The sequence below is a fragment of the Lycium barbarum genome, chromosome 4 (assembly GCF_019175385.1).
Source record: "Lycium barbarum isolate Lr01 chromosome 4, ASM1917538v2, whole genome shotgun sequence".
NCBI classification, from domain to species: domain Eukaryota; kingdom Viridiplantae; phylum Streptophyta; class Magnoliopsida; order Solanales; family Solanaceae; genus Lycium; species Lycium barbarum.
Genome location: NC_083340.1, coordinates 25,173,039 through 25,245,127, shown reverse-complemented (window position 1 = coordinate 25,245,127; position 72,089 = coordinate 25,173,039). Strand labels below are relative to the sequence as shown.

The 72,089-nt window shown below is 37.3% G+C and overlaps 3 protein-coding genes, 1 long non-coding RNA gene and 1 other non-coding gene across 5 annotated transcripts; all 5 read right to left on the bottom strand.

The window, feature by feature from the left end:
* Positions 1-5,643: 5,643 nt before the first annotated feature.
* Positions 5,644-5,749, bottom strand: LOC132638886 (small nucleolar RNA R71). The gene has a single exon (XR_009581946.1). It is a non-coding gene; the product is annotated as a small nucleolar RNA R71 (small nucleolar RNA).
* A 22,754-nt stretch (positions 5,750-28,503) lies between these two features.
* LOC132635624 (tyramine N-feruloyltransferase 4/11-like) lies at positions 28,504-29,565 on the bottom strand. Its single transcript, XM_060352080.1, has one exon. The coding sequence runs from the start codon at positions 29,362-29,364 to the stop codon at positions 28,633-28,635; it is 732 nt and encodes a 243-aa protein (XP_060208063.1). The 5' UTR covers positions 29,365-29,565; the 3' UTR covers positions 28,504-28,632.
* A 9,263-nt stretch (positions 29,566-38,828) lies between these two features.
* On the bottom strand, positions 38,829-41,756 carry LOC132635623 (uncharacterized). The gene is made up of 2 exons (XR_009580637.1): positions 39,873-41,756; positions 38,829-39,319 (listed from the first exon to the last, which is right to left on the bottom strand). It is a non-coding gene; the product is annotated as an uncharacterized LOC132635623 (long non-coding RNA).
* Positions 41,757-54,329: 12,573 nt separating this feature from the next.
* LOC132638300 (glutathione peroxidase 1-like) lies at positions 54,330-61,131 on the bottom strand. The gene is made up of 6 exons (XM_060355239.1): positions 60,649-61,131; positions 59,031-59,104; positions 58,872-58,936; positions 57,644-57,771; positions 56,186-56,347; positions 54,330-54,542 (listed from the first exon to the last, which is right to left on the bottom strand). The coding sequence occupies exons 1-6, from the start codon at positions 60,922-60,924 to the stop codon at positions 54,504-54,506; spliced, it is 744 nt and encodes a 247-aa protein (XP_060211222.1). The 5' UTR covers positions 60,925-61,131; the 3' UTR covers positions 54,330-54,503.
* A 954-nt stretch (positions 61,132-62,085) lies between these two features.
* Positions 62,086-71,227, bottom strand: LOC132638299 (uncharacterized). The gene is made up of 3 exons (XM_060355237.1): positions 70,998-71,227; positions 70,545-70,612; positions 62,086-62,526 (listed from the first exon to the last, which is right to left on the bottom strand). Exons 1-3 carry the CDS (start codon positions 71,155-71,157, stop codon positions 62,446-62,448), a joined length of 309 nt encoding a protein of 102 aa, XP_060211220.1. The 5' UTR covers positions 71,158-71,227; the 3' UTR covers positions 62,086-62,445.
* Positions 71,228-72,089: the final 862 nt, after the last annotated feature.

Below are 72,089 nucleotides of genomic sequence, written 5' to 3'. Positions count from 1 at the left end.
CGAGGAGCGATGTTCGGACCCTGAGGGATGAATCAGAGTCTGATATTCTTATTCAAAGGGTTGGTGAGGGCCCTTTCGTCGCCTCTGTTCCGGAGGAAGAAACTACCATTCTGCCCTCACCTACAGCCGAGGGAGGAACTTCCTTCTCGACCCCACACACAGGTCGAGAAGAAGATGTTCTTTTTTCGATTCCACTAAGGTCCATTGAATTTATCGATATTTCAGGTGATGCTTCACCCGAAGTGGCACCATTGGTGAAGAGGCCTAGAAGGTTTGGCCAGTCTTCGGATACCGAGACTGATCGAAGGCCTGAATCAGGTCCAGCTATGGACAACGAGGCTACAATGATTGCCAGCCCACTGCCCAGTGGTGACCAAGCTACTACATCCGAGACACCCGCTTCTACCGAGGCTGCTGGAGCCGTTCCGGCTTATCCTACTCCTGCATCGAGGTCCGGTAACCTGGACGACATGTTCTTGGATACCCCTCCTGCAACTGGGGAAGCAGCTGGGTTCGGACATCTTCATATTCCTCGACCTACGAGGGAAGCTAGCCGGTTCACCGATACGGGCGCGAGGGATTCCCTTGTAGGTATTTTCCCGGCCCCCAGTATAGAATCGAAAAGGATGGGGTCGACCGTGATCACCGTCCCCGAGGATTGTAGCTTTTTATCCCGGCCTGTGGGAGTAGCAAGTTATCTAAGGCCTCTTACTTCGGATTCGGGTAAGAGAAAGATGGTCGGGGTTCCTTGGCAGTGCCTTATAAACGAAGGCATGCATGCGGGCAACCGGGTAAACTTTACGCTCATCCTTCCATAATATTGATGTGCGATTTTTGACTCTTGTTTATTCAATTTCTTAACTCGATTTGCTTCTTCTTCTGCAGAGTGTTGTGCTCGTTAATAAGGGCTTTGTCCGTGCCCAACACGAGGTTGACGACTTAAAGGGCCAGCTGGATGGCCAGGGCTGAGAAACAGAGAAGGTCCAACTCCTCTTGTAGGAGTAAGAAGATCAACTGAGCCGGGCCGCTGTTCTTCCCAACCTTCAATCAGAGCTCGAAGCGACGAAGGCCGAAAACCTTCGCTTGAAGGCCGAGTTGGCCGATATGGTTGAAAAGAATCGGCTCCTTGAGGCGGATAATGCCGGTCTTAACCAAGACAATGCCCATTTTATTACGAGGCTTGGTAAACTCGAGGCCACTATTTCCTAACTTCGGAGTGAACTTAACTCGGTCAAGGTTGATGCCGTGAGGATAGAAGAAAGGCATCACCAGCTTGAATCCGAGAGTGCTACTAAAAAACAGAAGTTGAGGGTGGTCGAACAGAAAGCCGAGACTCGAGCCTAGATTAGTGACGAGCTCAAGAGCAAGCTCGAGGAGGCTGCAGAGGCCAATGATGTGCTTCAGGCCGAGCTTGAGTCAGCTAATCAAATTCAAATAGTTCTTCTTGAAGAAAGATCCGAATTGAGCCTATCTTATCTCATTAAGTATTGACTTTTTCTTCGTTTGGTACGTTTTTGACCGAGGATTTTATCGAATGGTTTGCCCGCGAGGCTTATTTATGCTTCGTGAATTCAGACGTCTCCAAATCACGTTGGGCATTTTGGGTCAAGGTTTTTAAATTGTTTCAACCTTTTCCGACCGTTTACTTATAATAGATTAAGTTCGAATACCTGAATCCCTGCCTTTTGTCAAATTTTGAGATGGCAATCCCCATTCGAGGGTGTTAAAAGATTTTGGCTCGGTTCAACGTGACCTTGTTGCCTTTGCCGAATTTCGACGATAGTCCCCGGTATAGGGCATTTAATAAAAAGACATGTCCGAGACGTATTTTTTCATAACGATTCTTTATATTGCAAGTGTTTGCACGTACATAATATAAGGATTTCATTTGTTTCCTTCTGTTTTTTCCGTAGCAAATACTAAGTGGCACGATTTGTTTTTGATCGTTTGGTCCTTACATCGAAACCTAACACAGAAGGTCCGAGTTTACACAAAAATAAGAAACATAAAATTTCGAGGACCTTTCCGGGGTATCACTTAACAGTGTTTCTTCATCCGCTTTGGTGAGTTGAACTCATTCTACCTTTCCAGGATAGGCCTCGATGTGGGCATGATAGTCTCCTAGTGTTTATCTGAGCTGCATGATCGGGTAAGCACTATTAAGTCCCCACTCGAAGGGAAGACCCTCATTTTCTGGTACTTTGCCTTGTTTTCATAAAGTAACACGTTGTACTTGTTGCCTCATTAAAAACCTTGTCGGAAAACCCACTTCGGGACAAAACCGTACTAAGGAAAAGAGTGCAACACGTGTTTTCCGACCTAACTTCATTTGGTACTACTTCTGCAAAAAAGGATAGGTTAATAAAAGATGATCACTAGAGTAGGCATCCATACCTTAGCAATAGTATCTCTTCAAATGAGCCACATTCTAGTTATTGCGCAACCGTTATCCGTCCATGGATTCTAGTTAGTACGATCCTTTGCCCGTCACTCTGATTATCTTGTACGACCCTTCCCAGTTCGGACCCAACTTTCCGTCATTGGGATTCTTAGTGTTCAAAGTAACTTTCCAAAGTACCAAGTCCCCAACTTGAAAATGCCGAAAATTGGCCCTCCAGTTGCAGTACCTCTCCATTCTCTGTTTTTGTGTTGCTAAACGGACCAGCGCATTTTCGCGTAGTTCGTCTATCAGGTTGAGTTTTACGGCCATAGCCTCCTCGTTTGACCCACTGGTGATGTATTTGAACCGGAGGCTCGGTTCACCAACTTCTACGGGAATCAGAGCTTCGACCCCGTAGACCAACGAGAAAAGTGTTTCTCCCATGCTTGATTTTGACGTAGTTCTGTAAGCCCATAATACCTCCGGCAGCAGTTCCCTCTATTTATGTTTCGATATTTCAAGCCTTTTTCATAGATTTTGAATTATTATTTTGTTCGCGGATTCCGCTTGTCCATTTGCACTCGGGTGATACGAAGTCGATACTATCTTCTTGATCTTCAACCCTTCGAGAAAATTATTGACCTTGCTGCCAACTAACTGAGGGCCGTTATCATAAGTTATTTCGGCTGGGATGCCGAAACGACAAATAATATGGTCCCATATGAAGTCAATAACCTTATTTTCTCTAATCTTTTCGAAGGCCTGTGCTTCAACCCATTTTCAGAAATAGTCAGTCATAAACAGAATGAAACGAGCCTTACCTGGTGCCCATGGAAAAGGACCGACGATGTCCATTCCCCACTTCATAAACGGCCAAGGTGATATCACCGGGTGCAGCAACTCCCCGGGTCGATTAATCATCGGGGCATGCCTTTGACACCCGTCGTATTTTTGGACAAAATTCTTCGCATCATCCTCCATCCGGTTCCAGTAATAACTGGCTCTGATAATTTTTCGAACCAAGGCCTCCGCACCGGAGTGATTACCGCAGCTACCCTCGTGGACTTCTCTCATCACATAATCTGTTTCTCCGGGACCCAAACACTTGGCCAGAGGTCCAAAGAAAGACCGTCGATACAATTGACTGTCTATTAAGCAGAACCGAGCTGCTTTGGTCCGGAGCGATCGTGATTCTTTCGGGTCACTCGGGAGCTTCCCATCTTGCAAGTAATCGATGTATCTGTTGCGCTAATCCCAAGTTAGACCCATTGTGTTTATTTCGGCCTGCTGATGTGGCGTGATTTTCACACCACAATCGATACTTTTCATCTATAAGTTTTACTTGTTGTTAAGCAAGTCGTTGTGATTTTACGTGTTTTTTTTTTTTGGTGTTTTTCAGGAAAAGGATCAGATTTGGCATGACAACAGTTAAAGATGCAAAATCAGGGCGTAAACTTGGTTTACGGTCCGTATTCCACAATACGGGCCGTATTCCAGGGTCGTATTAAAGGATTCCAGAAGCAGAAAGTCAAGCTGAGGAAGATGGCAAAATACGAGTTGTGTTTACGGACCGTGTTTCAGTTTACGGCCCGTCTTCCAGCACGTGTTTAACCATTCAAGCACTAGCAGAAGAAAGGCTGAGTTGGCGAAGGTGAAAGACGATCATGATGTTTACGGACCGTAAACCACTTTACGGTCCGTATTTCAGACAACAACTGAAAAGTTAACTTGGGCGTGAATCGTTTTACGGTCCGTAAAGTGATTTACGGACCGTATTTCATCATGACGGGACTGAAGTGAAAAATCTGTAACTTGTGTATTTTCCAAACCTTATAAATAGTCTTTGTAGGGTTTTTATTAGGGCATTCAGTATATTTTTACCTTTGTCTTAGAACATAAACTTCTCTTTGAAGTTTTGAAGATTCAAACATCAATTCAAGTATTCTCAATTCCTTTTACATTCCAAAGTAAGCACTTATGAATTCTTCAATTTATTTTTGCTTGTTCTTTGTCATGAATAACTAAAATCCCTTACTAGGGTTGTGAACCCAATGATGGGTATTTTGTGATTGGGTTTGTGATTGTTATACAAATAATGGATTATTAGGGTTTAATTATTCTTCATTCTTCATTCATAATTAATGGTTGCAAACATTGATTAAAGCCATAAACCCTAAATTTATTTGGAAAAATAATTAGGGTTGGTAAGAATAATTAATAAGAACTCAAAGCTTTAAACCTTGTTTAATAAATTCACTTAGGAATAAGAGGAATTTACTTGGCATGATTAATCGTTCTTCATAATCACTTTCTTATATTTGGGAAAATCATAGAAAGATATAATCTTTATTTATTGGGAAATAGTAGAGATTCGCATAGAGATTAAGTGCATTCATATAATGATCCATTATAAGTATATCAAGATCAATACCCATGATCATATGCTCCATCTGACGGGGACACAACCTTAGTTTCTTTTACCATAAATATTTACCAAAGTATTAATTTAGCAACTAGTTATAGAAAAAACCAGCTTTTACACAACTTATCGGATTAAGACATTAGATCTAAAACTTAGCATCTACAAGTTTAGTAAACTTTTCACACCCTATTCCCTGTGGGATTCGACCCCAACCTTGTTGGGTTACTATATTTGACAACGTCCGCGTTATACCATTAATAGGTGTAATTTGAGCGTATCAAATTTTGGCGCCGTTGCCGGGGAATGCGGTTTTGAAATTACTAAATAGTGTTTGCTTTGATTGAAGTCTTTTGCTTAATTCATCACACCTTGTCTGCTACTTGCGTAAATAAGGTGATCATGAATCGACATCAGCAAAATCAACGAGCTGACAACCCAGGAAATGTGGTGAACAATCAGGCGAATGAACCAGTTGATGAAAATATTTTCGCTGAATTTGTTCCGGAGGAAGACTATGCATCTCCTATTATTCAGCCTCGATTTGGAGCCACTACTGTGAAAATTGACTCCACTCTATACCAGTTGTTGAAGCTTGAGGGATACTTTCGGAACTCTACCGAGAATGACCCCCACCGTCATTTGAAGAATTTTGTGGATGTGTGTGCTAATCACATCCAGAACAATGTTTCACAAGATGCTATTCGGTTGAGGTTATTCAAATATTCCCTAGCTAGAGAAGCAAGAACATGGTTTGAGAAGCTGCCCCGGAATTCTATTACTTCATGGGCAGAAATGACAACTGTTTTTCTCACAAAGTGGTATCCCCCTAGCAAAAGAGCTGAAATTCGTGATAAGATATATGAATTTAAGCAGCGACCGGGGGAACAACTATATGAAGCATGGGAGAGATTCAAGGAGTATTTGTAGGACAGCCCGAATCATGGTTTTCTGGATCATATATTGATGGAGAAGTTCTATCGAGGATTAGACCCAGTGTCACAGTCAGTGGCTAATAATGCAGCTGATGGTTGTTTTATGAACAAGACCTTTCAACAAGTGACCACCATACTTAACAGGCTGACAACTCATAATCAGGCTTGGCACTCAAACAATGCTGATGTGGTATCATATGGTAGTGCTATGATCCAAAATATGTTGAGGGATAATCAAGACACCCAGCAAACATTGGCAGCACTTGCTACAAATATTGCCTTGCTGACAAAGAAATTTGATGAAACTCAAATCAAAAAGGTAAATGTTTGTGAAGATAATACAGTCTTGCTGCAAGGGATGTACCATGCTCAAGATGGTCCGTTCCTTGAGGGGCTATCTAGGCAGGTTGAAGATGCCAACTATGTCAACAACCCTCAAGGGGGTCATCAGAGACAGAATTACCAAGGTGGCTATCAGAGTCAAAATCAATGGAGACCGCAGCAAGGCCAAGGCCAAGGTGCTTACAATAATTCTGGTAACTACAACAACAATTTTGGTGGTGGAAATCACAGGAGTTATAACAACAGCAACAATTTTGGGAACAAGAGTACAAATCCTTATATACCACCTAAAAGTGAGTCATCAGAGCAAGGTAGTTCGAAGGTTGAAGCAATGCTTGAGCAGATTCTGGCAAACCAATCTAAGTCTGACAGAACTTTATCTGGGCTGACAGAAACAGTGGGGTCCCATACAGCAGCCATTCAGAAACTTGAGTCGCAGATGAGGGACATTTCTAGAGAGCAACACCCTCCTAAAAAGGGAGGACTTCCGAGTGACACTGTTCCAAATCCCAGAAATGGGGGAGGCGGTATAGACTGTGCGTTTGCCATCACTACTAGGAGTGGTAAAACAATACAAGGGGCTGCGGAGAGAATGATTGATCTTGAGCCAATAAATGAAGAAAATGAGGTGCAGTCTGAAGCACCCATTACTGCTGATGAGATACCTGCTGACAAGAAGGTTCCTGAAATTCCAGAGATAGTGACGGAAGCTGATAACACAAGTAAGCAGGCTGTAAAAGGGGCCCTCCGCCCTTTGACACAGCTTTTCAAATCTAAACCCCCGTTTCCTCAGAGGATGGTAAAAAAGAAGGAAGATGCTAAATTTGAAAAATATTACGATCAGCTGAAGCAATTATCTCTAAATTTTCCCTTCTTGGAAGCCGTCAAGGAGATGCCCGGTTTTGCAAAATATTTGAAGGATTTGCTGACCAAGAAGAAGACGGTTCAACATGATACCGTGAGTTTGACTCACACTGTGAGTTCCATCATCTCAACCACACTTGTTCAGAAAAATGGAGATCCTGGAGCGTTCACCATTCCTTGTTCTATTGGGCACCATGATTTTGCTCGCGCCTTGTGTGATAATGGGGCGAGTATAAATTTGATGCCCCTTGCTATATATAAACAATCAGGCTTGGGGATGCCAAGGCCGACTACAATGAGATTGCAGATGGCTGATAGGTCTATCAAAAGACCAATTGGGGTGGTAGATGATGTAATTGTGCGGGTTGGTGATTTTATGTTGCCCGCTGATTTTGTGATCCTTGATTGTGCTGTTGATCGGGACATTCCTATCATTCTGGGGAGACCTTTCCTTGCAACAGGGAGGGCTCTTATGGATTCGGAGAAAAATGAAATCAAGTTCCGAATCAACAATGAAGAAGTGATTTTTCAAGCTAGCAAAGGGATGAAGTTACCAAGTGCCTATGAGAGCATTTCGGTAATTGATTCAATTGATGTTGTTACTAATGCAGTAGAGTTCAAAATGGAAGAAGAGAACTTGGGTGAGGCATTGGCTGGGATTCTGATGAATTTCGATGCTGAAGATATGAAAGACTATGAGGAAACAGTTAATTCACTTGTTGGGTTGGGCTCATACACATACCAACCAAAGAAGCTGAGTCTTGATCTGTAAAATAGAACAACTCCTCCAACAAAGCCTTCAATCATTGAGCCGCCTAGATTGGAGCTTAAGCAGCTCCCATCACACTTGAGATATGAATTCCTTGGTCCCGACAACACATTACCAGTGATTGTGTCAGTTTCATTGACTGAGGAGCAGATTGTGCAACTTTTGGAGGTATTAAGAAAGTATAGGCGTGCTATTGGTTGGACCATAGCAGATATTCGAGGTATCCCATCTGGGATCTGTGAGCACAAAATCCAGTTGGAGGATGGCAGCAAACCAAGTGTAGAGCATCAGAGGCGACTAAACGAGAACATGCAAGAGGTTGTCAAGAAAGAGATAATCAAATGGCTAGATGCAGGCGTGGTTTTCCCTATTGCTGATAGTAAATGGGTGAGCCCGGTCCAATGTGTTCCTAAGAAAGGCGGCATCACTGTTGTACCGAATGCTAAGAATGAGTTGATCCCGACCAGAACTGTCACAGGTTGGAGAGTTTGCATGGATTATCGCAAGCTCAACACAGCCACGAGCAAAGACCATTTCCCTATGCCCTTCATTGATCAGATGTTGGATAGACTAGCAGGGCGTTCTTATTATTGTTTCCTCGATGGTTATTCAGGTTACAATCAGATCAACATTGCTCTGGAAGATCAGGAGAAAACCACGTTCACTTGTCCTTATGGGACATTTGCATTCAGCCGGATGCCTTTTGGTTTGTGTAATGCACCAGCGACTTTTCAGAGGTGCATGATGTCAATCTTCTCCGACATGGTGGAGGATTTCTTGGAGGTGTTCATGGATGATTTTTCCGTGGTGGGTGACTCATTCGATGATTGTCTTGGCCATCTGGGTCAAGTGCTAAAAAGGTGCGAAGAGACAAATCTGGTGCTGAACTGGGAGAAATGCCATTTTATGGTGAAGGAAGGAATCGTCCTCGGTCACAAAATCTCTGAAAGGGGAATCGAGGTCGATCAAGCAAAAATTTATATGATTTCCAAACTTCCTCCACCTATCTCAGTAAAAGGTGTTCGCAGTTTCTTGAGGCATGCTGGGTTCTACAGGCGCTTCATCAAAGATTTCTCTAAGGTTGCAAATCCTTTGTGCAAGCTTCTTGAAAAAGAGGCTAAATTTGTGTTTGATGAGAAGTTCCAGAAGGCGTTTGAAGAGTTAAAAGTGTGTCTCACTACTGCTCCTATTATTATTTCTCCTGACTGGTCCCTACCATTCGAACTGATGTGTGATGCTAGTGGTTTAGCAATAGGTGCTGTGCTTGGGCAGAGGCACAATAAAATTATGCACCCGATCTATTATGCTAGCAGAACGCTGAATGCTGCACAGATGAATTACATAGTAACGGAGCAAGAGCTGCTTGCCATTGTGTTTGCTTTCAAAAAATTTCGGGCCTACTTGTTGGGGTCCAAAGTTGTGGTTTATACTGATCATGCAGCCTTGAGATACCTCATGGAAAAGAAGGAAGCAAAGCCGCGACTGATCAGATGGGTGCTACTGCTGCAAGAGTTCGATTTTGAGGTAAAAGACCGAAAGGGCACTGAAAACCAGGTGGCTGACCATCTCTCTCGGCTTGAAGAAGCTGAGAGACCGTCTGATGAGCTTGATATAGATGATGCGTTTCCAGATGAGAGGGTGTTGGCAGTGTCAAAGGAGGTAGCACCATGGTATGCTGATTTTGCAAACTATTTGGTAACATGTATAGTTCCCGATGATATCAAAACTTACCAAAAGAAGAAATTCTTGCGGGATGCTCGGCAGTATTATTGGGACGAGCCTTATTTGTTCCGCACATGCGCTGATAACATCATTCGGCGTTGTGTCTCAGAAAGTGAAGTGATGGATATTCTAAAGGCATGCCATGACTCTCCTGTTGGGGGTCATCATAGCGGAAACCGGACTGCAGCCAAGGTACTTGAGTGCGGCTATTACTGGCCGACTATTTTTCATGATGCTAATCTGTTGGTGCGGTCCTGTGATCAGTGTCAAAGGCAAGGGAATATAGGCAGAAGGCAAGAGATGCCTATGAATTTTGTTTTGGAGGTGGAAGTGTTCGATTGCTGGGGAATCGACTTTATGGGACCGTTTGTGAGTTCTGGTGGAATGAAATACATCTTGGTAGCTGTGGATTATGTGTCCAAATGGGTTGAGGCGGTGGCTTTACCCAATAATGAGGCCAAAAGTGTTATGGGGTTCCTTAAGAAAAACATATTTACTCGTTTTGGTACTCCGAGGGCGATAATCAGCGATGGTGGATCCCACTTTTGCAATAAAGCGTTTGCGGGACTGATGGAGAAATATGGTGTGAAGCATAGGGTGGCAACGCCTTATCACCCTCAGACAAGTGGACAGGTTGAAGTGTCCAATAGGGAAATTAAAAGTATTCTAGCAAAGACAGTGAATGCCAATAGAACTGATTGGGCCCGAAAGCTCGATGACGCTCTATGGGCATACCGGACTGCTTTCAAGACTCCAATTGGGACTTCACCCTTCAAGCTTGTATTCGGGAAAGCTTGTCATTTGCCGGTTGAACTCGAACACAAGGATATGTGGGCGCTAAAGAAGCTGAACATGAACTGGGAGGAAGTAACCAAGCTGCGGTTGTTTCAATTGAATGAGATGGATGAATTTCGCTACCAGGCTTATGAGAGTGCAGCCCTTTATAAAGAAAGGATGAAGCAGTACCATGACAAGAAAATTCTGAAGCGAGAGTTCTACAAGGGTGACTCTGTATTACTGTTTAACTCTCGACTGAAGTTGCTACCGGGTAAACTCAAATCCAGGTGGTCTGGTCCGTTTGAGGTGGTAGATACCTCACCCCATGGCGCGGTTGAATTGAAGTCCGGAGATGGTACTCGGACATTTAAGGTAAATGGGCAGAGATTGAAGCACTACCACGGAATGGTCTCGGAAGGTAGGATTGTTGATCGCTACAGGTTGAAACACCTGGGAACAAACAATGAGCTGGTGTACCAAGACAAGGAGTGATTGGTCACCACCGTCGTGCCGCGACGTTAAATCAAGCGCTTCTTGGGAGGCAACCCAAGTGTAATGTTTATTTTTTTCGTTATTGTTATTCGTACATATAGGGTAATGGTTGTTTTGGTGCAGCAAGATATGACAGAAAAATTGTGCTGAATTGCAGGTAAGTCCAGTTGTCAAACACTGTTCCGCAACAGTGCAAAAGACGCCTGAAGTTTACGGACCGTATTTCATAATACGGCTCGTAAACCAGGTCGTCTTTAACAATGCTGCAAAACAGTGAGCAAGGTAATGAACATGTTGGTTTACGATCAGATTTACGGACCGTATTATGAAATACGGTCCGTCCTACATGGTCGTAAACCAACATCAGACACTACAGTGTACTGTCCACCATAATACCTCTAAAGACGGGACGTAAATCCATTTACGAACCGTATTTAGAACAAAAAAAAAAATAATAACGCAGCAGTTAAATAAAACGGACACACCTATTCAAATGCCCTCCATTATTTCCTCCTACACCACGATCCCCCTCCATCTTACGCTTTTTCTTTTTAGTTTCTTCCATCCCCACAACTTCCCATCACCTTCCATTCTCCTCACCACCATAATTACAACAACCCCATTCACCAACTGATCATCTCACACCCATTCATATCCCTTTCTGCCCTGCCCTAGGTTTTAATTTTGTTGGGGATTCAAGTGCTTTCTCTAAAAATCTGTGCATACAGTAGTCACATAGTTCTTCATCAAAAAGGTATGATTGGTTTTCCTTATTCTTCTACATCTGTGATTTTGAACTTAGTGGTAAGTGATTGTTTAGACTGGGTTTGTGAAATTCTGCATTTAATACCTTGGTTCATGGTCTTGTGAGGGATAAATAGGTTTAATCCTTTACAATTTTTGTGGGTCAGTGTTAATTACACCCATATGGGTTGGAGGGCATTCCATACTTCGAATTCAAAATTTGTAGTTTTGGTCTGCCCACCAATGGCTTGACTCTGTGAGAATTATGCGAATTGGTAGAAAATAGGTGAAGTCTGAGTAACCTAAGCCCCGAACACAATGTGAAACCAAGATGAGCAATGAAAGTTTGAAATTAAAAAAAAAAAGTGTCTGTCTGTGGTGCGTAACACGACCTCACTTTACGGACCGTATTACAAATTACGGTCCGTATTTGAGCGTGTCTAAATGAACAGCATGTTGTCACAAGAAAAGAGCAGTTTACGACCACTTTACGGACCGTATTTCAATTTACGATCCGTATTTAAGGTTAACAGGGAACAGAATGTTATCGACAAAACTGCCCAGTTTACGATCACACTTTACGGACCGTAAACTGGTTTACGGTCCGTCTTTTGTGTTTACGCCCACTGACAGCACAAATATTTGGAACAATCTAATGATCTTACTTTTGTATTTTTCAGGAATGGGTCACAAAAGGAAAGCAACGAAAGAGGGGGCACACAGCACGGGCAACAGGAAGAAGGCGTGCTCGGGTTCCAGATTAATAAATGAATCTTCCGATTCAGAAGGGGAACATTCGGGGTCCGAGTACGCCGAGGTTATACCTCCACCCAAAGTCAGGGGGGCCCCCGCCCAAGCTACAGTGGCAAACACATCTACGCTGTCCCCAACTATGACCCCGTCTAAATCTACATCGGAAGCCTCTCAGTTTGAGGGGGGGAATTCGGACGCGGAAGCATCAAACAGGGGAGCTGCCACCCAAACTACACCAGAGAGTGACTCAGCAGGGTTTAATGAGGACAGTGATTCAGTTGCTGATACACCGCCTGAGGGTCGCAAGCTGGTCGTCAGGACAAAACGATTAGATGAAGAGAAGCTGCGGTTCTCAATAAAGGGGTCGAAGGAGTTATATGATAAATGGATGGCCGGGACAGGGCCTAGTGGACAGCCGCTGCGGAAAATATTTGAAGAACGGCGGCTGATTTTCGATGGTATTTCAGCTCATCCACAGCTGGATGAAACCATCAAAGGGTACAAGTTAGATGCATTCACTCATGAGCCGGGAGAGTATGCTCCGCATATTGTTCGGGAGTTCTATGCTTCATATGGGGCTGTCCTAATGTCAATGAACAAGCGGAATCTTGCTTGGCATCAGATTCCCATGCTGGAAAATGTGACGATCCGGAACTCCCTCGTCGATATTTCCTCCACCGCCATCAACAAGGTCCTGTTTGGTGATGATTTTGTGGCTCCTACTAATCTGAGCCTGTTCTTAGACAAACGAGACAGGAAGGACAAGAAATCTGTCAGGGAATGGACTGCGGCGCTTATTACATCTGAGCCACATGAGCAAAAATGGACTAATGATGGCAAGGTCAAGATCACTAAAAGCTGTTTGTCCACCGAGGCTAAATTTTGGTGGACCTTGATGCGGTACAGGATCACCCCCACTCAGGCAGATAATACTCTGTCCACCAGTCAGGCAGTCACTATTGCGTCTTTCATGTCCAGGTACCCGATGAATAGCTGAGGAGCTGCATATGCGGGCACACAAGCCCAATCAGAACATGGTATTTCCTTGTCTTATCACAGCATTGTGTCGCCAGGCCAAGATAATTCCGCTTCCAGAGTGGGACGATACCCTCCTAGCTGTGCATGTAGGGGATTGGAGGAAAAACAAGGTGATAAGCAAGAGAGATCGGGAGGCAGATCTGTCCAGTGAGGACGACGACACTCAGCTGGAGTTGAGTCCGAACCGTGTTTATGGGACTGATCCAGTAGGGGTCGAGCTTGATGCTGCTACTACTAGGCCTGAGGCTCCCATGACAGCGATTCCAGAGACAATCTTTTCACAGGCTGATGCAGCCACATTGGGTATTTCTGAGGCACGACCTCCTCCACCACATCCGGCCACACAAGGTCCTCCTTCGGGGTCTGCCACTGCTGCGGCGACAGCCGAGCCGGCTGATCCAGAACTGGCACTGCTTCACTTCAGCCCTGCTAACTACAGCCAGATTGCAGTCAAAGCAGTGCAGACTGAAAGGCAAGTAGACAAAATCTTGAAACAGTTCCGGCCGAAAGTGGTGAAAATAGTGCAGCAACTGGTCACTGAGGCAACCACAGAGATCCGTGCGGAGTTTGAGAAAAAGCACGACGTGTATCAGGCTAGACTAGACAGCTTTGAGGCGAGATTGATCACTCGAGAGCAGACCGCAACTGGTGGGGAGTCTAGTTCTTTGATGAGTGAGTTGGAGAAGCTGAAAAAGGAGCTTGAAACACTCAAGATGCATGGGATGGTAGCCCCACCAGCACCACATGCTATTTTGCCTAGTACGTTTAAGGTGCTGGATTTGCTTGATTCTGAGGAGGAGACGGAGGCGGCGGAACCTTTTGTTCGTAGTACTGGAAAGAGGGTCAGTGAGTCATCTGAGGACCCGGAGGAGTTGGCCAGGAGATTAAAAAAGACTGAAAAGAAGGATCTGCAGCAGGCAATCTTTCAGTCATTGGTTGAGCCGCAGCGCCAACCTGGAGAGTCATCAACTCAGCCGTCGGATGTAGCGGGCCGGCCATGAGATATTCACGGCATTCAGGTACTTTCTTGCTCCCTTGTTCTTATATTTGAAGCACTGAGGCAGTGCTTGATTTTTTCATTGGGGGTGGGACTTATTGATAGTAGGGTAGTGTAAATATGTGTTTAGGAACCCCCTCGGTTTTTCTTTGCCAGAATTCTTTTCCTGAGGGGTTTTATTTGTGTTGAAACAGGCATGTTTAGGATGTTACTTAGATTGATTAGAGTAATTTTGTTTTATTTGGTACTATTTGGTAACTAATGGCATGTATGGTGGTTTGTGGGAAATTTTGGACCTCCCCCTCGAAAATTTGAAAAATGCATACTTAGAATAGGATTGAGTAACATGATTGATTCTTTTTATGACATGATCGTTGTTGGGGTATTGTGTGTGATAAATGACTACTTGGGAGGTCACATGTGTAAAAATAATTGTCCTTATGCCAATATGTGTGTGAGCCGTTAGTATGACTCTGTTTATGCATGTATAATCTAAAACTTGCCCGGTTGGTCTTGTATGAAATCTGAAAGTTAGTTTGGGTGTGAGATGATCTTAGGCCTTCTTTGTGAAATAGTCACTTTGCCTAAACAAGCCTTACCAAAAGCTTAAATACCCCTAGTTTCCCTTTTTGAGCCTTTTGACCTTTTTCTTGGCTAGCCAATTATGAAACCTTACCCTTTTTGCAATTAATTCATCTTCGCACCCGTTCCCTCCTTGATGCTACTAGTTAGAAGAGGCAAAATGCCTAAGTTGGGGGTGAATTAAAATGTGGAGTAGATGTTAAAAAAAAATAAGTTGGGGGTGGTGGAGTTTGCTAGTGGAGACTCGATGTGGTAGTTGCATGTATACATATATATTCAGGAAATTGGAACACAAAAAGAGTTGTAAGTCTAGGAATGAAACCACATCGAGGTTGAAAACTTAAAAAAAAAAAATGGGGGGTTGGAAAGAAAAGAGGCGAATCATGGTGAAGAGATGTCGTAGTGTCAAGGAGGGTGAGTCACTAATATCCAAAAAGTACCCTACCCGTCCCTAAGCCTACATTACAAGCCAAAACAAGTCCTAATGTAATCACAACCGAACGAGCCTAGGATGAAAACATAGAAAATAAGGGCAAGCCTATGGTATTTGCATGTGTAAATATGAATTCTTTGTGAGTGTGAGTGTTTTTCTCTTCTTCTTCGTCTTCGTCCCATTCTTGTTGTATATATGTGTGGTGGGACATTCCTTGGTCTATGTGAGGGCATGAGGATGAAAATTGAGCAAAATAAAGTGACCGCCTAAAGTAACGTTTGTGCGCACAATAATATGCCCGATAATGTAATGTCATTCATTAAAGCTTCATTGTTAGTCGTCATATTCTTGAGTTGTGCATATTGCTTTAAAGTAGAAAGTTGGGGTGGTCGTTTAAAGGAAAACATGCATGCTGGTAGTTCCGAGTCAAAACCGATGTAGACATTTTTATTCTGTGAAATCTAGGTGTTAGATTGAGTCGTTGCGTGGTATGGCTTGCTTGAGGACAAGCAAATACTTTAAGTTGGGGGTGTTGATGTGGCGTGATTTTCACACCACAATCGATACTTTTCATCTATAAGTTTTACTTGTTGTTAAGCAAGTCGTTGTGATTTTACGTGTTTTTTTTTTTTTGGTGTTTTTCAGGAAAAGGATCAGATTTGGCATGACAGCAGTTAAAGATGCAAAATCAGGGCGTAAACTTGGTTTACGGTCCGTATTCCACAATACGGGCCGTATTCCAGGGTCGTATTAAAGGATTCCAGAAGCAGAAAGTCAAGCTGAGGAAGATGGCAAACTACGAGTTGTGTTTACGGACCGTGTTTCAGTTTACGGCCCGTCTTCCAGCACGTGTTTAACCATTCAAGCACTGGCAGAAGAAAGGATGAGTTGGCGAAGGTGAAAGACGATCATGCTGTTTACGGACCGTAAACCACTTTACGGTCCGTATTTCAGACAACAACTGAAAAGTTAACTTGGGCGTGAATCGTTTTACGGTCCGTAAAGTGATTTACGGACCGTATTTCATCATGACGGGACTGAAGTGAAAAATCTGTAACTTGTGTATTTTCCAAACCTTATAAATAGTCTTTGTAGGGTTTTTATTAGGGCATTCAGTATATTTTTACCTTTGTTTTAGAACATAAACTTCTCTTTGAAGTTTTGAAGATTCAAACATCAATTCAAGTATTCTCAATTCCTTTTACATTCCAAAGTAAGCACTTATGAATTCTTCAATTTATTTTTGCTTGTTCTTTGTCATTGTTATATCCCGTATTTTTTTTACGTCGGATTATTTGTAAGCTGAGGTGGGGCCCACACATCAAGATTTTTTTTTGGACATCTGAAAAGTCATATGAATCACATATGTGAAGTTAAACACAACTCAAGAAGGACCCTTGGGCCAAATCAAAGTGGAAGTCCTCCAAACGAATATTTTTAAGAAAACGTTTTCTGGTGATCTGACTTCTAGGGGCAAAAACGGTATTATAAGTTTGGAATTTGGAAAATACCAAGAAATAGAAGTTGTAGATAATTGAATTAGCTTTCCAACCATAGGTCGTGGGTTCCCAGGTGACATCGGTACAAGGAGATATGGACGTTTTAAGGTCGAAAGGTCAGTGGGCTAGGCCCAACTCGGGATTAACCGAGTTGGCCCAAAAAAAAATGAAGAGAAAAATCAGGCCCAATAGGGGACATCCGGCCACGGTCCATAAAAAGGACCCAAGCCCAAGTGAATTATCCATGTGATAATTAAATAAAAGGGACCATTTAATTGTCTTGAAACATATAGAAGTTTCAAGACAAATTGAGAAAGAGTGAACAAAAGAAACAAGAGCAAAAGAACTAAAGGCCATACGGCCATGGAGAAAAAAATTGACCCTTTGAAATTTTATCCCAAAAATTATTTTCTTGTGGTATTTCTACTAATTCAAGGGTCCTTTACAACTTGGTGTAATTATTTTGGAAGAAAGAACACTTGTTTCTTCAAGTTGACAACTTGGTCAAGTGAAGAAGATTGTAGAAAAAGATAAGAATTAATCCCTTTTTATTATGTTATGAAGGTTGGTTTATGTTGTAGTATGTAGAAATGAGTAGAATTTATGGAAATATGGAAGTTTACAAAGTGGGTGTGCATATATGTATATTGTTGTATAAATAATATGAGTTGAATTTTATGTTGTATTCTAGTTGTGGTTATGGTGAAATTTATATTGGAAATGGAAGAAAATGGTTCAAGTTGGCATGGAAAATTATTGGGAATAGTTATAGGAAATTATATGATTTTAATGAAGTTTTTATGTAATTATAGAAGTGGAGTTTTAAATGTGAATTATTATGTTAGTTGGTGAATTTGGAAGGATAATAGTCCATATTGGCATGAAAGATTGGTTGTAAAGTGGTTATGAGAAGTTTTGTGATTTTATGGTAGATTTATGTAATTATGAAAATGAAATTATTAAGGTGCAAATTATGATTATGGTTGATGAAATTGGAAGATGGAAATATGTTATGAATATGTAGATTGAAGATTAGAAGTTTTGGATGGATTATGGTTTTGGTGGAAAGTTTGTATATTTTGTATATCTTGTGAATATTTGGTAGAAATGATACGAAATGCTTCCGAATTATATTGTAATGATCTTGATTAGTAATGAATGTAAAAACATTGAGATTGGTTTTGGAAATGTGAAGTTGGAATGAAAGCTATTGCATTATGTTGGAAAGAAGACTAGTTGTGTTATATTGTGTTTTGTAGTCATGGTTGTTGTCATTGTGTTGATAGTTTGGCCGGGTTGAATTCCCGGATTGTTGTTGATAAAAAATTGGCTAAGTTGAATTTTGGGGATGGTGTATTTATAGGGGAGATACTGCCCAAATTTTTGTAGACAAGTATTGGTTAAGATTGAAATCTTAAAGCCTTACAATTAACATTTGGTAATTGTGACCAAATTGTAGATTTTGGCGAACTTGAAACTTGATTTTGGGAGACGTGTATGAAGCGGAAAAGGTATGTAAGGCTTCACCCTTCCTTCTATGACATGTCTTAAACGTAATAAGTTGGGTACGAGCCTCGGGGACAACTCTATTTCCCGGAATCCGCACTTAAAGTTTCCCCTTTTTCATTCAGTAGAATTGAATTAGAAATTGTGTAAAATATTGGAGAAACTTCCTAAACATCTAGAACTGGCATAAATATGACCCGACTACCTTAAAACCCTCACAAGTGACGTCATGAAATATAATGTACGTAAATTTGGTACGCCGCCTCATTTGACCCGAGGTGGGCCCATTGTTCCCGGATTTTCCCTATTGCTCCGTTTGACTTATTTTGGGAGTAGAATCCAAAGGAAACTTTTGATCCTCGTTCCGATTATCAAACGATAAGTACTGTACCATTCTAATGGAAATATGTATATGTATATAAAATATGTATATGTATATAAGATATGTAAAAGTATATAAGACATGTATATGTATATAAGATATATATATGTTTATAAAATATGTACATGATATACGTATATGTATACGATGAAAGATCCAGAGCGCTATAGACGCTGATATATGTATATGATACACGTATATATATATGATAAAAGATCCAGAGCGCTATAGTCGTTGATATACGTACATGATACCAGTATATGTATATGATAAAAGATTCAGAGCGCTATAGACGCTGATATATGTACATGATGTATGCATATGTATACGGGGAAGATGGGAATAAGGGCAGAGCGTTATACACGCATATCCACCTGATCGGTTGGCATTACATGACATGATATCGTCCCGGATGCGGGATGCCCGGACGCGGGATGTGTATTTATGGCTAAATGGATCGGCTGCCGACGCCTCGGGAATATGACATGTTCTATTTTTATATATATATGAACAAGAAAAGATTTTCAACGGAAAGCTATGCTATGATATGATAAGCTATGCTATGATATGACAAGTTACGCTATGGCATGATACACTATGACACACTATACTATGACATTGACATGATATAACACGATACGACATGCTGTAGTAAGACATGACATTACACGATATAATATGCCATGATAAGACACGATAGGATACGACCTGATATGCCACGATAGGATACGACCTGATATGCCACGATAGGATACGATAGGGCATGATAGAGCACGATACGACAAGATACGACATAATATAAGTTCTATTTTCTACGTTCATGGAGGGGAAACGTTTTTAAAAGGGAAAGACGAGCCATGCATGATAGCCGCCCAAAAAGGGGCCTTCCTGTGACTCCATGATATTATTAATCGCACTCTATGTTATTGCTTGCATTGTCTTCCATGCCTTACATACTCGGTACACTATTCGTACTGACGTCCCTTCTTATGGACGCTGCGTTTCATGCCGCGCAGGTCAGCAGACAGGTGGACGTGATCCTTAGAAGCTCTACCAGCCGCACTTGACCGCGCTCCAGTTGTTCCGGAGCCTCACTCCAGCGGTACTATTTTATGCATATACATTCGGGCTTGGTAGCACCCCGGCCCTTTCTATATATAAGTGTACTATGTCTAGAGGCTCGTAGACAGATACGTACAGTCAGTCAGGTACAGATATATGTATAGTGTTTTGGCATGTTAATATTGTTGTACAAGGTAATAACGGAGTTTATTAGTTTATGTTCAAGGAAAAAAAATGGCTCGGTTTACACGGCTTGCTAAGAGGTACAGGTAATACGATAGATAAGGGCTGCTCGGTACAAGTATCGGGTACTCGTCACGGCCCCTAGTCGGGTCGTGACAGAAGTGTGACGACCCCCTTTGGGTCCCACTACTCAAGGTATTGTCAATACCTTGAGTAGTAGGACCCAAAGGGGGTCGTCACAAAAAAGGCGCAGCTCAATTGGTAAGAGGCGATTCCCTTTGGGGAATGTAAAGGAGCCAGAGGTTCCGGGTTCGATACCCCGTAGCGCTGCAGCGTGAAGAGGGATAATGGGGCAAGCCCCTGTGCGGACTGGCAGTACCCTGGCAGAGACAATACCTTGAGTAGTGGGTCCCCAAGGGGGGTCGTCACAGTCATGAATAACTAAAATCCCTTACTAGGGTTGTGAACCCAATGATGGGTATTTTGTGATTGGGTTTGTGATTGTTATACAAATAATGGATTATTAGGGTTTAATTATTCTTCATTCTTCATTCATAATTAATGGTTGCAAACATTGATTAAAGCCATAAACCCTAAATTTATTTGGAAAAATAATTAGGGTTGGTAAGAATAATTAACAAGAACTCAAAGCTTTAAACCTTGTTTAATAAATTCACTTAGGAATAAGAGGAATTTACTTGGCATGATTAATCGTTCTTCATAATCACTTTCTTATATTTGGGAAAATCATAGAAAGATATAATCTTTATTTATTGGGAAATAGTAGAGATTCGCATAGAGATTAAGTGCATTCATATAATGATCCATTATAAGTATATCAAGATCAATACCCATGATCATATGCTCCATCTGACGGGGACACAACCTTAGTTTCTTTTACCATAAATATTTACCAAAGCAATAATTTAGCAACTAGTTATAGAAAAAAACAGCTTTTACACAACTTATCGGATTAAGACATTAGATCTAAAACTTAGCATCTACAAGTTTAGTAAACGTTTCACACCCTATTCCCTGTGGGATTCGACCCCAACCTTGTTGGGTTACTATATTTGACAACGTCCGCGTTATACCATTAATAGGTGTAATTTGAGCGTATCACCTGCCCGTTTTCTACCGCTAAATTCATCAATTGCACTATGGTACCGCGGTTGATTTCCTCCGCCTCAATTGAAGAGCCCAAATTGGCCAATGCATCGGCTTCGTTATTCTGCTCACTGGGTACATGTTGCATGGTCCATTCTTTAAACCGGTGTAATATCACCTCAGAGTTTTCCAAGTATCTTTGCATACGCTCATCCTTGACCTCGAAGACGCCATTTATCTGGTTAACGACTAAGAGAGAGTCGCATTTTTCTTCGACTATTTCGGCTCCCAGACTCTGAGCCAATTCCAAACCTGCAATCATAGCCTCATACTCGGTTTCATTGTTAGTCAATTTAATAGTTCTAATCAACTGTCTAATGGCATCACCGGCGGGGGTCTTAAGAACAATGCCCAACCCGGAACATTTTAGGTTCGAAGCCCCGTCTGTGTGTAAAGACCAGATAGCCGAAGCCTTTCCCGAGGTTAGCAAAAGTTCTTTATCAACCTCGGGAATCATGGCAGGGGTACAGTCTGCCACAAAATCGGCTAAGATTTGAGACTTAATGGATGTTCTAAGCTTATATTCGATATCATATCCGCTAATCTCTATGGCCCATTTGGTCAGTCTACCTGATAACTCTGGTTTATGCATGACATTTTTTAGTGGGTAAGTAGTTACTACACATATCGGATGGCAGTGAAAGTAAGGTTTCAGCTTTCTTGACGCACTTATCAATGCCAAAGCCAACTTTTCAAGGTGTGGATAACGAGTCTCCACATCCCCTAAAGTCCTACTCACATAATATATTAGGAATTGCGTACCTGCTTCTTCTCGGACCAAAACACCGCTTACCACTACCTCGGACATGGCAAGGTATAGAAATAACTGTTTGTCGGCCTTCAGTGTATGCAACAGAGGTGGGCTCGATAAGTATCTTTTTAATTCCTGCAAAGCCTTTTGAAATTTCGGTGTCTAGATGAAATCATTCTTCTTTCTCAGTAGTGAGAAGAAACGGTGACTCTTATCCGAAGACCTCGAAATGAAACGGCTCACTGCTGCTATTCTTCCGGTGAGCCTCTGCACGGCCTTGACGTTTTTCACCACCCCCAATATCCTCGATGGCTTTGATCTTGTCCCGGTTAATTTCAATTCCCCGGTTCGACACCATGAAGCCCAAATATTTGCCTGATCGGACACCGAAGGCACATTTCTCCGAGTTAAGCTTCATGTTTTATTTGCGAAGTACATCAAAGGTATCCTGTAAATGTTTCAAATGGTCCTCTGTTTCCAGGGACTTGACTAGCATGTCATCAATATAAACTTCCATTGTTTTCCCTATCTATTCTTCGAACATTTCATTAACTAGGCGTTGGTAAGTTGCTCCAGCATTTTTTAACCCGAATGGCATGATATTATAACAGTAAGTCCCGTATCGGGTAATAAAGGAGGTTTTCTCTTGATCTTTCGGGTGCATCCGAATCTGATTGTACCTGGAGTAAGCATCGAGAAAACTTAACATCTCATGCCCGGCCGTCGAGTCGATCATTCGAATAATATGAGGCATTGGGAACGAATCCTTCGGGCATGCTTTGTTCAGATCTTCATAATCAACACACAATCTAAACTTATTACCTTTCTTTGGCACCACAACTACATTAGCTAGCCAGTCCGGGTATTTTACCTCCTGGATAGAGCCTATTTTTAAGAGTTTTGTTACCTCATCTTTTACAAAAGCATGTTTAGACTCGGCCATTGGCCTCCTTTTCTGCTTCACCAGGGGAAATTTCCTATCGAAGCTGAGCTTATGAGTTATGACTTCTGGTGGTACACCTGTCATGTCTATATGGGACCACGCAAAACAATCGGCATTAGCTTGAAGATATTTAATTAACTTGTTCCTGAGCTCCGAGGTTAACCCCGTGCCTAGGTATACCTTTCTATCCAGTAGCTGTACGAACAAGATGATTTGCTCCAGCTCCTCCACGGTAGATTTGGTTGCATCCGAATCATCCGGTAATATAAACGACCTAGGCACGCCGAAATCGTCTTCACTAGCCGGGTCCATTTCCTTCTGCTCTGCTTTCGAACCCGTATTCTTTAATTTCTATTTGGTGTCCTTGCTTTCGATTGATTCATCACCTCTTTGATCCTGATTCTTTTGAAAGAGGGGTGCTTCCTCGACCGCGAACATTTCTCTTGCTACGGGTTGTTCGCCTCGGACAGTTTTATCCCTTCCGGGTTTGGGAACTTCAGCAACTGATGTAGTGTCGATGGCACTGCTCTCATGCTATGAATCTATGGTCTACCGAGTAAAGCATTATACTTCATATCTCCCTCGATGACATAGAATACCGTCTGTTATATGGTGCCGTCAATGTTGACCAGCAAAGAAATTTCTCCCTTCGTGGTTTCCCTTGCCATATTGAACCCACTGGGTACTCGGGCTACCGGTACAATCTGGTCGAGTAGCCTTAGCTGTTCTACCACTCTCCACCGGATGATGTTGGCCGAACTACCTGGGTCAATCAAAATACGTTTAACTTGTGATTTGAAAATAAGGATAGAAATTACCAATGCATCATTGTGCGGTTGAATGATGCCTTCTGCATCCTCGTTACTGAAGGAGATGGAACCCTCGGGTACATAGTCCCGGTTGCACTTCTCTCGTACAATGAAAACCTTTGTTCGCTTCATCACCGGCCCTCGTGAAGCATCTTCTCCCCCAACTATCATATTGATTACATATTGAGGTTCCACCGGCTCGGCTCGTTTGTGACTCTCCCTTTCTTTGTAGTGGTTTTTGGCTCGTTCACTCAGGAATTCTCGAAGGTGGCCATTCTTCAATAAACGAGCCACCTCCTCCCTTAATTGACTAGTCTTCAGTTTTGTGTCCATGGGTCTCATGATATTCGCACACCACGCTCGGGTACCGTTGACCCGGGTCTGACCTCAATGTCCTTGTCCATCTAGCCTCCGTGATACGGCCGATAGCTGAGACGAGGTCCGAGGTGTTGATGTTGAAGTTGTACTCTGATATCCCCGGTACGTCTTTGTTGCTAGCCGAACTCCCGGCATCACTTCTAAATGAGAGGCCTCGATTGTTTGACGGGCGTTCAGACCATTTATCGCCCCTACCCGAAAAGTGACTGGGGCCGACCCTAGATTTTTCTGAACTGAAGCTCTGTTTTTTCGAATGAGAGTATGGCCGGTACCTTTTCCTCGATGGTCGCGTCTCTGACTCGTAATTTTTCCTCGACCTCTCAGAGCTTTTGCTCTTATTTATAGGTCCTGGGAGAAGTTCGAGTTGGTCATCCTCTACTCGAATCTTTGATTCGTATCTATTATGAATATCCGCCCAAGTTACAGCCTCATACTCCAACAAGTTTTCTTTCAGTTTGAATGAAGCAGACGAGCTCCGAGGATTAATCCCTTTGGTGAAAGTTTGTGCAGCCTATTCTTCCGGAACCGGAGGGAGCTCCATCCGCTCCCTTTGGAAGCAGTTCACAAATTCTCATAACAACGCATCGTCTCTTTGGGCTATTCGGAAGATGTCCGCCTTTCGAGCTTGCACCTTTTTAACTCCGGCATGGGCTTTGATGAACGCATCTGCGAGCATTTCGAAGGAAGTGATGGGCTTTGATGAACACATCTGTGAGCATTTCGAAGGAAGTGATGGAATGCTTGGGCAGATGGTCATACCAGGTCAGCGCTCCTTTCGATAGTGTTTCCCCAAATTTTTTCAACAACACGGACTTAATTTCATCCTCTTCGACATCATTTCCTTTTATGGCACAGGTGTACGAAGTCACGTGCTCCTGCGGGTCCGTTGTACCATCGTATTTTGCGATATCCGGCATCTTGAACCTCTTCGGGATTGACTTCGGAGCCGCACTAGAAGGGAAAGGCCTTTGAATGTACCTCTTTGAATCTGGCCCTTTCAGAATCAGCGGAGCTCCCAGAATATTGTCCACCCGAGAGTTATACGTTTCCACCCTCTTCTCTGTTGAATCTACCCACTTTGCCAAGATCTCGAGCATTTTCAGAACTTCGGTGGACGATCCAGCTCCGGATCCATTACTCTCAACTACCCGTGTCTCATCCCTCCTTGGTTCGGTGACCCTATTTGACCTTACTGGAGCTGCCTTGTCATTTTTGCTCTGTAGCTGAGCTATTGCAATCCCCTATTCGGCTATGGCGGTCCCCTGTTCCTACAACATTTCAAATATTAAACGTAAGTTAATCTCATCCGGGGTATCCGGTGTTATCTGGCCTTGAGCCCGGGAAAAAGTAATTGAGTTATGAGTATTCAAGGGATCGGTGGCCGGAAAGGCGGCATTCTCCTGATTCACGGTATTCTACCGATTGAGGCCTTCTCTCGAATCAACAGAGTTTGGGTCGATTGGATCTGCAAGTAGGTTTCGTAACCCACTGTTCTCGTTTTCAGCCACAATTTCGTTGTTGTTGACATGACCGGACGGTCCGCTGCTTGCCATTTTGTCCCTTTTTTACCCAAATTAGCAGATTCCTCAATCAACAGGTAAAAGAAGGAAGAAGCAAAGATTAAAAACCACTATTATCCTAGCCCCACGGTGGGCGCCAAACTGTTTAACCCAGATTTGGGTAACAATTGAATTTGTAAGTGAGGTATAGGATATGTGGATGAATTTTAATCTATTTGGTCGGTATGAAATGTCTATGAATTTGTTTGTTGCAATATATATATATATATGTGTGTGCGTGATTGCTGTGAGAACGTGTATGTGATTGGTGATTTATGCCAAATATATATATATATATATATATATATATATATATATATATATATATATATATATATTAAGTAATATGTTATATTGAATGAATGAGTAAAGCTAAAGAACACCACAAATCCGGACCAATGTCAGAGAGAGAGAGAGCGCTTCAATATATTTTACTATTATAATGTTGAGATCTGAAAAAAGTTAACCCCTAAAAGGGGGAGAATGTCCTCTATTTATAGGTATGTCTTATGGGCCTTGAATACAATGCAAAGCCCTTATGAATAAAGAAACCCTAAAATAGATAAGGTAGGACTGTACGGTCTGACACCCATACGGTCGTCAGAACGGTTTCCTGACGCGTAGCCACATCGCATCCGGTTAACCGGACCAACGGACACGTTGATTGTGGATCGGTGTACCTGGACCAACGGACACGCTTTTCTAGTCTCGGGTCAATTGCATCCGGTACGATACCCCGGTGTGAAGAAAAGACTGAACATGCTCGTGCTCATTTGGACTTACCCTCGGCTTCGGACTCACCGGTCATACATTGACCCGGTTTTTGCCGTATACACATATGACAATGGAATTCTAGCTGATTCAAGGATCATTGAGGCTGTTAGGCAGAAAATTGGATTGACTGACTTGAAACTAAAGGAATTGCCACTGGTCTATCATCAAAAGGCAGCAGAGACGGAAGAATCTCTACAATTTGGGCTTGATCAAGTCATATCTTGAAGATCAGTACAAAAGTTATTGTCAAACAGATTTGTCCCAGGCTTTGGTGTTGGTACATACATAGCTTAAAGATTACTGAAAACGAAAGGGAATTTGGTGATAAGAAAGTAGTGGACATATTGAGTTTGATTGTTCTTGTTGAAGTGAATGACATTATTTTTGAGTTTGGTAACTCTTCTATTACTATTGTCGAATTGATTTCTCTTGTGATTTTTATTTTTGAAGCTATAAAAGAGAGATCGGTTAAATATGTGGATCAAGGTAAATTCATGTACAATTTTAGTTGCCATATTGTCAGTAAAAATGTCTCTTACCGGCAATACTAAAAGTCGCAAAATATATTTGATTTCACATTTCTAAGACAGCTTTACTGGCAATAGTAATTGCCGCTAAAAGTAATTAGTTTTAGCGGCAATAATATGGGTCTTTACCAGCATTCGACATAAATGCCGCTAAAGGCTTTAGCGACATTGGATCCAATCATCTAATGACATTTAATCAATTGCCGGTAAATGTTTTTGCAGCAATACTAAAGGCAAAATGTATTGCCACTAAAAGCCTCTTTTGATGTAGTGAATTATGAATTAATACCGAATAAGTATGTAAGAGATCCTTGCAATAGAAATAGTCCAACAAGCAGTAAAGCACTCCAGATTTAGAACAGTCCAACAAGCAGTAAAGCACTCCAGATTTAGTAAGGACATGTCTAAACTTTAAGGGTGATCATTATTTTGAATGATCTTGAAGGTGGGTGATCTTAAATTCTACTTATTCCAAAAGCAAAACTTTAAATTTAACAAATTTTGCCGTTTGAACTTGAAGGGTTTACTTTACCCAAAGACAAGTGGAACATAAGTTCAAAGTCACCAATCCAGAGTCATTGGAAGTAGTTTCCTGAGATTATAGATAGAATTTTAAGCCTATCATTGCCGAAATGTCCTTCTAATGCAAAGTACCGCTAATTATAAAGTGCATTTAACACAACGCGAGAGCGCTAAGGTACAAATAAAATATTGACTATAAGACAAAGTAAGAGAGCCATCAATATCCCTAACAAATTAAACTATTAAAGTGGATAAGGTAAATTTATAAAATTGATTGATGACCACGCACAATTGCACATCATTACGTACGAATTATGGACTTCTCAATACGGTTTTACTGTGGGACAAATTCACCAAATCATATAAAGGCGAAGGGTCCCGAATGTCGTCTTGTACAAAGCCCTATATTGTGATATGATGGAGAAGAATTTGCAAGAACGTTGATCAACAATATGTATGGTCTATTAGCAATCGCTAAATAAGCTGCTGACGCGAATATAGATGAGTTGATATAATTTCTTGGATGATTAGTCAATTTTTGTTATAATGCACCCAGTCAATAAATTATTTTCCTGATGAAAAATTATCCAACTTTGGTAAGTCTCATAAAAGATCACTAAAGAATTGGTGTAATAAGAAGTTAATTTTGCCGAAATATCATAAAGGTATCTCATTTGCTTCCTCCTAGTAAAAGTTGACTGACCCGTCTAGGAGATTAAACAAATCGATCAGTTCTATATGTTTAAAAAGAAAGAAAAATATGGTATTGGGTCGTTGTTGATACTTGTTTGTCTTTATGCCGAGGGTCTATCGGAAACAATCTTTCTGCCTCCCAAGGTAGAGGTAAGTCTGCATACACTTTACTCTCCTCAGACCCCATTTTATGGGATTTCACTTATATGTTGTTGTTGCCGAGGGTCTATCGGAAACAATCTTTCTGCCTTCCAAGGTAGAGGTAAAGTCTGCATACACTTTACTCTCCTCAGACCCCATTTTATGGGATTTCACTTATATGTTATTGTTGTTATTGTTGTTGATACTGGTTTGTCGTCCACTTGCTAACCAAAATTCTTGGATGGCACGACTTACTAATTTTCAGATTGTGGACGGCACAAATCATCAAATCGGTGACTTAATTCCAAAATAGTAATTGTGCCACGTAAAAGTTAAAAAAAAAATAGAGAGATTGTGGCGTATATGATAATCAATTAAATTTCTTAAATACAAAAATAATACAACACACACTGAACATCATTCTGCTTTTTCAGAAGTAAATAAGAATAAATTGATAGGAATTTAAGGTAGTTAAAATAAATAAATAAATTAACAGTTTCCTTCAGCACTTTTCTCCTTATCAGCATACTTTTGAAGAGCTTCACCGTGCAACTTCCCATACCTAAACTCATCAAATATTTCAACTCCCATATCTATGTAAAAATCATAAGACTTCTTATTCCAAACTGCAACTATTCCCTCCACCGAAACAAATCCATTGTTCGCCGCAATGGACGCAACAGTTCCAAACAACAATCTCCCCATTCCTAACTTTCTGTAACTCTCCCTAAAGTAAAGGCTCTCAAAATAGAACCCCGGTTTGTCATAGAAGCACGAATAATTTGCGTAAAAGAAAGCATATCCTGCAATAAAAGCATCACTCTTATCGTTCCCGTCATCATATTTGGACCTGAATTCCTCAGCTTGTCCTTCCACAACGGGGAATTTAAGGTCGAATGTTGTAAGGACGGGTTTTAACCCTTGGTCCGTGGTATTCTTGTGTTCGGCAAAAGGGGTTGGCGAAACTTCGAGTAAAAGTACGGATGGCCCGTAGAAAAGTGGAAGAGGGTTTTCTTTAAAGAGCAAGTTGGCTAGGGAGGACTCGCTTGCTTTGTACAAATGAGTGTAGTTATGGTATGCATGGATTTGATAAAACAGTTGGTATATATGGTATAGGTCAGCTTTCTCAGCGAGACGGACTCTAGTGTATATCTTTTCAGTGATCGTTACGTTGTTTTCCGGTGAGGAATTGGTGGTTGTTTCAGATATAGCTGGAGTCATGGTACTGTTGATAAAGTTAGAGAGTTGAGAGGCAAGTTTTTGAGGTACCAAGTATGCTTAAAGAGGAAAAATTGAGCCTTGGACCAGGAAGAATGTTTTGTAATGGGATATTGCTTGAAAGATTTTAGGAGATGATGGTTATTTATAGTAGAGATGCGGTCTTTGTTTAATACTTTTGTGTTATTTAGTTAGTGGGGTTGGTGGAGGAACCTCAAATTGCGTTCTGAGTTGGTGAAAGGGGAGTCTCCACTACATTTTTTTTGCCTCATATTCTGGTTGTTCCATAGGAATAATCCTAGCAAAATAAAGATAAGATTTGAACACCGAAAGAATTTCTTTAGGAAGGCGGCTAGGAACCCGGTAGCGGTAATTAATTTAGTATTATAATTATTGCGCCTTGTGTCAGAAAAGTTGAGTCGACTATTTAAATTAAAATTTATTAACTAAATTTATCTCACGTCAACATTATTGATTTAATATGACTCATAATTCATCACTTTTTCAACCGGTCCATCTTTTCCAATTACTTGAAATAGCTTAAAGGATGCGAAGGAAATTTTCTATTACTTTCTTTGAATATATATATATATATATATATATATATATATATATATATATATGTTCCTCTAGTATAATATTGAGAACGGTTTATTAGTGGATATATAGAGTCTTCTATGCAAAATAGGAAGAGACATGTAACTTACTAAGTGTCTAATAATCAATTTCTCTGATTTAAAAATATTGGAGGTGCATTTGATTAAATGAAGTTTTGGGAGAAAAAATTTCCTCAGGCATTGACCACTATAATAATCACCTTTCAGTTAGACTTTTGTTTACTTTGTATGTAGTTATAAGACTAAATAAACTAATGTTATAATCATGATAGCACATAATTAGTCACAATTCTTATGTATATTGCACTAACATGCGAAAATAGTTCAACCTTATGTAATTGTACTTAGAATTTGTTAAACAAAAGTAATCGTACAAGTAAAAGATCAAAGCCATTCTTAAGACTACATCATCATTTAATAGTGTCATTGGTACTGTACTCCACCATCTATATTGAGACGAAGACTTTCACCAACTTCTTTTGACATTTTATTTTCAGCGTGTAAACGCTTAAACGAAACAACTGGACGCTATTATCTTAGGACCCTGCAACATATCATAAAACTGTCAACATTGTACGAAATTATTCAAAGATAAGGATAAATAATTCCGAAATTATATTTAAGATAAGTTTATCCCATGTTTGATTGGGATAAAATCACTATATAATTAATTTCATGATTAATTATCTCAACATTATAATGTTATTTTATCCCTATGTAAAGATGGAATAATTAATCCTGAAATAACTAATTTCAGAATAACTTATTCTGGAATAACTTGTTTCCAACCAAACGAATTCAATAAAAATAAAATGTTGACAGTTTCAGCAAAGGACGTAATGGTAACAATACCTGTCAATTTATGGATAAAAAGTCTGTGGATTACATGAGGTATATAAAAGTCAAAACAAGTCGTCAACATTGACAATGTATAGCAAGTTGAAAGCTCAATAAGGACGACATGTGTATGAATCCATATGTGTTCACACTGAAAAAGAACATGTTTAGAGAAAAACCGAGAAAATTATTTTCATCTCCAATGAACTTTTTCATAAATTTTCCGCGAAACTGTTGAAAGTTTAATGGCTTGTTTGACCAAACTTTTAAAATTAATTTATTTTAAAAATTACTTTTTGTGAGAAGTAGTTTGTGTTTGGCCAATTAATTTAAAAAATACTTTTGAGCAATTAATGTTTGACTAAGCTTTAAAAAGTGCTTCTTAGTGTATTTTCTCAAAAGTACTTTTCAAAAAAAAAAAACTTTTTGGAAAAACTACTTTTTTTAGCTTCTGAAAAATTACTTTTGCTACACCCAAAAACACTTATTTTCTCCCAAAAGTGCGGTCAAACACCTCATTTTTATTTTTTTTCAAATAAGTACTTTTTGAGAAAAATAAGCTTGGCCAAACGGGACATAAGACAACAACATTAGTATCTGTTAACAAACAGACTTCCCAAAATCAAAATAAAAAACTACTGTATCTCGTAACTTAATATAGTATTTCTTCCATCCACCTTTACTTGTCCAATATACTAACAATACATGTCTATTTTTATTTGCGTAGTTTAAAAAACTACGGTAAGAGATAATTTTCATTTTATTCCTATTTTACCCTTATTATTAAGTACTATAATTATTTCCAATTCATTTCCAACATATAATAATTAGGGAAAATATAGTAAAATTAGCATTTTATTTATTGCTTCTTAAGAGGTATGCTATGTCAAACATGAACAAAACATGGACGGGAGGAGTACTAGTACAGTAGCACTATATTTTAATTTGGGATTCTTACATGGTGTAACTAACATTTACTAGGTATTTATCATTAGCATTGTTTTAAAAGGCAGTGTCAGGACTCGCCCAGAGGCTCGCCTCGGGGCAGGGCAGTGGCAAAACGCCCTGGGGCTAACGTGCGGGGCTTAGTTCCTGTGAGGCTTACGCCCTAAGCGCCCAACCGTACGCCCTAAACATGCCTAACGCCCAACGCCCAGGGCTCGCCTAACAGTTCTTACACAAATTATATTTTAAATTCCTTAATTAAAATCATTCACCCTCATAATTGTTTAACAAAATAATGATACTTAATAGTTTTTCATCTATCGAAATAGAAGATTGGGTGTAACTCATATAACAAGTCGTATTATTGGATATTTACTATTTGAGAATGTCGTGAGGGTGAATATCACTTAATTTAAAAAAAAAAAAACACATAGCGGAATTGTACATTTTCACTTGTCATTGGTCATAAGTCCTATGTATCAGAATTATCATATAATTTTATTTTTTGTTCATGAAGAAGTTATGTTTTAATTGTAATATTGATAATTTTTTTTGATTATTTGCTTATAGGGAGATAAAATGAATAGTATGATAGTAATAGTGTTTTAAGAAACTGTGTTTTTTTCCGTGTTTGAAAGTTAAAATGTTAGAATTGTTTTGCATTTCATAATAGCTTTTTGTTTCATTGTATTGTTTATACTTGTAAAATTATGTTATATATAATTACAAGTTATAAGCGGTGTATAATGGATTGCTTTGATCATTTTTTTGTGAGGATCAAGCGCGCGCGCGCGCTCACACACACACACACACATATACATACATACATACATACATACATATATATATATATATATATATATATATATATATATATATATATATATATATATATGTATTTCATTTATTTACAGTTTTCTTTTATTTTTTTTATATAACTTTACCTATTTAAAAATATTTATTGTAATTATATTATTTTAAGAAATACTAAAAATTAAATACCCATGGGGCTTACGCCCCGTGCCTCGAGGCTTACGCCTCATCGAGGCGTATGTAAAACGCCTCGCCTTACGCCCCCGCCTTTTAAAACACTGATCATTAGTAGCTATAGTTTAAAATAATTTCAATACATAACTTACTTTGATAGCTAATTACAATTCGCATCAAATCTGAGTGTATTTACAATTCTTCCTCCTCCACCATCTTCATTTATCAGATCTCAGTATTTCCTCCTAGTTCAAGTGTCTCTCCTAGTTCAAGTGTCTTTGCCGTAGATTACGACAACGGTTGGAAAGAAATGGTTGACGGTCGGACGACGGCGTCGTTGCCGGATCTGAGTGTATATCTCAAATCTAATGTAACACCTCGTACCTTTAAACTAAGCTATGTTCATGATTTAGAGACTTAGAAACCAAGACGGAATTGTTGGGATTAGAATTTCTGCATCAGAATGGTAAAAGGATGGGTTATGTCAATTGTACGGGCCGTACATTTATGTACAAGCCATACTTCGTGGACATACTTCATAGGAAAAAATCAGAAGTCACTGGAATGTGACATTCTAGGTACGACCAACATGTACAGGCTGTAATTCTAGCCGTACTTTGTGACCGTACATTTTATACAGACCGCACTTTAAAGTACGAGACATACTTTCAAGTCGTATCCCACAGTTGAAAAATCATGATGACTGGATTTTGTCATTCCAGGTACGACCATAATGTAAAGGCCATACATGGTGCCCGTACTTTTCCCATCCCAGCAAATAGTACAAATACGGAACTTCAGTTCTTTTTCTTACTTTTCATATTCTCAAGATACACTAAGGTAGGCCTATTCCAAGTCTTTCAAGTGAATCCTAACATATATCCATTTTACTAAATAGGAATTTGTTGTTCAAGAATTCAATATTTAGGCTTTTGGGATTCTTCTCAAGTTCAGACCATTAGTCACAAGTTTTGAAACATTTACAGGTATGTAGGGTTTCTATCTACGTGTGGGAACATCATTGTTATTCCCCACGCCATGTTCTTCAACGATTATATGAAAGTTCACCAAGACTAGGGTTCTAGACATGTTCATGATAACCCTAAGTACATGTACCATGATATACCATGTTTATATGATTAATTCTTTATAGTGTTCTTAATATTCTATTTTAGTTATTGAGAATCTGTTCGTAATCCATGCAAACCCATAATTTGCATTCCATGGGTTCTTAAATGCAAGATATGAACTTTTATGTTTATTTTCATAAACTTCTACATGCTTCGATGTTTTCATACAAGTTACACTATATATCTATCTTCATGTTATAATACAATCATGAATCATGTTTACAATCTTGTTTATTTAATTCATGGACTACTAAGCCAATTATATCCATGTTCATGTTTTGGTAGTTGCACGAATTACGAGAAGGCTCAGACAGCATGAAACTACGTATGCTAGCGTAGGTCGTAGGATAAGGATCGCTCTACCCAATTAGGATGATTCCTTCATGTTTACCCATTGATGTGCTGTGAAATTACGACATATTCGATGCTAATTCCTTAAGCTTTTGTGACTCTTCAAGCACTTTTGGTGTTACTTTTCGTGTGTTTATATCGTTTTGTAGGATAAGATGTCCGGAGAGCATAACGGAGCAAAAACAGAACAAGCAGCACATGCTAGCAGCCCAACAGCATCCTGTGCAGCATGTACTGCAGCAAACGTGGACAGAGATATGAGAAATTGAAGATAGTTGGTGCAGCGTATGCGAGTAGCATGTGGTGTATGCGAGCAGTACTTGCTGCAGCATGTGCTACACCATAGCGGCTTGCATATGCACAACCTACGAAACTTTTTGTGCAGCCTGCGACTGGCAGGTTGCACATGCGACACCAGATGCGATTAGCATCAAACGCGCAGGGGTATTTTTGTCCAGAATTTGTTCCCGTTTTGGCAAGTCTATAAATAGAATCCTAGGGTTTTGGTAACACATCTTTGGCACAAAACACAATTTTTGGAGGCTAGGTTCCTACACCACACTTTGGGGTTGAAGATTTGGTTGAGTACTTTCTTGAACCTTTACTTCACTTCTTTAATTTCTTGCTTTGTAATGAATATCTAAGTGTGCAATATTTAATATCTTCACTTGAATCTTATTTATGAAATATTCATTGTCCAAGTTTTGGATTAAAATTCTTGTTATCCTAATGTATTGAATGATTTTTATTCCTAATGAAGCGAGTTAATGTTGTTTTAGTTAATCTTGTTCTTTAATGTTTCTTAAGAGATTAGCTAACCCTAAGACCGCCCATTAACTTCGATTTGAGCTCGGAAGAGGAAAATTGATTGGGAAAGATTAATTAACAAGAATTTGGGGATTAACCCTCATCTAATAACTTGAGCTAGGAATAGGAAAGTTGCTTGACATTATATTGATTGTGCTTGATATCACACTCTCTAAGGCTTGAAAAATCTTAGAGTGAAATTCATTGATTTGGTCGGAATCCTTTTAATGAGATTTTAGAAATCATTATCTAATTAACGTAAACTCGCTCTTAGTTGTAAAATTGTGAAATACAGTGGATTGTTAATCAAGTGTAGTTTCCTTTGTTTCCAAACTTGTGGCCATTGATCATTTTACCCGCTTTGTAGTTAGTTCTATCTTTGTTAGTTGTTAAAACAAAAATCAAAATATTGAAAAAATGTTTGGCTTAGCGTAGTTGGTGATAATTCCTTACTTGTTTAAATCGCCTAGTATATTGTTCCCTGTGGGATCGACCCCGACTCATAGTTGGGTAAATTATATTGCATACGACTGTGTACACTTTCTCTTTAAGGAGTGGATTTGGACGTTATCACCCATTGCGGGTTATTGGATCCATTCATGTCATGTTCATGTCTTGTAACCCGGTAAGGTACAAGATAGCTTAGCTGATTGGGCAGAGATCAGACGCCATGTGCTTACGTGGTGGTTACATGTCGGTTATACTAATGCTTTCCCAGAGATATCTTTACAGGCTTAAAATATTTTATTCACGTTGTACATATTCATGTCAGATGATATTCATGTTCATGTTCAGCTTACAGATACAGTTTTCGTTTCAGTTCTGTTATTTCATGTGTCATGCTTGTTTCATTCAGTTGCTTTACATACTGTTACGGTTCACTTTTACACGGGTGCATAAAAGCTAATTCGAGGTTGTTGGTGCTCTAAATTGGATATTATATTTTTTAGAGTCGCCACATAATTTATTGGTAAACTAGGAAAATCGAGTTAAAAGGATTTTATCAAACAAAGAAAAATCCTTTTTAAATCGGAGTTCGAGGTAAGGGTTTTGGTGATCCCCTAGGGAAGGTTTTAAGCACCTTAGTATTAAGGATCTGTAGAATACGGTTAACCTTCGAGCTTCAATGTGTGATTAATGTGATTATTTGCTAAAATGTTTCCTTTCTTGCAAAAAAAAACTTGTCATGCTAATCATAAATTCCAACTTTTGTGGCAAAAACATCCTTTAAAAGGGAAAGTTAGTTTTCTTTTTGAAAAATGTTATTAGGAGTTCAATTCATTTGATTTCCGGACCAAAACACACTTAAGATTTCTCTTAAGCATATTTTCTACTCATTTGGTCCTAATGTCATGATTTATTCCTTATAAGTTTATTTATTATGTATAAGAAAATAAATGGAGTATATGTCCTCTATAAGAATAGTATAGGTTTTGACACGTATAAGTTAAGAAAAGAGTTTACTTGTTACTTATTGATCCATTGAAGCTCACTATTCAACCATATACTACTCCAAGGCCATCTTAATCCTCAAAACTATGGTTCAAGTATATTTCTCTGTTTTATTTGCCTCTTAGGGTTTGGGTTTCGAGCCCCAAAGGTTTGAAAATTACCTTAAGTCCAATAAGTTCCAAAAAATCCTTTTTCATACTCTTTGAATCATGCAATATACTTGAGAGATAATCAATTTTTGTATAATAAAACACTTTTCAATTTATTTACTTTTAATAAATAAATACAATCCATTTAGCTTTCGGGTCCAATTCGAAACATTGTTTACCTAAATCCTAGGTTCCAACTTATAAAGGTTTCAATATCTACACAAATGTATTTTTACATGTTTATACAAAACTAATGTAAACATATTATGAAGGGAAGGGAAACAGAGTTTAGCTTTTCGGCCTTGGGCCCAAATCTTTTAGCAATCATATTCCAATAGGTCTTCTATGCCCTTTCTAGTTCTTCGTCCGAAGCTCCAAAGCTCTCAGCATCCGATTCTCTTAATTCGTCTTTAAGCTTTACTCCACAAATTTGCTGATTTGTATCACACATTGAAAGGAAATGTAGTTAGTCAAAATAATATGCCACCCCATAGGGTGTCGTTTATGAACATAATAATAATATCCCTCGGACTCGTATCAAACTTTGAGAACTTTGATTACGGAGGCTAAGACTCATGTTTCCGAATGTGGCAAAGGAATCTGAAACATGTCTTGGCTACAGACTAGTGGTCATTCTAGTTGCCTCGCCAAACGCATGTTCGTTCCTACCTCCTGATAACTACTATGAGATCAACAACGCCTAAACCGAGGGATAACCTTTCCGGACAAGGCATGGCCTCAAAAATAATTTTTTTCATTGGCCCAAGTGTGGTATCATGTTCAAATCAGAGGATTCTTATCAAGTGTGGTAGTCAGAGGCGTATGTAGCCTATAAGGTTGGGGTTCAACTGAACCCCAAACTTTGGACGCGGAGCCTAAATTTATGTGTAAAAAATTATTAAAATTGCAATAAATAGTAGATATGAACCCCTAATTTTAAAAATATAATGGGTTCAATGCTAAAATTCTATAGATTGAACCCATAAAATTTAAATCCTGGATCCGCCTCTGGTGGTAGTCTGTTTATTTTCAGCAACAAACAATAGGCATACGCAGCCACAGATGGCAGCTGCTAAACAATGTTAGCAATCCATCAAGCATAGCAGTTATCTCTATCAGGTAGAACAATAACAAACTTGCATTCGTATGGAGTCACAAGCTGGCCACAAATGCATTAGAGACAAGCTCACCAATGCAGCAGCATTTTAATTCAAATCTTCTCAGTAATGTAGCAATATGTTGGCTAAACAAAGCAGTAACTTCAGCCCAAAAATAGCATCATAATGCAGCCACCAATGGCCAAAATGCAGCAGCTGGAGGGCAGCAATTAACCCTCAAAATACAGTAACAATATTAACGTAACAACAGTTATAACCATAGCAATATGTGGCAGTAAGCTGCCTCTGAAAATAGCAGCTCAAGGGCAGTATTTGTTCTCATCAAATGCAGTATTTTGGGGCAGCATTGGCTCATTGATACGCTTAAATTACACTTTTAAATAGCATAAATCGGACCATGTCAAATATAGTACCCCAACGAGGTTAGGGTCGAATCCCACAGAGAATATGGCGTGAAAAGTTTACTAAACAAGTATTATACTAATCTTGCGGTCCGAGTGTATTCCAAAAAAAAGGAATTTATAGTTGTTTTGGTTTGTAGACTAATTTAAAGTGACTAGGAATTTAAAGTTGTAAATATCTGGGTAAAAAGAACCAAGGTTGTGTCCCCGTCAGATAAAGTGTATGATCATGGGTATCGATCTTGATAGACTTCTAATGGATCATTTGTATGAATGCACTTAACCTCTATGTGAATCTAGACTATTTCCCAATAAGAAAAGATTCTATGCTTTTTCCAAAGATAAGAAAGTCTGTATGAAGAACGGTTAATTATACCAAGTAAATTTCTCTTATTCCTAAGTGAATTTATTAAACAAGGTTTAAAGCCTTGAGTTCTTGTTATTTGCTCTTACCTAATCCTAGTTATTTTCCCAAATAAACTAAAGGTTATGACGTTAGCTAATGTTTGCAACCACTAACTATATGAAGAAAACGAAGAACAAATAAACCTTAACAATCCATTATGCGTATATCATTCACGACCCCCAATCACAAAACACCCATCCTTAGGTTCACAACCTTAGTAAAGGTGTTTAGCTACTCATGGCAATAAGAAAACAATAAAAAATTAGAGATTGCATAATTGAATTTTGTATTGAAGTTACGAATAAACTTGAAAGTAATGAATGTATTTATCTGGAAAGTCTTCAAAAGTAAGAACAACTCAAAAGTAGTTACTACAAGTCTAGAACTCCAAATGTCTGAAAAATAAAACCTAACCAAGTATTTATACAAGTTAAAACTCGCAATAATCAATCCCAATCCTACTCCAGGTCGGTTTGCACTTTGATGAGTCGTCGTTGCACTTTGACGGTCGTCGACATGTCGATGTGCAAGTCGACGATCTGATGACAACTTTTCAAGTTACAAGACTCCCATCGTCGAGGCACTTCGACGAACCGCAAGTCGACGGTCTGATGACATATTTCACTCTGCAGAAACTTGATCGACGAGACAACTTGACGGACTGTCGAGCATGTTGACGGTCTGTCCCTTGTGCAATTCAGATCAGAACACTTCATTTCCTCATTTTTCGCTTGCCGAGCATTCTAATATCAAAATATCTGCACAACACACAAAACACATTAAACTAACACAAACTTGCTCAAAAACAAGTAAAACTTATAGTTAAAAAGCATTAGATGTGCCATAATTTCGCGGCACATCATTCATCAAAGATAGCAGCAACACACAGTAGTTCATGGTCCGAAAATACAACAAGCAAGATGGCCAAAATGCAGGTTGCAAAGAGCCCAAGAAATGCCCAAAGTGCAGCAAAAAATTGGCCTTGAAGTGTGGTAACAAGTTTACTCAAAGATGGCATTTTTCATCCCAAAAAATATAGCAACCATTTAGTCAAAACGCAGCAACTGCTTTGCCTTAAAACAGCAGTTGCTTGGCCTCAGATCATCAAAATGCTGCAACCAAGTGCAGTGTTGGCACAGACAAATGCAGCAATAGTTGGCTCAACACTACAACATCAATTGATTCGAATAGCCAACATTGGAGGTGTACTAGCCAAGTCTCAAACTGTAACATCTTAGGTAGTGTAACATCAGCTATTTTCAGCCTCAAAAGCAGTCACTCTTTTGCCTTAAAACATGGTAGAAAACTCACCAAATATGTCTCAAATACAACAACTGTTTTAAGACAGCAATTCAACTAGTGGTATCTGTTCATTTTAATTCAGCAACAATCCACAAACCAGGGCAGTAAGCTCATCAGGCATTGCAGCCAAGCAAGTCAAGAAGTTTGGGATGTAAACTCCCCCATGTCATGCAAAGAAAAGGGTGGGGCAAAGGATGAGTATCAAGAATTATATATGTATGCAGGCTAATCAACTTAAAAGAACACTTAGTATTAAATCGTTTGTAGTAGTCAACAGGCAGTAAAGATACCAAACAACTCAGTACTTCTAAGAGAAAGCAAGCATAAAACCTGATCATAAACATTAAGCCTAACATCAAATTTGAAAGATAAGACAACAGAGGGGGGCTACCACCATCTATTTCCAATGCCGCAACAAGATCCAAAGGTTTCTAGAATCTTGGCATGGCAGGCTATCGGAGGAGGCTAAACCAATCCCTCTGTTGCCTTGGCTTTCAGCAGGCAGGGTGATGGAAAGAGGTTTTGAGTAAGAAAGACAATGCAGAACTACTTTGATCAGGACTTGGATATCATCACAAGTAAACACACAAAGAGGCAGTTTCTTAGAGAAACAAACTTTCGAACAAGATATATGTTTTATCCTTTCAAGCCCCATGCTAACAGTTTCTACCAACATTCAAGGTGAAATTATGCAAACACAGTTGGTCTTCTACAACTAGGAGAGCTTTTAACTTTGTTTACTAGATGCAAAAGGAAAATGCTTACACCAAATCTTGTTACCTCCAAGGAAATAACCAAATCAGATTCTTAACTCTATAAGCCTATAGCCTTGAAGGAACTCTCAGAGAAACCCTAAAAAAATCAAACACACAACACTTGCACCTATTGTCCCAACCATGCAGACTCAAATCACCCTTTATTTTTTCACTATTTTTTATAAGATAGTTCAGAGACAAGGAAAATGATAATCCTTCTACATGTTTTCAGAAACAAAGGTTAGACCATGAAGGACTACATATTCCCCATTTCAAAAATCCCTATCTTGATTAAACACTTAGGAATAGACAGACTTTAATGCACCAGCAGTTTTGCCATTTATTCAGCACAACCAGTTCTTAAAAATGCATTAGCAAAGCAGCAAACACAATAGCAAGGTAGCAACTCCTTTTATCAAAGTAAAGCACTTTGAAAACCCCTCAAGAGTGCAGCAACATGAGTCTCAAAATGCATCAGTGGTAGCAACATCAATTTAATCCCAAAAAGGGACTTCACAATACAAACAGCAGCTTTTGCAAATGCAGCAGCCAGTTCATGAAAATGCCTCGAAGACAGTTGGGATTTGCAACTCCCAAATCATGCAAAGAAAGGAAAAGGTGAAGAATGAGTAACAAGAAACATGCTATCATGCCTACTGAGAAAATAATATGACACCCCATTTACCATAAACAACAGCCTCAAAAGTCTATACATGAGCAAACAGTAGGGAAAGGGATTGCTACCATATAGAACTCTGAATTACTTATGCTTAACCACAAAATTAAAGAAACATTGGCCCATGCTTTGTTATTCACACAAAACTGAACTAAAGCCATAACAATCATACGATTAAATCGACTAATTAGTAGTAAGCTTAAACAAAACCAAATTAGAACTAGGAAATAATAAACGCATCTCAATCAATACTAAACCAGCAGGACCCAATGCACGCGAAGTGTAACTGGAAGTAATAATACAACCAAACAGAACTAAAAAGAAATCACTAAAGTAACAGGATAATTTTTATCCTAAAACAGCTAAGCCCAAACTAATACTAAGCATGGCTGAAACTGAAGACGATGAAAGCGCGTTTGAGGATTGAACTGGAAATAGAAATCGTTAGCTACACTTTGCAGTTGTGAACGTTTGAAAAAGGGGGAATTAAAAGAGAAGTGGGTCGGGTCCTTGGTTGAATTGGGCTGGACGTTTGGGCTTGTGAATTGGAGAAGAGGGCTGAATTGGGCTGATTTAAAAGTGAATAAGTGGCTAGAATTGAATTTAAGAAATAGCCATTTAAACCTCCTTATGAAATCAATTTTCTTCATATCAAAACCAATCTTTAAAATTAAACTAGTTTGAGATAAATTAACTAACTAATTAAGCTTCTTGACTTTAACAAAGTAAAATATGACTTTAATTGACAATTAAAAAGTACGTATTTAATTACTCTTGTTTTTGTGCAAATTGATTTTGAATTGATAAAATTGACATAATTTATAGTTAAAGTAATACGTAAAGTATATATAACATATATTAGGGTATTTTTCCAATGAAATGAAAAAAATATTGCCGAAAACAGGTTAAAAAGTATTTTTTTATTTTATTTTTCTGACCAATTCTTTTACTCTGTTTGGAATTCAAGAAGCTTGACTAGTTAATTTGAATATTTGGAGGGCAAAACTTAGGTGTCAACACATACTAGTACAATTCGAATGTACTGATGTTCCTTTTTATTTTCCTGGGGGCCTGCATTTCACGATGCAGATTTACAGGACGACGGAGCGGCTCGTTAGGACCTTGCACGTATCAGCTATTGGTGAGCCCCATCTCATTCGGAGTTTTATCTTTATTTACTTCATGTCAGTTATGCAGTTAAGGTATACCGGGAGCCTTATTCCGGTAAACAGTTTTGCAGTCAGACTCATGCCAGAGGTTTCATAGACTAGACTAGTCTAGTTTTGTCATGTCAGATGTTCAGATTCGTATAGCCAGTATTCGCTTAGCACTTATTATATTTTCAAGCTATTTCTGCATCATGTTTAAATAGTATTTTCATTAGTATTATGATGACTCATGTTATTCAGACTATTCATGTCTTAAAGTGTATTCCGAATTAGTACATGCCCCATGTTGATTCAGCAAACCATGTGGTTCACTCAGTTACATGCAGCAAGGCACCGAGGGTCGTGTTACACCTAGACCATGGCTTGGGGCATGACATCTAAGTATTTACTCCTAGATCCAGTGTCTTTTCCATCGATCGTGGCGGCCGACTTCGCCGTTGACGGCGATGGGAAAGAAATGGTTGACGGCCAAACAACTCGGACGACGGCACCGTTGCCAGATCTGAGTGTATTTCTTAGATCTGAATGTGTTTCTCAGATCCGAGTATTTATCATTGTTGTTGCTTGAGATCTATTTGTTTTTGTGTTGAATACACAGAAAGAAATTGTTTCTGATTGGATCCTTACCTGACGATGGCGCCGTTGCCTATGATGGAAAAATCTTCGGCGGTGTATTTAAGATCTAAGTGTATTTTTTTTCTTGTATCTCAGATCTGAGTGTATTTCAGTGTATTCGTACTTTTTTACTGTAAAATAGAGTGTTTCTTTATGTATTTTTTGCTTGCATTTCGAAGGAGATTTTATTTTTGTATACAAATGAATACAATGAATTTTGAATACAGCTGAATATCCCTGTATTTTTTTGCATTTATGTTGTTTGAATACAACTGAATTTAAATAATATAATTTGAATACAGTGTAAAAGTAGTTACGAATGAATATAACCCAATTGAATGCATTCGAATTGAATACAGTGAAATACAACCGAATTGGAATACACATTACTGTAGCTACAAAATGTAATTAGCAAAAGTATAGCTATGTCTAAAAAAGACCCCAAAGTGTAGTCATTTGTATAAGTTGCCCGTTTAATTTTAACCAAATCAATATTTTTCTATGGAAATAGAATGTCAACGTAGCTAGCCAAAAAAAATGTCTAGTGCAAATATTTTCATTTTCTCAAAAACTAGTGCAAATATATAAATTTTCTCAAAGTTTGAAGGAATATACATCTTTAACTTCTTATATGTACAGTTACAATTGTTGAAGAGAAAATTATTAGGGAAATTTCAGAAATATACAATTTGCTCACTTATATTGTAAAAACATAGTCCAAAACTTACATTGCAAAACTTTAGCCCAAAAACACTTTTATACTGTGTTATACACTTATATATAAAAGACAGGTACATTATATATATATATAGGTGTTTGAAGGTGTATAATGTATAGGTTTATACATTAAAAAATATAATTAGACAATATTATACACGAAAATACGCATGTATACACATTTATACAAATATTGTGCATTTATACACATTTATACCCACTTATACAATTTTATACACAATTATACAATATTTTATAAGTGGGTATAAACTTGATTTGGACTGATTTTGAATAAAAATAGCACTTTTATACAAGACAAATACACTATGTATATAGGCGTATACAAATATATATTAGTGTATATGGGTGTATACACACCTTGTATACAATATTATACACACATATGTGCCCGTTGCAATTAATTTTGGATTTTACTAATAGTTACTCTAATATGTTTAATTGAATATAAGCTAAAGATCTTATTAATTCCAGAAAATCCATATACAAAAGTAGAAAAGAAATCGATGTTACCTGGCAGCAATCTAATTTGTCGAACTAGTTTTAGAGAGAAACTCTCTTTGTAATGAAACTGAGAGTGGAAGCGAGAGAGAGAGGAGAAGGAGGGAGTTGGTTAATTTTGATAGCATTGTTACCCTAATTAACAAAAAAATTCTCTGTCTAAAATAAATGCTCTCACTTCTCTCTACTGTAACGGCTACCAAAATCAGCTCTGCACCTTTGAAGGAGAGGAAGGTTTGGACGCTCTAAATCTGATTTGGAAATTAACTTGGCAAACTTGGTATTTAAACCCGGCCGGAAGAAGACCCAAACCGCCATTGTTGTCTATCGAAGAAGCTGTGGCCTTTGGTCTGAAATATCTGTGAGCTACATTAACTGCGTGTTCATGGATCCTGTTGGAAACTTCAATACAAAGTTCAATCTCTAGTTCTGGTCCATCTCGATTTCATTTTATAGGGTTTTGATCTAAAACTATCAAAGTCGACGCGACGAAGAAGACGATGACTCAGTGCTCTTTTGATGGAATTGCTTTTTGGTTTCTGGTCCTATGGTTGTAAGGAGCTATTCTTCATTCACTACTAATACTGTGAGCTCCATTTATACTAAAAAGAGCCGTTGGGGTAAAATTCTTCACGCCTCACGATTGCCTTACGATATGAATTTTTCGATAGCCACTTTCCCTCTCGGGGTGAGTGGCGATCCTAGCTCTTCTTATGCTACATCCCTACATGCCTCACTAGCTTTTTATGATGCCTTTAAAAACTTGGACCTCTGATTTCAATCCGGAGGAGGAAACTTCTCTCACCTCTATATGGATCCAATTACTTGAGCTCAAATGACATTATTTCAATTGGGATGCACTTGTCAGAATCACTGCTTCTCTAGGAATTCTCTTGAAAATTGATAAAGCCACAGAAACAAAATCTAGGCCTAGTTTTGCTAAAGTTCTTGTGGAAATTGATTTGTCGAAGAGCAGAAGAGATTCAGTTTGGGTTGCGAGATGAGAAAGGTTCGGAATGCGGAGGCTTTGATCATTCATGGGTTTGTCATCATCAAAAAGGGGGAAATTGACAAGTTATGCCATTTGTGTTTTGATGATTTGACAAATACTTGAGGGATCAGGTATCCGATCAAGTCCCCTGAGTGTCATACAGTCAACGTGTTACAACTGTAAAGCTGCGGTACTGTTACTGTGCTGACTGGCAGAACCACAGTAGCGCAACTGTAATTTGCTAGAGGCCAAACCTGCAGCTAAAGGTCAATACCAAAAGATGAAATGTCTCTATCCATGGTCACATGCTTCTCACATGCTCCCAAATATATATACAACATGTTACAATGCTTAACCTAATACTTCAAATCTGAAAAATCATATTCTTCCAAGTGTAGCCACCACTGCTCTCTAGGTGCTCTCAAGAACAAAGCTTCAACAAATCTAAGGACTAGATTTGAACAAATGAAGATGTCTTAAGTCCCATGTTTGTTAAGTCTTTGTCATTTTATTCTTCATTTGTAATTCTACTCTACTTTCGAGAAGTGTCATTGTAGGAAGGTTTCAACTTTTGTTATTATGGTTTCTTGGCTATAGTTAGTCAAGGTGTGCTTGGGTGCTTGGCTAGAGTTAGTCAATGTTAGTTTAGTTGCTTGGCTAGAGTTAGTTTCGTTGCTTGGATAAAGTTAGTCAAGGGTTGTAGCTTACAATAGAGTTATTGTAAGGGGTGAGGAATTAAGAGGTTAATTCCTAGGTTGCAAGAGGTTGTAATCTTTAAGTTGCTCAGTTTAGTGAAGTTGAAATTCTACTCCGGTGGGCCGTGATTTTTAATCCCTTAAGCAAGGAGTTTTCAACGTAAATATCTTGTCTTATTTACTTTCTATTTGTTTACTTGAGGAAAAAGATAAAGAACCTGGTTCTCTATAGGTGGACACTTAATTTCTATCATGCCTACTGCTAATGTTAATACCTTTCCTGCTTCAAATGTTGTGGTTGCTGCTCATAATAAGAGGCCTGAGACTGCTGCTCATCATGCTCCTAACAATAGGCCTTATCCTACAAATAGAAACAGACAAAGAGTACAAAGGGGCATAAGAGCTAATTTGGTCAAGAAGATGGTTATGAAGTAGCGAGCTAGACCACCCACCAACAAGAACATCATTGAGAAACAAGAACAATTGCAATAACTTATGGCTCATAAATTTGTAGTTTTTATTGATGACTCAAATCAAAGGCCACATGCGGACCAACTCAAAGATTCTGAAATTTCTAATATTCAGGTGTCCTTAAAAAAAAAAAAATTATTCAAACAATTGATGTGTAAGTTTTTGAAACCATTGAAAAATGAAGAGAAAGAAAAGATACTGTTTAACGGTGTGAATAGGTAGAAGAGTTGTCTACATCTTTAAGGAGCGCTTTTTGGAGTGACAATAAAATATTCTTCTGTTTTTAATCACTTTACTAAAAAAAGTGATAAACTTAATTAGTATATAAGATTTTTTTTTCATTCATTCTACATGCATAAAAAAAATTTATGACATTGCCATTACAATGTATTCAATCCATTATTCTTTACATAACGAAATGGCGAATTCTTTCAATTACTATTCAAATGTTTTCAAAGATTGTTCTTTTTGTATCGGGAAGAACTCACAAAATGTTTAACTAAACTTTCAAAATGTCGTAAAATGATTGAGATTCTTCCACCCTTAATTAGAGATTTTGATTCGAGTCATTAAAATGTAGAACTCTTTGATAATTAGGAGCAATCTACCTCTTTGGTACTGGATCTACTCAGAGCTATCCGAATTGATAATTAGGAGCAATTTACTCTTTGGTATTGGCCCTACTCAGAGCTATCCGAATTAATCGAATGAAGAAAATGCAAAGAATGAGACAAGACAAATATATTCTAAGAAAATAAGGTTGAAGCCCATTAGACGTAATTGGCTGAAACAAGATTCTGCAACTTAAGGAGCCAAAAAGAAAAAGGATTCTAAGGGGAGAACCAGAGGTTACGCGGTAGAGGAAAAAACAAGAAACGAAGAACAAAATTGGTCAGACAGTTTCAAAGAAGATTAAGGTTCAGTCCATAATCCTCCTGCGAAGTTTTCAATGCTCAAAAGGTTAACTTTCTTCGTACTTCATCCGTTTCAATTTATGTGAAGTCATTTGACTGGACACGGAGTTTAAAAAAATAGAGAAAGACCTTTAAACTTGTGGTATAAAATGAGTCACATATATTTTGTGTGGCTATAAATCATTGCATAAAAGTAAATTGTTTCCACATATAGAAAGAGGTCACTCTTTTTTACACAGATTAATAAGGAAATGGTTCCATATAAATTGAAACAGATGGAGTGTACTTTTATTGAGTTTGTTTTTCTATGTCGATGCAAGTTCATTAGGTACTGAAAATTAAGGCTTAATGCATATGCGGCCCCCTAAACTTGCTCATTTTTTCTATTTTGGCACCTCAAAGTGTTGTTTCTATTGAACCCCTTAACTTCGTCCTCAAGTGTGTCTATTAAATCCCCTAAATCTGATTTTTGTTAGAAGCAGAAATTGAATTAGGGAAATGAAGGCGGAGTAATATTTTACACATGTGGTAAGTTATTCTTTAGGTCCATGGATGTATCGATTTCTATTGATTTTGCTCTTCCACAGCCAGCTTAATTAAGAGATCCTCCTTTTTCCCTCTCAATTGCTGCTAATCTTAGTTAAAAGATGGCAAAATTAAATTAAAATATATATTAGCATGTTGCTACATTGAAGATGGAATACTATGTAAGTCAGATTGTGTTTGATAGACATACTTGAGGACGAGTTCAGAAATTCAATTGTAACAACATTTAATTGAGGTGTCAAAATGGAAAAAAAAGGGACAAGTTTAGGGGGCCGCATATGCATTAAGCCGAAAATTAAATACTGAACAAGTATGATGGGCGGTAAGGTATTTTAGTTTGGGATTAAGCATTGATTCCGACTTTTGGATGAATAATGGGATGAATAAGTTATATGAAGGGCGGAAATTGCTCGAGTATGGACTAGTTAAATTACTCACGGCATGTATAATTTAGAGTCAAACATGAAACCCTGAGGGATGGGTATTTTAAATTAATTACGAATTAGCCTAAATGAGGAAATTAACACGAGATCGATACGATGTGATTATAGATTGCTCGAAGGAAGTTATATGGATTGCTCGAGGCGACACATTTGGTATTTCGACAAGCGTACTGTGAGTAGTAATCTTACCACAATTTGAATTTTTATAACCTGCATGGTTTATACATGATTTTGAAAATAAAGTGTGCTTTGAATTGCATGTGGGATAAGTCCTTTACTTGATATGATACCGAACAACACTGTTACTAGATATGTTTTACCGTTATTCAAAATGTTCTCACTGTTATGTACTTGTCACGACCCAACCGGAGGGCCATGACGGGCTCCCGGTGCTAACCCACCCAGGTACCTCTCATTGTACATTCACATTCACATCTTGGTGAGCCACATGGCCTACTCATAATTTCTATACATCAATAATACGAATCTCATTGGGCAATGGCACTTCTTATATAAACATCAACAACTATGCCCACATCCATATACACGAGCCAACGAGGCTAACAAAATATTGTACAAAATATGAGCCGACAAGGCTAAAAGACATCTAGCTATACACAATCGTCTACGAGCCTCTGAAGGGAGGTATAACATCATATAGGTGGGACAGGGCCCCGCCATGCCCATAGGTATGTACACAAAAGAACAATACAAACAGCTGCAGCTCCGGATCAAATGGAGCTCCTCTAATGCAGTCCCTGAATAAGAAATCTATGAATCGAGTCTCTCCTTGTCCACCTGTGGGCATGACACAACGTCCACAAATAAAAGGACGTCAGTACGAATAATATACTGAGTATGTAAAGCATACTCAACATCATAAGAGGAGCATAAGAAATAGCATAAAATAGAAAAGTCATGGGATGATAGAGCCATTTGTACCTCTAGCGACAATCATCATGTTTTCTCACCCTTTTTTTTTCTTTCTAATAGGAACCTTTCATTTTCAATGCTTACTTATGTATTAGTACCGTACCCGACCATAAAAGGTTCGGTGTTTCACGTACCCGGCCATGAAAAGGCTCGGTGTTATAAGTACCTGGCCCTACCAAGGCTCAGTGTTATACGTACCCAACTGCAGTGGTGTGCGCGCGGTAGATGTCGACCCAGCCATATAAGCTCGGTGTTACATAATATATATATATAGGTGTGCTTAAGTCACGTCAACATCATCATCATCCTTGTCATTATTACTATTATCATCATCGTTATTATCATCCTCACTTTGAAGAACTTTCACCGAAGGTATCTCAAAAATATCGAAAGTCATGAACATTCTAGTATTTCTAGGAACAGGACGTTATGAATATCTTAGATGGAATCCCTAGAATTTATCTTGTCATCACAATCATTATCATTATCATCACAAGAAACATTGTCAACAATATCAAGAGAATCTCGAGAGTCATAAGCTTACAACATTTATAGGAATAGGAATAGCGTGAATATCTCGTATAGACGCAAAATGAGGAAAACATGCCTTTAGAAAGAAGGGTTAGCCTTACGTACCTCTTTGTCTTCTTAACTACTTAATGTTCACCATCGAAGCTTGGAAAATCTACATTTAGAAGGATTCATACCATAGTTAAGCCTTAATGATACTCTTAATTTCAAACTATAATAATTCATGAGCTAACAAAAATTGGTTAGCATTTCCCCTGTTTCATCGACTCCCACCATATTACAAAACAACCCCTAAACAACCATAACAACATCCACAATATCATAATCAAGTGATCACATTCCATTAAATCTTCCATATTCATTCTCATATTCAACTTACACTAACAACTTCACACCAACCTTTTGTACATTTTCATAAAATGCTTCTTCATCATCATTATTACCTTCCATAACAAAATTACATCCATATTATACTAAGAATCATAACTCAGGTTAGCTTACTACTCAAAACATTATGAAATCTATATTTAAGCTTCATTTTCTACTTCCTTTCCTTATCCAAGCTATTCAACAACTAAACATGCTTAACAACATGTAATAAACATGAGAACTAACCTTTTTATCCCATAAGAATGAGCTTTGGAGCAAATTATCAACTTGTGCAAAACCCTAGTTTCAATACCCAAGTTAATCTTGAAGATTATTAACCCTAGTGAGCCTTCCAAAACATGAACACTTTAATTCTTGCTACTTGATCTTTGTTTTCTCTTGGGTTTGGGTGTAATATGCTTGGAGAAGGGTTTTGGAGCTTTGGAGAGCTTGGAAGAAGTGTGGGAAATGAAAAAGAAGCAAGAGTCGGCCATGTATATAAAATAAAAAAATCTGACCCGACCCAATTATACGGCCAATTATACGGACCGTATAATCAGACCGTATAATCTTACCAGAGAAATCACCCCTCTCTGGAAGCTTTCTACTGACCATTATACGGGCCGTATAATTTATACGGTCCGTACAAACTGGAAATTTTCGAACTCGTCCTCGTCGATTCGTTTGACTTCCAATCCTTGTGGAACCTTCTCGGTACTTATGTAACACTTCATTAACCCTCTAAGAGGCCCTATAGCAGCCCCTGAAGACATCACTAAACACCTATCAAATCAACTATTGCGAAAACTCTTCCAAACATGACTTGCATTTCACTTCCTTTAACAAACTTAGTTCCATCAATTCCTATTACCTCAAAATCTTATGGCATGCTCTTAAAACTATTAGATGCCCTCCTTAATCTCATAAGAACCTCGTGTTCGTCTTAAGCTCACCTTAGTCTATTCACAAGACAACAAAATCCAAAATTTCAGAGATGTAACAGTACTAGACATGTTTACTGTTACTTGAGATATGATTACAGTTGTCGAAATAAAATTACATGATTTGACCAGAACTGAAAGCCTTGTACTATTTTTAAAATGCTTTCCTACGAGTATTTACTGTTTGAAAAGAAAAGTATAAATGGGAGGAGACTTTGAAGGATCCCATAGCTAACGGCAGGTTCGTTGGACCTGGTGCACCTTGTATTTATAGATTACAGTTATAGCCTCGCTAGTGGGAAGGTAGAATTAGCATACAAGTACCGTTTTCCCTCGAGTAGGGACTTAAAGTTATATATGACTCCTTTTACGAAGGGGTCCACATGATACAGATTACATAATCCTTCCTTGGAAACCTCCCAAACATTAGATTTGATATGACAGTGTTTACAAAGTTTATTACTGAATGGTTAATTGATTTCTGCTTACATGAAAACAGGCAAAACTGATTATTGTTACCGTTTTTGAAAAGGGCATTTATTTCATGATATTTTCTTAATATTATATAAGCATGTTTTCTGACTTGTCCCCACTAGAAACGGTTGTGGTTAACTATTATTAGTCACTAAGCAAGCGTCTTACTCCTCGCTATTTTTTTTTACAGAGACCGCAAGTGACCTTGGTGGGAATTTCGTTAATTAGAGAGCACGAGTTGAAAGTTTCTGGTGAGCCCCGCACTTGTTCGCTTGGGCGAAGAGTCTATTTATTATTATGGTCTTTTCTTTAGAAACTCTTAGAGTTACTCCATAGTCATTTTCTTAGTTCCATGAGTATTCTTTTATTATTAAAGACTTGTGGCTAGTATTAGACGTTCTTTCCGTATTTTGGAGATGGTTTTAGTATTATGTTGAAAATGGTGGATTGAGGATGATTACGTTTGTTGGGTTGATATTGGTTATTTTAGTTGTTGATATTAAGATAGGAATTTTTTTGGATAGTCGTAAAAAAAAAAGGGAAAGTTCTGCCTAATTTTCTGTAAATTCCCATTAAGGCTTACTTTGAAAATCTCCCCCATAGCGCAGGTCATGATCCTAAATTGAGTCATGACATATCCGAAATGATAATTAGGGCCTGTTTGGAAAGCCACCCAGGTAATTGGAATTGAGTGTAATTGGATGTAATTATACAGTTTGGCCTGTTTGTTTAACCAAGTAATTACACAATTAGGTGAGAATTAGGTGTAATTAAGAGGGTGTAATTACACTCTCCAATTCTCAAGGAGGGGTTGAGAATTGGGTGTAATTACACCCTGTAATTACAGGGTTATTTTTTAGTTTGTTTATTTTTTGTTTATTTTAATTTCTTTTTATTTTTAATTTATTTTGTTATTTCTATTATTTTAATTTCTTTTGATTTTTAATTTCTATTATTTTAATTTCTTTTGATTTTTAATTTATTTTATATTTTTATTTTTTAAAATGTATTTTTCTTTTTATATTATTTATATTTCATTTCTTTTCTTCTCATTCCCAACCTTTACTTCTTGTGGTTCCTTGTAGTTGGTTGTATTTTTTTATTTTTTATTTTATTCATTTAGTATAACCGTGTTATGATTCTAATTTTTAAAACTACACATCTTAATATTGGAAAGAATGAGTCATTAATAAACTTGGCATATAACGAGTGACGTTATTAAAGTAGAATTTCATTGTGAATGAGGTTATAGACTTATATTTTCCCTTTCTTTTGAATTATTTACTTAAGTTATGTTGGAACTTACTTATGTAATGTTATTTGACATAAGAGTATTATGTTAAACTTTTTCTTTTGGATTTTGAATTTAGGTTATATTTTCAATTTTAAGTTATTTGCTTTCACATTACATGTTGTTTATTTTTCACTTACATTTGATGGATTTTTTGTGTCAAACATTTGAATAATGTTATGGCATTATATTTATAAATATTATTTTTTTGTCAAACATCCAATCCATGACGTTCTCACAAAAAAAAAGTCTTCTTTTAAGTTTTATAATAAATTAAAATTAAATATTATTAATTTGAAAAATATATATCAATTATTTTTTACAATATTAGTTACAAATATATGATTATTAATTAATATATTTTCAAGAAAGAATGTGTTATTAAATAACTAATTTAATATCATTATAAAGGCAAATATTTTTTAAATATTAATTTTAAATTTTTTATAATTAAAATTTATTTTTAAATTAAAGTAATTATGTAATTACATTTGTGCAATCAAACTGCACGCTTGTAATTACATTGTAATTAGGTTATGATAAACAAACAGGTGATTGTAATTACACAGTAGCGTCATTACTAGGCTGTGTAATTACTACCCTAGTAATTACACCAATTCCAATTACCTGGTGGCTTTCCAAACGGGCCCTTAGGAGCAATTTACCTCTTTGGTACTGGCCCTACTCAGACCTATCCGAATTAATCGATCCGGTCAACGAATAACAACTATCCGATAGTTTTTTTTTTTTTTTTTTTGTTGAAAAAATGAAAGTAAAGTAATGCGTCAAACGCCAAATCCTTCCCTCCTACGAGAAGACTTGTCAAACTAGTGAACGTGCAAGTCATTTGCCACTTATCCACCACAGCACTGGCTTCATTTAAAAATAAAAATAAAACTGAATTTTCTTCTTCCACGTGAGGATATATACTGAAGAATGGAGTAAACCTCCAATAATTAGCAAAATCTGACTTGCAAGTTGCATCTCCAATGCATGGTGATATAGTCCACTTTGCCGGGTTTGGGAAGCACAGTACTCTCTTTCGTTGCAAATCTAAAGCAGACGATAAATTAATTAAAAATATAAAGGTGGTTGTCACAACTGAATTAACTAGTAAAATATACATTGTTGAATTCTGCTTCGCTAATTTTAGTTTTTTTTTTTTTTTTTTTAGCGTATTCCTCTCGATTTAGTAGTATATATTCTTTGATTTAAGCTTTAGATAATTTAGACCTCACTTATTTTTATTAAAACTAATACGTCTGAATCTGAATACATATCGAAATATTAAGATGATGTATATGGCGATTTAACTTATGAATTTACGTTATACATACTATTGTGAAAATTGTTTCAATATCACAAGCACAACTAGTTAGAACAAAATTTAACACTTCGAAAATATTTCACAAGCACTGGAATAATAATAATAATAATATAAACAAGACATTGTAAACCTAATTCAGACATAAATTGCTTATCTTAACACGTGTTCTCCAAGAGATAAACAAAAAATTGAAGATAAGTAAGAACAGAAAACACCAAGGCCAAAGTAAATAATGTGCCATCCTAGGAAGAAGCTTAAACTTGTCAATCTGCATTCTCCGAGAGTAAACGAATAACCTCAATCTGGTTAATGAAAAAATAGTGATCAGTACGTAGAACTTGAACAGCAAAAAAAAAAAGTAAATATAGAAAAAATAATAGTAACTCCTCTGACCCATAAATTTATTTTAGATAATTAAAATTTCATAAAATAAAATAAGAAAAATTATAAATCAAATTACTTAGGTTCTGATCAGTTGGCGACGACAATTTGGACAAAAAATAAGAGATTTTTCTTCTTTTTCCTATTTTGGACACAAAGCACAAACTCATTCTGCAAGTTTTTTGTTTTTCTTTTTATTTCTCTACTTTTTTATTACTATACAAGACATTGTGCTAGTAATATGACTCAATTTCTTAAATATAATGATTTTCTCTCTATTTTTGAAAAAATATTTTAACCTCTTATGCAATGGAAATCCTATAGAAATGAAACTTCATCTAGCTATGCAAATTTTGAAGCGGAACAATAAATAAAAAAAAATAAAAAAATGATATTTTTTATATAATAGTATAATTAGGTAAAATATAAATAACTTATATGTTTTTTTTATAACAATAATAACTTATATGTTTTAAGTGTAAGAAATTTATTATTAATAGTCCGTTATTTTAATAGGTAGTTGTGTCTGTACCTATGTGTGAGTTTGAAAGACGCACGTTTCAAAAAATGTTTATTCTCGTTTTCAATCAAGACACGAATAAAAAGTTAAATAAAAATATAATTCTTCTTTTTAGAATTTCATAAAAATAAACATGTAAAAACTTTTTTATTCATAATTTTAAGTTATCTTTAATAACATTATTTTAATATACTTAACTATAGATATATCTCATAGGGGTATAGGTGTAGGACTCTAAAGTATATAGGTATAGATAGGGTCTTCACATCTTGGTAAAAAATCGATCTAAACTGAAAATCGAACCAAATTGAAAGTTATTTAGTTTGGTTTTGATTTTATCAAAAATAAACCGAAAAAAAAAAATCTAACCAAACCACAAAGTTATATACACAATTTTTATAAATGCAATATATTTTATGTATTTTTAAATACTTTGCATGCTTTTTCATCAAAAATTTATTTATGTCTAATAGGCTAATGAACTTTACACCTTAAGCCTATATCTTAAAGAAATCCATGAATCCAAACTCATTTATTTTAAGAAACAACTATGTGATTTACGTTGATTTATTTTGAATTTCTTACAAACTTTATTCACTTGATTAAAGCTTATAGACCTTAAGACATTTTCACCATAATTCAATAAGATTATAGCCACCGCAATAAAATGATAATAACGGATAATAAGTTTGAAAAGGATGAAAAATTATTTCCTAATTGTAGGGGAAAAAATGAAAAAGAAAAATGCCATTAAAGTTCTTAAAAACCTAATCAAACCGATGTATGTATACTATATTTGGTTTGAATTTGTTTTAATAATTAAAAAACCAATTAAATTGGTCTGATTTTGATTTTAACCAAATATCGACCCAAACTGAGTCATGAACACTCTTAGATATTAGTATTTAATTATAAAATGCACAGTGTGTATCTGAAACTAAATTATATTATAAGAGTGTTTAGTATAATCAACCCTAAGAAAAGTTTGATAGTGTAAGAAAAAATTACTGTATCGAAGTATATAAATTAAACTAAAAATAATACCTCTATCTCATGATGTGGAGTGTCCAATCCGAAGCATTTGTTTGGTATTCCATCTTTATCCACCAAAAACTTCTGAAATTCAGTCTTGATAGGTTCTCCTCCACAAAATTTCGACCTTAGATGTACAAAAAGTAGATGTGCCTTTCGACCATTGACTTTTACCTGTCATTATCAATGTATTAGAATTCAAGATTTTCCAAACGGAAAAAGAAATCAAATGTGTTACGCCCTTCATTTAAATAATTTGTCTCATTCTAATTCTTTTTCAAGCTAACTTGATTTGATTTCCTTCAATCTGTGTATTAGTGATTTGTATGGATTTAGTGATATTGGGTTTTGTAGGGAATTTCTTAAGGAGCTTAAATAATATTTTAGAGGTGTTTGGAGACGATTTGAGGCAAACTTGAACTGAATTCAGATTGAAAACTTGACGTCGAAAATGACTCCATTTGTATATCACCATTGCATCAGTATATATCAAATCATATATCTATTTATCTTCTGTATATCATCTATATTTGTGTATGTCCATGAAAAGTTGTGTGTGATATGCGCGGATATACAATGTGATATACACGTCTTAGAGATGTTTCTAGGTCTGATTTTTTATTTGAAACAAATCCAAATTACTTCTAATCTTCCTCAGATTTTGTATATAACCTCGTTCAGGTGTTTCCAATCAATTCCAACAACACCCAAACACAGAGAAGAAAAAGAAAGTTAAAATTTACTTTTTCCTTTTTCTCTCTTAATTTTTGGTTTTGGTTTGATTTTATTAATTTGAGATGAAAATGGCTACATTAATTTTTGTAAGGGGATGCATGTTTCTAGCATGAAATTAGGAGAAGAATATCGAAAATAAAGAAGACAATATTGAGTTTCCTATTAAATCGTCGGTTATAATTGGAGACTCCTATACAATGACAAAATTTTTGGGTTCTATTGCTAAACCTAATCTTTGGCAAAAACTATATCAATAAATATTTAGGATTGTATATAGGTGTCAATATCCCTAATAAATATTTCAATTAACACACTGCGGTCGATCAAATAAAACTTTAATAATAAGTAAAAATGAACTCATGAAAAAGAAGTAATAAAAGGAGGGATTGATATAAACTTCGAGATTAATTAGCTAGTTGTACTAATTGTTATCTTAGATATTCAAATAGAGTTTGAATATTTTTCTATTCTCTAATTTGTGCTGGAATTTCTATCTTGTTAATTTCACTAGTCAATTTATTGTCAATTATTTTGCTTTTGTGTAATCCGAATTGTGTCAGTTGGTATCAAAGCTATTCCAAAATATATGTTGGTATTACAGCAGTCTCAAGTCATATTAGGTCATTTTCTATCCTTAACCAAAGTTTTTGGGTTCGAACCATTAGAATGAAAAAATGTCATAGTAAAGAGACTTTCTCCTACATGAGTCTTGCGCGGTAAAATTGAAAAACCAACCTTGTCGAATAATCGAAACTCAGCAGCACTAATCTGTAGATGCCCCCCTCGTGGTGCTTTTTGTGCATATCCATGTCCTGCCTCGTCAGTTTCTTTCTTATCATAGAGAAATGCAGCTATCTCAAACCCTACACCAATTAAGTTGATGAGCATCTTTCATGATAGCGCGTAATAAAATACATTGGGAATACTAAAGTAAATAATATTTAATAGAGAGATTAAAACTATATATTTCTCAATTATACATTCTAATATTAGAAGCGGCCTGAAGCGGGGGAAGGTCGTCATGCTAGCTTACTGATTAAATGGCATTTTTGTCTATCAGTTTATGCTTCGCTTTTACTGAATTAGAAAACCGGCTATGCTTTATCAATTGGATTTTGGGCTGCTATCTTCGTCACTGATAAAAAACACGGTCTTCTAGATAAATCCTAATCATATATTCTTAAGCTAGACATTGAGGGGTAACTTCGTAATTATAGTTAAATGAAGCAAAATTCTTGGATGACTAAAGCAATTACTGTACCTGAAGTGAAAAGCTTTTGCTGCTTTGGCCATCTTGCCTTATGTTTATGTTATGAATCATAATCGTTATTTCTCTTTTCTACTTACTTATTCATTGCATTCTTTAACATATCTAATTCTGGTCTCTCTCTCTCTCCATGCAGTGAAGCATAAGCTGAAATGACAAAAATGCCCTTTAAACAGTAAGCTGGCATGAGGACCTTCTCCTGCTTCAGGACGCTTCTATATATAACACAAGTATAAAAAGCGACATGTAATAGTTATGTAAAAAATTATATGGATAGTCAATTTCTGAGCCGCGTAACGTCAAAACAAAAATAGTTTTAGGTACAACACGGAACAACTCCAACATGTGGTGGTGAGGTTTGAGATTTTGACAAGTATATCAGAATTTGGCCACAAATTTTGGTGATTACTCTGACAAATAAGTTTTGCCTGTTAATTTGAAATTCTGGTGATTCATCAAGATTTTACGATGTAATGCTTGCAGCGAATTTATTCTCACAATTTTTTTGACAGAAGTAAAACTTAAATGGTGGCACTTAAAGATATTATCTGTACAAATCTCCAAACATTCAAGTTGTTGGGCCCGTGCTAGCATGGGCCAATGGCATGTGGTAAGTTCAGAAAATGTCATATTAAAGTGATGTTGATAAAAATGAATAGGAATATCAACAAGGAAAGATTTAGTTGAGGTACTTACCTTTAGATTTATATTTGTGATACAGATCATGAAGTAATTCGTACTGCTTCTCTGTCCACACAGAACTGAAACCAAAAAGTAAGTAGATACTCCTTCTGAAAAATTTACAATAAATTTCACTAAATAAATTATGATTGTTTTGATGGACAATAGATATACCCTTTCTCAGGAACATTGACGATCAAAACAACTTTCTCTCTGAAGCAACTGAGTGAGAGACCTCTTCCCTTTTCCTATGAAGGAGATTAAAAACAATATTTCAGTTGTAAAGATACAAGAATTAATGGATAATACTACTATGAACTCTTAATTAAAGTGGCACTCATCAGTAGAAGAATAAAATCTCGAAAAAAGAAAAAGAAAGTGAAAAAGGAAAGAAGAAAATACCCAAATTTTATTTCTCCTCAAAGGAATAAAGGGAAGAAAGTGGTAGAGTACTAGCTAGAAGTACATAATTATATTGTGACAATTTCTTGTGCTCCAAATATTTGACAGCATTTCATTAGTATGGTAATCTATATACTCCAGAACTTTTACTATATTCAAGGAATTAAACTTATTAAGCAGATAAATTATATTTAGATTTTGAAATGATGCTTTTTGTCAAACTAATCTTTTGCATAAATTAAATTAGCGAGGCAAATGAAGTTTCTTCCTCAGGACCTTGTATTTGTCACAATTAACAAAATACATCTAGTCCAAAACAGATTCCACTTTAGAAAATCAGACCGCAATATTTTTTTATACTTTCACCCTTATTGTTCCAAAAACTCATATAATCATCATTAATTAATCATTTAAGGAGGGAATAAGGGTAATCTAATCAAAAACCTCTTAATATTAATCTTATTAAATAACTTTTAAGGGTAAATTACACTAAATACACCTATAATATGACTTACAGATGTACTCTGTATATTTTAAACGGAAAAAGCTCAAATATGTCATCGAACTATCGGAAATGACTCATTTATATCACTCGTCAATAGTTTGGCTCATTTATGTCATTGAACAATCGGAAATGACTCATTTATGCCACTCATCAATAGTTTGACTCATTTATGCCTTCGCCTATTACCAAAATGACTCATCCATGCCAAACTATTGACAAGCAGCATAAATAAGCCATTTTCAATAGTTCGATGATATATTTGAACCTTTTCCATATTTTAAAGGCTGAAGTGGTGAAAACACCCCTAAACTTGGCATGTTTTCGTACTTAGTCCCTGAACTATTGACCCTATTAAAAACACCCCTAATATTGACCAACTCAATTTAAATTCACCCCCGTGTTAGGACACCTCAGCAACGTGAATCCACGTGATGTCCACTTGGCATTTTCTTGCTGTGCCATGTGGCAACATGGGGTGAATTTAAATTCAGTTTGCCAATATTAGGAGTGTTTTTAAGTGTGACAATAGTTTGGAGACTAAAGTAATAATTCGGGCAAGTTTAGGGGTGTTTTCACCACTTCAGCTATTTTAAAATCAAACACTTACCCACACTCTATTCTTAAAATCAAACATTTACCTTTTACACTCCCTACTCTGCGAACATTCTATACAAACATAATGCCCAATTACAGATACACCATATGCACCTTAGAATCTAACAATTACACCCCTATACGATTACAGATCCTCATTTCGCTCAAATAAAATGACAGGGTAAATTACATAGACTAAGAAAAATAAGAACAAGGCAGGGGGAACAATAACCTTCTAATATTGTAACCAAAAAAGAGAAAAAATAATACCAGTAACTAAAAAGGCCATACCTTTGCTTGGAAATTATAGATTATTTGTTCTCCAAGTGGAGAGGTTTGGGCTGTGATAATATTCAAAGATGGATACTTTGATACAAATGTTGAGAAATTTGGTGAAGGAAAAGTGAAATCACCATGGATAAATGAAGATTTGGAGCTGGATTCAAGAGAAATCTTGTGAGATAAAATACAAAGAGCCTTAGAGGGTAAAGAAGAGTGCTTGGAGTTTACTCTTAGCTTGGAAAGTGATTGAGCATTCAAAGGAGATGAAACAACCATAGAGCTCATCTTTGTTTTATTTTGTTTTGTGTTGCTTTGCTCTTTGAGTTTGGGCTATACTTTTATATAAAGAGATCACTACGTAATGTACAAGTGATTCCGATGACATAAGATCACACACACACACACACACCCTTCGCAATTATGTGATATATTTTGATCGATCCTTCTATTCAAAGTTTCCTTTCTCCTCTCGAATGTAGTTTGTCCTACAGCTCGCTAAAGTGAAGGTTATTCAGCAGTGTAAGCAAGTCACTCGCAATCCTATAGTGAATTCAGATATAGTGAACTAGGAGCTAATGAAAGTCATGAACCTCATCTAACTCAATGCGCAAAATTTAAGAAAGAAAGAAAAAATGAAGCTCGTGATCTCAAATAAGTCATAAATATTTATGTAGTTATAAATAATCTCATTAAGGAAAATATAGCAAATTTAAAGTCAAATTTTTCTAAATACAGAAAGGATCATTGTCTTGGAACAGACTAAAAAAATACATCACGTAAATTGAGACAAATGTAATATACATACGCGCGCTCACCATCAATTCAATTTAACTATCCAGCTATTGCAAGAATAAGTTACCATATTAATTAGTCATTAGATTTGATATAAAGATTTTTGTGTCATAGATAACCTAATAATTGGTATAAGCAACTATACTCTCTCGGTGCACATGCATAAGTAATAAAAATCCGCATCACCAGGTAGGAATTAACAGGGAATAATTAGTTCCATTAACAAAATCCCACTTTTGGAGGGAGTAATTTTTATACCATTTCTACCTGATAAGCAAAGAATTTTTCTGATCACTGAAGAAAGCTTAAAGATTGTTTAGGGTATAATTACTTTTAGAAGTGATACTAGTATAACTTAAGACTGAAGAACCAAATATTATTTTATTCTTGCGGCCACCGACGGAGCTCCTTTTTTTCTTTACTTTTCTTTCTGTATAATTATGCGTTCAAACAATTCTTTAAACATAATCTTCCCAAAGCTGGTCATGTTTAAACAAAGATGAACCTCATGTCTCATTTAGTGTTCAATTCTACTAATTCGAAAGACAAATTCATAAAAAATATTGCCTCCGTCTTCATTTATGCCGCATAATTTGACGGGACACGGTATAAATGAAGATGTTCCATAGTTTGTGACACAATAACACAAAATGTGTTGCCATAAATTGCATAACAAATACCTTGGCTTTATATTCTATTACATAGTAAAAATTTGTCAAAGTCCGGCTTCCAGGTACTTTCTACTCAACCAAATCCTATCTGGTCATAGATTTTGGATTAGGTTTTGAAAATTTATCTTCAAATATCTGTTTGGTCATTTTGGATCAGATTTTGAAAATTTGTTTTCAAAAAATTTTCAAATTCCAAAAATTGGTCCAAACCAGTTTTTGGGACTTCCACTCACTAAACTTCAATTTTTTTCCAAGTAAAATGCATGTCCAAACACAATTTCAAATTCCAAAAATCACAACTTTAAAAGCTCAAATTTTCAAGTTTCAACTTCAAAATCTATGATCAAACGGGAGCTACAAATTTGGCCTTGTAAAAATCATCATTTTCATTCAAAGGAAAGCCTCCGCTAGAATACTCAACTTCCTGCATGTTAAAACTTCAGAACGTTACTAATTACAATGACCTCACAAATGAATATATTACCAGAAAAAAAAATAGTTCCAAAACACAACGATACAGAGAAAGCGCCTAGAATCACAAATGAGATGCAAGATGAGGAGAAAAGGCAAGAAAAAGTGGGATGGATGGTTTTGAAAGTGAAGATAAAATTGTTCAATGATAATTCAGGCTGATGACACAAGCATTGGACTATAATCCATCTTCATTTATGTAGATTTTTATACCTATTCCTCATAAACGTTTCGAGTAGAGTAAGTGTCCAAGTCTCAATATCAAAGTGAAGCACTCAACTAAGTACCATTATTTTTAACCATTAAAGATCCCTCACTAGAAATAATATGGTACATCACCTTGCTTGGAGTCTCTTTGTTTAGCTCCTTTAGCTAACGAGACATAATTGGCTGCACTCTATAAAATAGTATAGAAATGCTTTGGAGAGATTGCTTATTGCCAGAGACAATTTAGTGAATTACTGGATGCATGTCCTCATGATTAACTTTGTTCAACAGGCAAGGACGGAGCTACTAGAAGGCATGCATGAGATACATGAAATTTTGGTGAAAGCATTGAACACCTTATGTCCAACAAAAGTATTCTCAAGCCTGCAGGGTCAATAGTCAATACTCACCAAAAAATTGTAATTTCTAACATGTACCAACCTGTCATTTCAATCCAATATCGGGCGTCATCTTGCTTGTCAACTAGTATTTAAGTTCACTCTGTTAACTCCAGTCGTGTGTGCGCGCACGCACATACACATTTGCTAAGTCAGTCTTAATTTCATACATTCTCCAAAACGTAACAAACAAATGGAGAAATGACTCATTAGAGAAGATCCCATGACAAATAAGAGGTAGTTCCTTGATTCTGCTCATTGAATAAAAAACAACTGCAGCATCATTAGTCATTGCATACTCCGGATGCTATTCGCACTTTGCAGAGGTCCTATTCCAAATTTCCTTATCACGGGTAAGAGAAATGTCGTGAATCGAGAAGACTGAAGGCGACTTGGGCCTGAGAATGGTTTACGCTGAGGTCAAATGATTAAAAAGCCCAACACAAGGTTATTGGACCCCTATTGGGACCCGAGCTGAGATACGTGTGTTGAATAGTTACTGGGCAAGAGGAAATACAATGGTTATTGATAGAAACTAAGAGTCCACCAAACAGTATAGAGAACCAGGTTCTCTATCTGTTTTCTCGAGTACACAACAAAAAGTAAATGAGACAAGATATTTACATGGAAAACCCCTTGCTCAAGGGATTAAAAACCACGACCCACCGGAGTAGGATTTCCACTTCACTAACTGAGCAACTTCCAGATTACAACCTTTGCAACCTAGGAATTAAAACTCTTAATCCCTCACCCTTTGCAATAACTCTATTGTAAGCTACAACCCTTGACTAACTCTAGCCAAGCAACCCACTACCCTTGACTAACTTTAGCCAAGAATAACTACTGGCCTTGACTAACTCTAGCCAAGACAGCAAAATAACAAAGGTTGAGAAACTTCCTAGAATGACTATTTTCGAAAGTAGTGTAGGATTACACATGGAGAACCAAAAGAAAAAAGACTTAACAAACCTAGGACTTAAGATTTCTTCAGTTGTTGAGATTTGGTCCTTGAGTTTGATGAAGCTTTTGTTCTTAAGAGCACCCAGAGAGCAGTGGCGGCTATACTTGAGAGAATATAATTTTTTGATTTGCAAGTGTTAGGTTAAACCTTGTAACATGTTGTATGTATATTAGGGAGCATGTGAGAAGCATGTGACATGGATAGGGACATTTCATCTTTTGATATTGGCCTTAAGTTACAGTTTGGCCTTTAGCAAAACTGCAGTTGTGTCGCTGTGGTTCTGTCAGTCGGAACAGTAGCATTACCGTAGCTTTACAGTTGTAGTGCGTTGACTGCACGACACTCAAGGGACCTGATTGAGAACGTGTTCCCTCAAGTGTTTGTCAAATCATCAAAACACAAAATGACATAACTTATCAATTTTCGCCTTTTTGATGATGACAAACCCATAAATGAAATTCCCCCTGAGAACCAAGTTCCCCCTGCGGATCAACCTCAAATATGTTAACATCCATTGCATTTGATTTTTACCCCTTGAACTTTCAGCATCAACATATCAGCATATCAATCCAATATTCCCCTTAGAAAACTTCCCCCTTTTGGCATCACTGAAAAGAGCTATGGAAGCGGCACAAGCATAAAAAAGTTTAATGAGATTAACCCAGGGCCACTGGGGCAATACCATATGAGCAAAAACAAGAATCAACATATAGAAAGCATTGCATAATCTAGAGTAAATGCCCATGAAATAGTAACCATTAAGCATAGCCAAAAATTAGCATTCAAAACAACACAAGCAATGGTAATTAAAATGTCAAAAGTACCAATGACATCAAAGGGATAGAAGTAAATAAAACAGGTGTTTAACAGGGGAGGAATGGGCTAAAAGGATATGGAGATTAAGGAGAAGCTGGGAAGGAACTAAGGAGCGAAAGCCTTGAGGATTTTATCACATCTCTCACTGGCAGCCCTCTGATCCTGGATCATTTGAACACGGAGCACATTAAGCTTTTGTCTCAACTCAACATTTTTAGCCCTTAATGCAGCATTTGCAGTTGCCATTTCATTACTGGGAGCAGGTTCCTGTGCCTTTGCAGCCAACTATGCTTTCAGGATGGCATTCTCAGCTTGGAGCCTTTCAATTTCTACAGTGGCTTGCTCCTGAGCCTCAATCAGGCTAGAAATGGTTGAATTGCTACCAATACCTCCCTTCTTTTCCAAACACTCACATTCCTCTAAAGTCCCTATGGGAAACATTTTCTTTCTAGTCCCCATAGTAGCCTTACCAGTCCTAACATAGAAGTACTCAAAAACCTTAGTCAAGAAAAAGCCATATGGGAGACCATGCTTGCCCTCTTTAGCATTAACCATTTTGATCATATGCTCAATCATGAGAGCAGGCAGACTAACAGATTGAAAAGTTGGTAGGGCTTCGAGAAGGACCAAGTCCGCAACAGAGGCCATACATATCCTTTCAGACCTTGAAAGCAGTGCTTTATTGACAAGCTAAAAAGGAGTTGATACTCAGGTTGAAGCTGCTTCCTAAAAATCCTCTCACCAGTAGCTGACACTCCCCTTTTGACAACCATCTCTCTAAAGAATTGTGATGTCTTCCTTTCAACTGTTTTCAATCCATCAGTTGAGACACTAAGAATTTCACCTAACTTTGCTTCATTCAGATCAAATTCCTGTTCATTTACAGTCATGGCCAAGGTGGAGTCATCAGTGTACATTAGGGAGACATAGAGCTTCTTCACCTTATTCTCAAAGACACTAGGAGCAGGAGAATCAAGCAAGTGTTCTCATTTCTGAAACTCAACCATCTCTAAAAGCTCCTTCATTCGATGTTTGTCAGCAATTTCAGGGTCAAACATTCTGCCCAGTAACACCTTCTGCTTTTTCAGATTTTCTTGCCTCAACAATTCCAACTCCTTAGTCATTTGCATCTTCTTGGAGGAGCCAGGTTCCTTACTCTCGCTGTGTTTTCGTTTCTTAGAGGAGCCAGACATACTCTTCTCCTTGTCAACTTCTACTTCAGGTTCATCAGCCACAACTCTCTTTCCCTTTTCTTCTTAGATTTTTTCCTTACTAGTTGTGGTTCTACTTCATCTTCCTTATCAGACACGGTCACCACATCCTCTTCATCTCTAAGACCATGCTTTACTAACTTTCTTCTTTTCTTACCAACACCTTTTTCCTTACTAGCCTTAAGGGCAGCCTCGCGATGAACCTTGTTCCTTTTCCTAGTAATGGGTGGCCTAGAAGCAGTATGCTTTCTCATATTACCACCATTTTGTTTTACGCGACCAGAAGGTCTTTTGAATACAGTACTTACAATGATATCATTATCAGAATCAACCTTTTGAGAAGGACTGGGGGAACCAGGTTCCTTCTCAAATGAGGGTTCACGCCAGGGTACACTAATAGTAGACACATCTCCAGGGTTAACAACATTCAGATTTTCCCTTGAGGGACCAGATCCCTCATTCAATTCCCCTATTTTGTGTACACTAACCCTTCCCCCTTGACTCTCTTCCCCCCGAGTCCTTTCCCTTTGACTCTCTGCACTATTTTCCTTAGCATGTAAAGCATCAATAAACCCGGTAATAATATCCACTTCACTTTCTAAAATATTAGACAAACCCAAACCCTTTTCACCCAGGTTTCCATCAACTTCTATAGTAGAGTCATCTACTCCTTTATCACGAGCTAGAGGGTTGGAATTACCTGATTTTTGAGGGCTTTCCTTCAATTCTCCCTTTTCAGCAACATTTTCATGTTCTTTTGCACCACCATCACCAACAGACTCATGCATGCCAACGGGACTGGATATTTCTACAATCCGGCTTGGATCATCTGCACCCATATCTCTAGTAACCATAGTTTGGCTAGAAACCTCAACTCCATCATCTTTCTCGTCAACCTCCTCAGTGTTTTGGAGGAATTTTGAAACAGATAGAGTTGAAGCACTTTCCTCCGAGGTGGTTTTTTCAGTGGGGGCTGTTACGGTTCACTTTTACGCGGGTTCATAAAAGCTACTACGAGATTGTTGGTGCTCTAATTGAATTTTAGTATTTTAGAGTCGCCACCTAATTTATTAAGGGAAATTAGGAAAGCCGGGTAAAAAGGTTTATTCAAGCAAGAGAAAAATTCTTTTTAGTACCAGAGTTCGAGGTAAAAGTTTTAGTGATCCCCTAGGGAAGGTTTTAGCACCCTAGTATTAAGGATCCGTAGAATACGGTTGACCTACGAGCTTCAATGTGGATATGTTGTGATTATTTGCTAAACTATTTACTTTACTACTAAGCTGTCATGCTAATCATAAAATTCAAAATTTCGACAAAAAATTCCCCTAAAAAAAGGAGTTTTGGTTTCAAAATCCATATAAGTGTTCAACTCACTTTATTGCCGGACTAAGACACGCTCGGGATTTCTCCCAAGTAGAGTCGCACTATTTTAATCCTAATAAAATGAATTTAGTAGTTATAGGTTTTATAATAAATATATAAGAAAATATGGAGTATATCTCCTATTTTTTTTTTATACATATATATAATTTTTTTATTTAATTCATTTTTATACATTTGAAGCTCATATAGGTCAACTCATTTTCTACACCAAAGTCATCTTATCTCAATTTGGTCCAAGTATAATTTCTCTTGTTTTTATCCCTTTACGTTTGGGCTTTTTGCCCAAAAAACCTTTGTTCTTTCTCTGAAAAATTTGTCCAAGTTAAAAAACAGTCCATTTTATGTTCTGAAAATTTCTCTAAGTCCTCAACATTGTCAAAATTTCAAACTTAGTGCTAAAAGAATTTTCCTTTCAAGCTGATGATTTTAAGCCCATTCTGATTCAGTCCGACTCATCAAAGAACTCCAAATTGTACATTTCTATTCTTTCATTTCTAAAGGAAGCCTTTTGTGGGCTTAAGGCCCAATACTTACTTTCATTTTTTGACCCAATTCATCTCCAAATTTCGCGCAGGGCAGAAGGCCCAAAAATACAATTTAGTTACATTTAAAAATCATTTGGATTTAATCATGTCATTAAACCAGTTTAAACTTAACAAAATATCCAATTTAATACCGATTTCATGCAAAGTTGTTAGATTAGGCGATTTCGAAAAGCTTTTGAGCGACTTCCTAATAATACTAAGTGTTTTTCCTAAGTTCTAACATCATAGGGTTTCAATATTATATAAGGGTTTTACAATTACATTACACAAAAAATGAAATGAAGTAAGGAGAAGAGTTAGGTAGGTAGGCCTACCTAAGCTCACCAGTTGACTATTTTCACTCATAAGTGGGCCTTCAATATGTTAGCTTCCCTTTCCTTAAGTCCGGACTCGATTCAAAGAAAATATTTGGGCCTCAGGCCCAACAAATATGTTTTTGTCAGATATATGGCCCAAATGGCTCGCGTAGTTCACATGCAAGCACAAGAAGGGAGGAAAAGAATTTTAAGGTCAGAGAGTATCTAAGTCTTAATATTTAGATTAATAAGAGTGTGAAAGGGAACAATCATAAAGAAAAGCTCAAGCATACATCAAATACATTTATACTTAGAGAAGTAGTCAAACATGAGGCAAAAGAGAAACAAGCCCAAGCATACACTTAACCATGATAAACAAAAGAATGAGCCCAGAATGTAAGGGGACAAGGCCCAATGCCACAAACAAGTAAGAAATCAAGCCCAACTTAATACCATTATTACACATACTAATAGTTCCGAACCCACACAAGTTGTGTACCATGCTTATACTTTAATATACAAGGCCCTATATACCAAAAGTATACAAAAAATGTACATAATATATCCAAGTATACCCCTTGTATGTCCAAATAAAAAATCAAATACTTAACTCAGGTGAAGACATGTTTGATTATACTTGGTGTTTTAGAGCCTCATTTAAAGGGTACCAGGACAGATTCCAAAATAAAGAAAGGAGAAGACACAGTATACATGATATACATAGGGTTAAGAATTCAGAGATATGACAATGCAATTTCAGGGCAATAAAACATCTTATGTCATCTTCAGCTTAAGGAGTGGGAGACACTTAAATGCCAATCTCATTTGATACCAACAAGTTATTTCATGTGTATAAGGGATATTTTCAGACATCATACTATTATCAAGACAAATGGCATAACATATAGAGCAGTCCTTCAATAAAATAGGGACATTTGTTCAGATGCAGAGAAAGTATACCACATTCAAGCCCAAATATCAGCTTTCACCACATTTAAGACAGCCCAGACACATGCATTAAATTCTCATACTAAACAGTTCCAAACTCCTTCCTAAACATGCTTATTATGCCATTCTCTGGATACTTAGTCAATGAATGAGCCTTAATTTCAGTTAACTACAATGTTACAGTCATTAAGCCACTTTTAAGTAAGAGACTTGCAATCAAATGTAACCTAGGTTTGCAGTTAATTCATCATGCTAATCATCCATAAAAGAATCAATTTGAAGTGATATGTGTAAACTGGACAAGACTAAATAAGATTCTTCACATCATTTAGACTCAAACTAGCATGCTTTTGCAGATTCATAAATCAATATGCAACTAAGATCCAACTAGCAAAACTAGTGTAAACTCTCAGGCACTCAATAATCATTTTTAAAACAAGCAGGATCCATAGACTGGACCAATAATAGGCTAATCAGACTAAATTTATTTTATTCAAATCATAGATGACAGAAACTAATCAAAATTGAGCAAAACAAGTGTTAGTAGGCTTCATGAGTTATTCTATCCTAAACAGACCTATACCAATGAGAAAAAGAAATAAAACTAGAACCCAGGTCACCATTCTTTGAACATATAAGTCTATACATCAACTAATGTGATCCGGAATTAAACATATTGCACTTAATGGACTTAAAACAACATGTGAACAGAAAGCAAAGCAATGTAAAGGCATGATTAGGTAAACTATAGGTTGAATTACACATGGCTGACCAAGATTGAACAGGTATGACACAACTAAGCAGTTTAGATTTCAACTAACTTATGACTAATCAACATTGAACATACAGAACATAGTTAAACAACCAGGCTAATTGGTATATGGCTAATCAAATGTAAAACCTAAACAAACTACTTCAGGCTAACTAATCATGGAGAAATTAAACATATTAACAGATTACTCATATAAATAATCAAATAACACATAAGTAAGTAATGTAAGCCTAAGCATATAATTAAATCAAAATTGCACACAGAATTAACAATTATAGAACTAATATAAGGCAGGATTAATTTAAGATTAAACATGGATTATGCAAACGAAAACACTACAAACAAGAACTAATCATACAACTAGACAAACGAATCACAGAAACAGTATAAAACACTTAAATGACTACTAAAAATAACTAAGGAAGGAGAATTACCTCTTTGATACGCAGCCCTTGTCGAGAACAAACTTGAAGACCTTTTTGCTCCTCAAATCCCAATTCAGCTACACAAACAAAGAAAAAAGTATTTAAAATTTTAACTTAACCCAAAATTCAAAGTTTCAAAGCAATGTTGCCAAAACTTAAGAAAAAATTGAGTTTTAGCTGAATATGTGTAATATTCGATATCCAGGTCTGTCTAGAAATGTGTCCAAAATTGAGAAAAATCTTAATCTCAACCGATGTGGGATATGTGCAATTTTCAGAATTGCTTCCCTCAATCAACATTCAATGGCCAAGATTTGACTTAAATTTCATCAACCCGTTGGGTTCCTCACGAACCAATAACAATCAAGGATTCAAATTCGAGTAACAACAAAAACCATTAAAGAAACTTACTGAAGTGGCCTTTGTAATGCAGAAAAAGTGAAGAAACGGGGGTGGTAATACCTTGTTTGGGTCGAGACTCGGTGGAAATAATTGAGAAATGGCAAAACAATAAATGCTTTTGCATTCTCGACCACACAACACTAATAAATGCTCTTGCCATTCTCGACCACACAACACCTAACACAATGTCGTAGGCCCTTCTTTTTGCCATTTGCGGCATCACTGACGTAGGAGAGAGGGAAAAAAGGGATGCGGCGCTAGGGTTTCTAAACCTTGAGAGAGGAAAGGGCTTAAAGGGTCATTTTGCTACTAAATGAAGAAAGGAAGGGTATTACACCCCTTTAGCCTTGACATTGGGCCGAGTCATGGTCTTGTAGCGGGTCATATTTTTTCCGATTCGTATTTGCACTTGCCTCATTTAAAAAGGAAATTGTCCCGGAAAAGTACGGTTGTCAATTGTACCAGGAAAAAGAAAAAAAATAAACTTCTATGTAGGTGGTGCTCTAAATGGACATCATTTTAGATACGCCACCTAACTTATAAGTAAGTTAGGAAAACCAATTCGAAAGGGTTCATTTAAAACAGTTAAATTTTTTTTAAAAAAAACAATCTATACCAAAGTATGGGTAAGAGTTCTGGTGATCCCCCGGGGAAGGTGTTAGGCATCCCGGTATTAAGGATCCGTAAAATACGGTTGACCTACGGGTTCTAATAGTATGCCTTGTAGATATAAATTGTTTTTTATAAAAACTTCTTTTGATATTTCCGCAAATGAAGGTTGGTCATTTATGAAAAAAATAATCATTTTTCAAGAAATAAAAATGGTAGAGTTTTGCCCAAAATTGGGTGTTTTGGGTTTCGAACTAGAACACCTAGGTTAAAACCCGAAGGCGTTTAACCTAAGTAGAACACCATGTAATGTAAGCCCACCCGAGTTTTAGAAAAAAGGATTTTAGTTTAAGTTTTCAAAGAGTTTTTATTTAAGTGTAAGAAATAGTTTAAGGCATACTATTATTATCCATTTGTCAACTATATTTACATTTTTTTCTTTCTATTTTACTCCAATTTTAGTCTTTTTTAGATAGTCCAAGTTTTTGAAAGTCCAAATCAGTCCACAAGTCTTAAATCAGTCCATAAGTCCACAAAACAGTC

What these genes read in the sequence shown, in the direction of transcription:
- LOC132638300 (XM_060355239.1), bottom strand. Translation starts at nt 60,924, where the DNA reads ATGAGCTCTATGGTTGTTTCATCTCCTTTGAATGCTCAATCACTTTCC. An exon ending in TCACAAATATAAATCTAAAG is followed by an intron (nt 57,772 to 58,871) that starts GTAAGTACCTCA and finishes TAATTGGTGTAG; the next exon opens with GGTTTGAGATAGCTGCATTT. An exon ending in CTCCACATCATGAGATAGAG is followed by an intron (nt 54,543 to 56,185) that starts GTATTATTTTTA and finishes TTCATTAACCAG; the next exon opens with ATTGAGGTTATTCGTTTACT.
- LOC132635624 (XM_060352080.1), bottom strand. Translation starts at nt 29,364, where the DNA reads ATGACTCCAGCTATATCTGAAACAACCACCAATTCCTCACCGGAAAAC.
- LOC132638299 (XM_060355237.1), bottom strand. Translation starts at nt 71,157, where the DNA reads ATGCCGCAAATGGCAAAAAGAAGGGCCTACGACATTGTGTTAGGTGTT. An exon ending in CGAGTCTCGACCCAAACAAG is followed by an intron (nt 70,613 to 70,997) that starts GTATTACCACCC and finishes TTGTTTGTGTAG; the next exon opens with CTGAATTGGGATTTGAGGAG. An exon ending in AAGGGCTGCGTATCAAAGAG is followed by an intron (nt 62,527 to 70,544) that starts GTAATTCTCCTT and finishes TTTAACATGCAG; the next exon opens with GAAGTTGAGTATTCTAGCGG.